Below are 72,089 nucleotides of genomic sequence, written 5' to 3'. Positions count from 1 at the left end.
TGAAGCACGGATGTGCAGGTAAATTATTCAAACAAATCACAAACATAGAACCAAAGTGGAGCTGCTTTGGACAGATCCAGGGCAAGCCAAAGCAGGATATTCCCAAAGTGCTCTAATCTAAAGTGGGGACTTCCAAAGTAGTTTGGTGTGCTTCAGAGAGTTGGATCTTTGGGGGGGGGGGGAAACACTGCATACTTCGTGTGGCAAAAAATGGAAGCATTCCTCCCCAAGCTTGTCATTTAAGGAAAATGCCATGGTGAGGAGATGGAGAAGGAAGATCTCTTTTGTGACTGATAGGTCTGGCTCTCTAGATGTTGTTGGAGAATGGTCAAGAATGATGGGAGTGATATTCCAGCAGCACCTGGAGGTTCATGGGTTCCCCATTGCTGTCCTAATCAGAGGAACTGATTTTATCAGAGCTCTCCGATCACAGTACGTTAAGGAAGGGATGTTCATTTTGTTCTTCGCTCTTTTTCATGTTCCACTAGCGGTGCTTACTTGTAAAATTCCAGATATAGAAGTCCTCCTGCATCTGTATGACATGCCCATACATCCATTCCTTTCAAATCAACTTTCTAATCAGTTTATTTGACTTTTGGTGCCAGCTGAGCAGAACACAAGCCTGAAGCTTCTTCTCCCCACCCCCCATCCATTCATTCCTCATAACTCCCTAGCATCTTCTAAAAATGTCCAGGTTAATTTCGTAGGGGTACCTCTACAGTGTATGCCATGTTCATAATGAAATTGTTGCCCACAAAACTTCATGGAGGAAAGCAAATCCATTTTCTCCCCTCTACAACCAACTTTTAAAGATGCCTAGCACAAAAACCCTTGAACCTATTTGTCTGTAATTTGGCAGATTTCTTACCTAGGCTCATGTCTACAGTTTTCAGACTGATTGCCCACAAAATCAAAGAAGTGATTAAATTGACCTTTTTTTATCGTCTCAGACGGTAATTGTTTCCCTTGTCGGAAAACCACCTTAGTTAGCCTTAGAATTAATCCCCTCAGGAGTATCTACCATGTCTGCCAATTTAATCCAATTATGCAAGAAAAATTCAAATGTTATAGATTATTCCTTGGGGTGGGGGAGAAACTCAAATTTTAAAAGATGTCCAGCACAAAAACAAGATAAAGCTGGGCTTATTTGTCTGTAATTTGGTTAATAGTCCTGGTACTAGCTTTCATTCAGTTCAGTCAGAAAAGAGAAAAAAGTAATTTCCATTTTTAAAAAAATTCCCAGTGAAGCACACTTTCTTTTTCTGAATCATGACTCAGATTCAGATGCCAAGCTGAACTGGACTAAATCTTGCCCTTTTCCAATGTGGCAAAGCAGGGTTCACATCCAGCCTTGTGGCCAGTGCACATCCCTGTTAGGAACCCTTTTCCCCCTTGGAGAATACAAGCCAGAAACAAATGCAGGGGCTTCTAGTTATTTCCTTTCTCAGAGATGAATGTTACTAAACCACTGAAAGTTGTTTCTTAACCAAACCTGGTGAAATTCAACAGGATCTCTACTCATTCATTTGCTAATTTAATTAGGAATGGAGGAAATGCTTTCCAAATCTACACATCCCTGGTTTCATAATTCCATAGGCATCTCAAGGTACATATATACACACACACACTTCACCACATTAGAGTTTATATGAGTGCAGGGAGGCTAATCTAACAAATCCCACTTTTAAATAAAATCAAACCCAAGTTCACAGTCTCCTAAACAAGGAAGTGAATGGGAGTGTCATGAGTGACACATTTTGCACAAGAACAAAGAGGGACAAAATGAAATACAGCAAGCAGCTCTAGTACAAGCATGCCCTAAATTCTACTGTGATCAGTGAGTCTTACTTCAACACAACTCTTTGGAGGATTGTGATTCTTATCTCACATTTAAAAGCATCCTTTGCAATGGATACCCTTGAGGACCTATCTGTTTTTTCATGTAAATTGACCAGAGGCATGTTATGACAAATAGAGGAATACTCTCTGTCAAAAATTTGATTTAGAAACTCAGAAAATATGCATTTGTCCCAATTTAAAGACTGAATTAAGACCTCCTGTACATCTGACTTATAAACCATGTAATGTGAATGCCTCATCTCATCCATTGAACTGGGATATATTTTGGAGCAAATCCTGTGAGTGTACATTTTGGGTTCTTCTGCAACTCCTGCCACAAGTATATTTTCAGGAGTCAGAGTTTGCATATTTTTTCCAAACCTGCTTCTTCTGAGGCTCTTCAAGCTGTCTGTTGTCCTCCTTTCTTTCTCATTGTGGGCAATATGGCCACTTCTGTCTCCGATACTGTTTTCATGGATTTCCACCCTTTGCCCATCTTGGTTTCTTTTGACCCCAATTCTGTTTCCATAATGAGGCCATGCTAATTTGTGCTGAGAGCTTATGAGTTTGCTTTAAGCATGGGAAGAGGTCGGCAAGAAATGGCTAAGGGTACTCTTTTCTTCTTCCTGCTGCTGCTCAGAAGGTCTGATCAATTTGCTTTCCTATTGCCATCGTGCAATTTCCCAGCTAAATTAACAGCGGCATCTTGGTTGAGCTTTAGAGGGAAGGGGCTGGTGGAGTGACGGGGAAGGTCAGCTGGAGAAAAGCAGGGTGATTGCATGCAGGAGGGAGAAGGAGTGCTAGTAAAGGTCTGCCGACGCAAATGCCAGCATCTTTGTCACAGCATGGCAGAGGCCAACAATTTGTGCAATGTGATTGGTAAGAGGAAAGCAAATTAAGCTGTTATTAAAGAGAGGCAATCAATTGGTACCATACCGTGTATCCTGAGCAGATCTGTCATTCTGTTTTATTAATTGAAGGAATTATCTTTAGGAGAGTCCTTTAAGGCATGTTTACTTACACAACAGGCCTTGTATCTTGCCAACAGCCCTATCATCATCAGTAGTAGTAATACAATAATAATGCCGCTTTGGGCTCCTACTGGGAGAAAGGGTGGGATATAAATCAAATAAATAAATAAATAAAGCTAGCCAATATTATTTCTTCCTGAATGATAGCTCTTGGAGCCATGGTTTTGATGATGATGATGATAATGATTATTATTATTGTGAAGAATGCATCCCTCTCATGGTGGGCTATAATTACCATCTTTATGAGGGCAACATATTCTGGTATTCACACTCACAGATTTATTTGTCAATAGTTTTGTTTTCTCCACTGTTTTTGTGGCTATTTCATCTCTGCGGCTGTCATTGACAGCAGCAAGGCCACACACTGAAAGTCAGTTGCATTGCTAACATTTCTTTTCTGTCACCTTAGGGATTGCAGTAATGCTGCTGTTCAAATCTCACTAGGTAATCTTGGACCAATCACACACTCTCAGCCTAACCTACCTCATAGGAATGTTGCAATGATAAAATGGGGAGGGGAAGGCACATCTACACTCATCCGAGCATGACTCAAATAAATAAAATTAAAATATTCATGCTCTCACTCCACAGACAAATACAGACATCAGCTTTATAAGAATGGGCATTTTGCTAGTGTTCTATAAAGAGAAAAGGAAGATCAGACCCTTGCTTGCTAGATGTTGCCAGCATTTTCTTGATTGTGCTCTGTCATTTAAATTATCCGAAGAAGTGGCTCAGGTAGAAACAATCAGCCTCACTCAATCTTCATATTGCAACAACACCCAAGCCTGGCTTTGCAGTATTACAAGAAAACATTCCCAGTTATGAGAGAACTTTACCCTATAATCCACAATTGTGCTTTTGGGACTATGGTAGTTACAAAGTATAATGAGCAGCATGGCATGTGTTTGTACCCTGCAGAGGTGCTATGGAGTGCTTCCAAATTTAAAGGACGTCATCAACAAAGCAGCACACTGGCTATGTTGGTGAGAGCAAGTGTGGCTTATCTAGTGACAACACTGCCCCCCGCCCCCTAAAGCACTGAATCTGGGAGGGAAGGTCCAGGCATTATGTGAGTTTCATCACTCCAGTACCATGTCAAGTTGATAGCTGATAATGGCACACTGTGGGGTTTTTATTTTTGTTTTGTTTCAAGCAATTCACTACATCAAAAGCAAAGTGTAATGAACATATCATAATTAACTAAACTAAATGCCATTATTTTGGCAGATGTTGTCAAAAGACAATGTGAATGTGTTTAATTATTTTTCCAGCGGGAGTGGAATCTTTGTGTTGTTGTCATTGCTGTTTCAAAAAGAAATCGACACCTTGGTGGAGGCGTTACATGTGCACTCAGTGGAATTTGGGATCATTGATTCCAAAGGCAACCAGGAAGATAAAATTGAGTTTTCAACAGACATGTAAGGTTTACAAGTTTCAGAAGGAAGATATGATTGTATTTACCAGGACTCCCAAATCGGAGTTAAGAGGTCAGATTTAGACAACAGTCCTGTTTACACAGCCAAACTTGGTATACCAAATTCATGGTGGCAGGCCACACACCTGACACACCTTAGGCTTTATTCAGCTTTTCTACACTGAACTTATGCATAGCCTATGCATATAAATGTTATATGAGGAGGGACTTCCTACATGATCAGGCTGTAGAGAAATATTTTACTGCAGTCAACATCCCTACACATTGCCCTAAATAAAACTGGTCTTTTTATTCTCTCCAGTCAGGGCTTCCCTAGCCAATCATTTCAATTTGAGTGGAATTCTGCTCCCTCATTGGCCTATAACTACAATTCGGAATGATGAATGCACGCCAGTTGCCCAATTAGAATTTACCAGCATTTGATGCCTTGACAGAAACCTCACTTCCATAATTATTATTTTTTATTTAAAGAAATGCAAACAATGGCAGTTTAACTGTCAGCTCAGGCCTCCTGCAGTATCTCCACAGCTCCTAGCACAAATGCAAGGCAATTTATGAAACTGTTAACCCTTACATTCTATACAGTATGAAAACCTTTAAACATCCTTTTAATAGAAACTTTAGATCAGAAATGATGTGATTTCTCCACTTTATATTAATGAAAATAATGTATAACAATCCATTCTGTTAGAGATAATTAGTTACAAAAATGCATGTGCTAGGCAAAATTGCATATAAAATATGTACATTAGGATGGATATGCATAAAAATGCATACAAGTTTTCATGTGGACTTTTTTTAAAATAAAAAATCACAGATTATGTAGAAATGGTGCAAACCAAACTCAGTCATGGAAAAATGGGGGGAAAGAGAAACTGAAACAGAGATTCATCAGTCCCTAATGGCTTTTTATATAAATACATCTTCCAAAAATGAAAAACAATCATCATGCTTTTTTTGTCTTTTTGCTGCTCACCTTCTAATGTTTCAAAGGAAAAGAAAGAATGCAGATTTCTGAATTCTTTAAAGCAGGGTAGGCAATGTGGTGTCCTACAGTTGTTGTTAGAACATAAGAACATAAGAAGAGCTCTACTGGATCAGGCCAATGGCCCATCTAGTCCAACATCCTGTTTTCACAGTGACCAATCAGATGCCTATGGGAAGCCCATAAGCAGGGCCTGAGTGCAAGAGCACCCTCCCCTCCTGCAACTGGCATTCATAACCATGCTTCCTCAGACCATGGAGGCAGAGCATAGCCATCATAGCTAGTAGCCATTGATAGTATATTTGTCTAATCCTCTTTTAAAGCCATCCAAGTTGGTGGCCATCAATGATTCCTATGGGAGCAAATTCTATAGTTTAACTGTGCAATGCATGGGGAAGTACTTTCATCCATCTGTCCTGAATCTTCCAACATTTAGCTTCATTGGATATCCATGAGGTCTAGTTATACAAGAGGAAGAAAAACTCTATGCATTTTTTCCATCTTATGCATAGTTTTGTATACTTCTGTGATGTCGCCTCTTACTCATCTTCTCTCTAAACTAAAAAGCCTCAAATGTTGACCCTTTCCTCATAGGGGAATCACTGCATTCACTTGATCATTTTGGCTGCCCTTTTCTGAAAATTTTCCAACTCTACAATATCTTTTTTGATGTGAGGCAACCAGAACTATACACAGTATTTCAAATGCAGTCATATTAGAGATTTTTATAATAGAGATTTGTATAACAGCATTATGATATTAAGAGCCAATGTGGTGTAGTGGTTAAGGTGTTGGACTACGACCTGGGAGACCAGGGTTCGAATCCCCACACAGCCATGAAGCTCAGTGGGTGACCTTGGGCCAGTCACTGCCTCTCAGCCTCGGAGGAAGGCAATGGTAAATCCCCTCTGAATACCGCTTACTGTGAAAACCCTATTCATAAGTTGGAATCGACTTGCTGGCAGACCATTTCATTTTTTTATTATAATATTGGCAGTTTTTTGTAAATCCAACTGCCATCGGCCCTAGCCAACAATACCTGCCCATGGCTAAAACCCTTTACCCCAAAACCTAATTTTGTTTATATATGGAATAGTCAATCATGTTTTACTGAATTTGTATTGGTCTGCACTTAAAGTGAACTAATCTAATCTGCAGTCCCTGGTTTTATGTGTGGATTGAAGTATAGTTAACAATGGTATTGCACCCTCCTTTGTATTCTGTGATGCAATTTTAGGTGTTTCTTAAAAAAATGTATTCAGAATGTGTATTTCACATGTAAATGCATGGGGAAAAACATATTTTAAGGGGAAATACCTAGAAAAACATTCAATAACACATATTTTAGGGGGGAATGCATACAAATTAATATTTTAGGGGAAAGTGCATATAAAAAGTGTACAATTTAAGTGTGTGTGTGCAATTTAAAAAAAATCTGTGGTAGACAGGATAGAGCTGACTCATGAATGAATGCATGCAAAACTCATATGGAACAGAAATAGTCTGATTCACCCATCCCTATTCATGTGATGATCACACCTGTAAACTCAAATGGCACAGTCATGGAAAAATTTAAGCCTGCTATTTGTATCTACTATTTCTTATTCCTGCATCCATACTTTGAGGAAGTTTGTGTCTGGAGTTGAACTTTGCAGCTTAAGATCATGAGATTTCTGCATGAGGATGACAGGAAGGAACATTTCCCTCTGTGTTCCAATAATGGATGGGTGGTCATGCCTCATTTTGAATAATATGTCTTCCACAGATTACAGCTATTGTGGTAGAGAAGAATCAGGCATGTTCTTTGGTGTAAGCAGGAGTGATCTATCCAGACTGCAGTAACAGTGTCTGTGTCTGTATATTTCCCTGGAAGGCAATTCCCAGATTACTATTCAGTAGAGATTATAGAAGATGGAGCCCTCTCACATCTTAGCTTATTTGTATTCATTGGAGTTCTTGATTCCCACCTCCGTTCCAGCAACCTAAAAAATAATGGTTATGTTAACACTTTTCAGCACATAACACAGATCATTATCATGTGAGTGACATATGGGAAGGAGAGAGGTGGGAGGAGGGAAATGAAGGCTATGGGACTTTGCATCGTGCATTTTCCAGACAGCTTTGGAAAAAGCTATACTCTTGATGGACACAAAAATGGAAAGACATATGCAAAACACAGCTACCACTGAAAGATCCTAAGTAGCTCTGCAGGAAAGCCTAAGAACACAGGAACCTGCCTTATACTAATTCACACATTTTAGAGGTGGCAACACATTTCACCATCACTTGTATGGTTCAGCACCTAGAAAGGTAGAAAGCAAGGGGCAGTCCCTGATATGATAAGAAGGCAATGAAATGCTATGTGTTTATTAATCAAGGTTCTTAGTAACGAAAGGAGAGAGGAAAGGAGTCCAGATATGGGCTTTATAGCATAGGTAAATGAGCAACAAAGGAGCCCATGAAGAAAAACCATAATAGGGACTCTAGGACGGGTTGCTGAAAATTACAACTATGGAAATGTTGCAGGGCAGGAAAAGGGATCAATCTACATGAGAAGCAGGGTGCTGAGAAGGGGATGGGAGAGGCCTTGTGGAAGAGCACATGCTTTGCATGTCCAGGTAGGGCTGGGAGATCCTACCCTGAATCGTCACCTGCCTTCAGTCATGATGAAATGTGTGAGTGTGAGATACAAACCAGGGCCTCTCTGAATAGCCCCAACCTTCTTCTCATGAATGGTGCTGCTAATTTGCTTGCCCTTTTCCCTTGGGCCCAGTCTGTACTCCTAGCTAGAGGGAGAGGCTGACATCAGCAGAAGCCATGGCTCATTCTCTTTGTCTGTGCTTAGTCATTGAGGGAAGGCAGGTTCAGAGGCAGCAATACCAAAAAGGTGTAGGAACAGGAGGCTCTGGAGGAGTGGCAGTGGGTCTCCTGCTGAGGTGTGGGCTAGATCAGATGTCCAGTAATGCCAATCCCTGATGCCCATCCTGCATCCAGGGACTGGATGATTTGCGACAAATGATTGACTCTAACTTATTTCACTGGGTTTTTATAGGGGATCAAATAGAATAACTGTTAAGCATTGGAACAAGTGTAATATGCAAATGTGATTAATACATAGTAATGATAAGGACCTCCCCTGTAAGGGAGTGAGCTGCCAGTGCATTTTTCAGATGGCAAGGTGCACATCTGGTTGCACTATTCATTGGTATAAGAGTCAGTATGCCTGAATACTAATACAAAGAGCTATCACTTCCACAGACCCATGAAAATATTACACAAACACATTACATATCAAGTTGCACAAATGAATGTGGGGTTTTTTGTTTTCTTTTTTCTTTTTCTAATAGTCCTTTCCATTGATCTCTGGTGCTCTTGTGCATCATGTTTTAGAGTAATAACATGCTCTCCTCCTGGTTAATGCATGACTAATTGTGGCCTCTCAGCAGTAGACCAATGGATCCCCATGTCTGTATGCCCATAAAGTTTGTGGCTGCTGAGTAATGGTAATAGGTAATGAGTCAAGGTAACGGGAAGGTAGAGTGGCAGGTTTGCACAGGGCCTTGAGAATGATAAATGCTTAATTGCTCAGCAAAAAAGAGACCACACAGGGTTAATGGCAAAGTATCTGTGTTTGAACATATAGACAGGCAAACTTGCTGTAGCAATAAGCTGTTCAGCTTCAGCCCAGCAGACTGGAAACACATTCAAAGGCTAAGTACCTAGATGTCGTTTTTATTCCTCTTCTTTTATTGTTCTCACTGCATATTATAATACCAGAGAGAAGACCAGAGCCAGCTATGTGACTATTCTGTTCCTTTCCATCTTAAGAAAGTTAAGTCTTCCTTATGCCATGTTAATGTTCTCTCTCTCTCTCTCTCTCTCTCTCTGTTTTGAATTTGTTAGTATTTTAGTATTTTTGAAGGGTGAGTAAAAACTGGTCAATAAATGGGAATTGAGCGAGCTATGAATCTTTCCCCCTCCACAAGTAAGATTCCCAATTGCCCTTCAAGAAGGAGTTCTTGGAAGCTTTTACTGCCCAAGGGCTGCTTTGGAAACTGCAGGGAATGATTTGGTTGCTTCTGGCTCAGTTTCCAAGGACCCACAATGGGATCAAAAAACACATTTCACAGTTTCTACAAGAAGAAACCATGGATTAAGCTGCCCCCTGCATTTTAGAGTCTATCTTCCCAATATAGAATGCAATAACTCAGAAGTTCAAATTATGAAGCAAAGAACAGTGGCAGGAACCAAGTCATCAAATCTATAATTATTAATATTATAAAAGTAATTCTAGGGCAGGAGGAGGGCCTTCTTAGTGAGCCTAAATTGTAGTAGAGTCAAATGCTAATTGGGAGTAACATCCTTAGCAGATGCACTGTATTCCAGAAATACAAAACAGAGTCGACATAGAATTGCTCTGCTAAGGCTATCCAGGCTTGGGAAAGATAGTCTGGAACATGGGAAGCTGCCTTATACAGAATCAGACCATTGGCCCATGTAGCTCAGTATTGTCTACACTGGACTGGCAATGGCTTTCTGGGGTTTCAGATTGGGAACTCTTCAAGCTCTGTCTGGAGATGCCAGATATTGAACATAGCAACATAGGAAGCTGGCTTACACCGAGTCAGACCATTGGTCCATCCAGCTGAGTATTGTCACTGACTGCAGTGGCTCTGCAGGGTTTCAGGCAAGAGTTTCTCTCAGCTCTACCTCGAGATGCCGGGATTTGAACGTGGGACATTCTGCACGCAAGGCTCTACCACTGAGCTACAACTCTTTTCCTTGAACCTGAGACCTTCTGCATGGAATGCAAATATTCTACTTCTGAGCTATGGTCCAAGAGTGATATGATACAGCTGAAATCCAGATCTTGTCAAAGCAAATTGTCTTCCTGGAGTTGTCCAAGGTCCTGTAACTTCACCTTTACCCCACTTGCTAGATTAAGTCACTCTCAGCTCTCTGTTATGCCCTGTGAGCACCAGTGCATGGTCAGGACAGGACAGGACAGGACAGATGACAGGACAAAATGGGTAAAAAGAAAAATTGACTGCAGGGAAGGCTGGGAATAGTAGAGGGCTGGCAGGAAAACATTTAGAATAAACAGGTCTTTCCAGGATTCTGACTCTCAGGAAAAGCCTAACACCAGGATATTTTCAGAGAATTCTACAAAGAGGCATAGAGAGACTGAATTGATTCTGGATTGACTTGGATGGCCTTGCCCATCTCTAGCAAATGCTCTGGTGCTCTGGGTTATAAGTTGTGATGACCTACATAAAGATTGCCTCTAGACTTTTCGGGAACTAGGCATCAGAGGGTATAGACAACTGAAGAAGGAATGTTTGCGTGCATGGGTTGCCAAATGACTAGAATTAAATTAGCACAGTAGTGTCTCCCCCCCCTCCAATTTCAGTTCAGTTGCCAGGAAAGAAAGAGCAGGGCATTCCCCCTTCCCATCTTTAGAGCAACAAAAACTGCTGGGCTTTATCCTCTGGACTTGGCAAAACTTGCTCAGCTCTGCTCTCAGATTCATCAAAACCACTGAATCTCACTACACCAGCAGCCATTATGCTCCACCCCTGGACATGGAAAAGTTATTGCTGCGTTCCACTTCCTGAGCTCTACCCTCTACTCCTTAACCAGAGAGCCCTGCTTTATTTGTAGTATTTATACCAAGCCAGGCTAACCCAGAATCTGCATTTTTGTCTGCCAGTGACAGGGGTTGATGTTACACGGCCTTAATCCCTTCTGCACCTGAGGAGGGATGTGAGGCCTGATCACTCATGGGCTCAGGAAGGTTGCTAGGTTAGTCCAGGCTTCAGTCCTTGTAGTTCATGGTTTAAGAGCCAGAGTTGCCTCGACACTGAGCATCATATTTTGCCGAACTGAATGCTGGTTGGAAGACAAACTCCCTTTCTGATACACATCAAGGCACTTGGAGGGAGTGAATGCATTTGCACTGATTCATGCCCGTAGCTATGAAAAGAACAACCCCTCTATTCATCACCTTGATAATTCAGGTAGAGAGGAGGGTGGGAATTTATGTGTGCCGCTCAGCTTCTGACTTGAATATGATTTCAGAGCAGTAGGAGGTTGCAAGAGGAGAAATTAGCAGAAGATGGTGCTTTCCAGTATAACGCAGCAGGGCTTGCTCAGCTCCAAAGAAGGGGAGAGGGAGAGGGGGTGGGGTGTAGATGAACAAAGAAACATTCCTTATAAAGGAACGAAGGAAGCGCACTGGAGCTTCATCTGCTGAAGGAGACTGATGATGCTTTTTACTCACATCTCTTTCCCTTCCCTTCACCCTCTCTCCCTCACAATAGACACAAATGAATGACACTGAGAGACTGAGCTCATCCCAGTTCCTGTGATAATTGGGTAGCTCAGTTGAGTTTTCAGATAACCACAAAGCTGATGGGGCTTCAGTTCTTAACTTCAGAAAGCAGGGAAATGGCTGTGTACTTTTGTGAGACTGAGTGAGTGAAAGAGTGTACAGCACTGGGGAGGATGAATGGAGGAAGGAGAAGATGGGTGACCTTTTCAGATGGCAAAGGTTAAAGTCTCTCTTCCACTACTTACTTTGCATTGCCCTTTTTAATGTCAGGAATGGCATTTTGCAGTGAAGGAAAATGGGAGCTTGTAAGAGATGTGCCCCCCCCATGTTGTCATAATCTGTCTTCATTGGCATGCCTCTGCTGTTTTTGAAGGTTCTGTGATATGTGGCATAGATGTGGAGCATCCCATTTTGAAGGGAAATACAAATACATGGGCATCCTCTCATTCCTGCTGGAATGTATAATTCACCACTACCTGGAAAAAAATGGGAAGGAAATCACATTCAGCAATCATAACAGCTCAGGATTTGTTTGTTCCCCTGCTCTTCTGCTTAACTATAACCAATCATTATATTTAAGAATTGGAAATGTAGCTGACCAGGCTAGGTCCTGATCTAACCTGCAGTGGTCCTCAGTTCCCAACCTGGAACCTCCAGATTCAGAGGCAATATACTGGTGAGTAGTAGCTGCTAATGCCAACAGCGATGGAAGGTGAATACTTTCATATCCTACCAATGAGCTTCCCTGGAGCATCTGGCTGCCACTGTGGTGATGGACTCTGATCTATCAGGGCTCCTGTTCAAAGAAAAGTCAAATGTTTTGCTGGACTGTGGCAAAACCCTTTGCGTGAGCTGAAGCAGCTCTTTGGATTCCTTCCACATTCTCTATGTATACGCCCTTCCCTGACAATTAGACAACCACAGCTTGTACTTACAGCTGGGATTTAGATGAGTGAGTCTGATCTCCAGGCAGTTGCAAAGTCTATTAGAAATTAAACATGAGCTCAGACCTTAGCACCTGCTCCTGTGGGCTGCTTCCTTGAAACAGTGGGTTGTAAGAAAAGATTAAGAATCCATGCTATAACAATTGTCACCACTCCGCTATTTGGACGGCTGCATTTCAGCTGCCAGTGGAACAGTCTTCCTTGTAGCTGCAGGGGTAACCAAGCCTTTGTCATGTGTAGGATTGGTGAATGGTTTAGAATCCATTGAGATAAAGAGAGTATTATAAATGGAAGATGATATTATGGTGCGGAAACATTGTTGTTGCTCTGAACCTAGTGGCTGGTTGAATGCTTTAGTGAATAATTATCTGATAGGAAGCTGCGGTAACATACCCCAGGGCCACACATTAACAATGTTGATAAAAAGAAACTGCTGCTAAGTACACCTTATCATAACACATGAACCATGGGACTCCATTCAAAATAAAAAAGGGAAAAAGTCTCTGGTGAAGCAAGCTCTACAGAATGGCAGTGGCTTTTTTCATGCTGATTCCAGCACTGAACTCAATGGCACTACCTGAAAAGGCTTGTCAAGTAAGGTGAACACTTTAACTGGAATGTGCCTTGGTGCAGTTTACATTTTTGTCTTTCCAGCAGAAGACCTAGAGGAAGGGTAATTGCTCCGTAGTAGAGCATCTGCTTTGCATACAGAAGATCCCAGGTTCAGTCTTTGGGATCTCCAGGTAGGACTGGGCGATGTTCCAGTCCGAAACCCTGGAGAGCCGTTGCTAGTCTGTGTAGATAATGCTGAGCTAGATGAACCAACAGTCTGACTCAGAATAAGGCAGCTCCCAAAGTTCTTATTTCCATGAGAAACCTGTGGGGCTGTTCCAATTTTCAGATGATACATATATGTTAACTATTCCTTCAGGGCTGTTTTGGCTTCACTTAAAAGCCCTGGAAGTTTACAAACATTAACACTGTATACTGGATTCAGCCAAGTCTCAATCAAAATTGGGCTGTTTCGGGGGGATCTGGATGTCACTTGAGTCGGGCTGAGAAAGGCCTGGATCACCACAGGTCAGACTGGGTGGCCCAGAGTGAACCAGGGTTGTCAGGGGACAGGACGTCAGGCAGGAAGGAGAGGCAGGCATTGGATAGGAAAAAAGGAGAAAAACCAGGAAAAGGCCAAGAGCAGGAGAGACATACCTGGCTGGCTGCATCTTCCCTTGAAAAGTAGGGCCTGGGGATTGGATGGAGGCTGTGGGCCTTTCCATCAGCTGATAAGCTGAGGATTTCATCCTGTGCTGGGCAAGTTGCTGCTCCTTTTCAAGGGGCTTTCCTGGAGGGAAGGGGCTTGCAAACAAGCATTTTCCTGCAGGATCAAACCCTCATGCTTGTTTTTTTTGGGGGGGGGAGAGACACAGTCTCTCCGTTCCCCTCACCATATGTTTAATTAGGGTTTTAAAGTGTCTCCTTTCGCCCCACCATATGTTTAATTGGGGTTTTTAAACCCTACAATCAGAAAGTTAATGCTTCTAAAAAAATAACATCCAATAACAAGCACTAGTTATCATTGGGGAATTTTAGATAGCTACCTCAGGCAAGATTGTTGCTGCAAGAGAATATAGAAAATCCTTCCTTTCCGAACTGAGAGGAACAAGGAAAGGAGTAGATCAGGGTCCACTGGTAGATTTCTGGGTAGATCAGCAAGAGTTTGTGACTCTCGGTTGTTTTAACAACAACAGCAAGAATAAATCTGATGCATGCTTATTTGCCTCATCCAAGGACAAGCTGTATATCTCTGAGCCTCACTTTTCCCTACCTGTAAAACGGGACTTTATGCTTAAGACCTTATGCTTCACCTATTATTTCTTAAAACTGCAAGAAAAAATCTCAGCCAAAGCAGGCCTAGTGCCAATTACTGCTCTCTTGGGTGCTTCCAGATAACCTGTTTATTCAGCACTCATCCCAATTTGTTGCCAGGGAAATTAGACAGCATGGCTATTTAATGATCATTCATTCTGATTTGTTTGCAGCAAGGTTAGATATTGCTTCAAGCAATTGTTATCCCACACTTTCTCCATTGCAAAATGTCTGATATTTTTGGAAGGGGGGCTTGCTGCACAAGACCTCCCAATCAACTATAACAGCACAATCTGAATTTGCCAGCATGTGGAACCTAGGAAAATGCATTATACTAAGTCAGACCATTGGTTCCTCTAGCTCAATATTGTGCACACTTACCAGCAGCAGCTTTCCAGGGTTTCAGGCAGGGGTTTCTCCAAGTTTTGCCTGGGAGAAGCCAGGGATTGAACCTGAGTTCTTCAGTATGCAAAGCAGATGATCTATTAATGAGCTATGTCCCTGTTGAATCCCACCTGAAAATTGTGACGCTCTGAAAATAGTGACCCTCAACCTAAGCGATCATAACCTGTAAAATATGAGTACTCATTGGTTGTCTTTGTGCAGCTCTGTTGGCAAGGTTTAGTTCGTTTGTGTTAGATTTCCTGATCTGTAGTAACTCAGAAAGGCTGCAGCTCAGTGAGAATGGCCTATAGCTCAGTGGTATAGTATCTTCTTTTCATACAGAACATCCCAGGTTCAGTTCTTGGCATTTCCAGGTAGGAGTGGGAAATACCCCTGTTTGAAACCCTGGAGAGCCACTGCCAGACAGTGTAGACAGGAGGCAGGAAGCGATTAGCTGCTCTCCTTGAGCCACCAGATTGCATATGGGTCTCCAACCACTATTTTGCTCCTGGATCTAATTGGTGTGCCTTGGAGTTCTAGTAAAAAGCAAGGTAGTTCCCGCACCCATGAATCCTGCCCACCCTGATATAAAGAAACATAGGAGGACCGGTTTCACCACTTGGTATCCCTGGGCAGATGACAGGGCTACAGAACCTATTTTGATGTCTGCTATGGAGATATAGATATAGATTTCGCTGGGAGCCCTTCCAAGCTGAAGATGGCCCTCCCTGGAAGGGCCAGGCAACAAGAGTGCCTGGGTGAGTGAGTCAAGTCTGCCCAGATAGGCACATGAAATGCTAACTAGCAGCAGTGATCTGTCAGGATGTGGGGACCCCCCCTTAAAAGGAGAGCTGTTAGATCGTAAGCAGCCAGGGGTGGCCAATGTTGGACTCCATCTCTCTCATCATTCCCAGCCAGTGTGATAAATGATCAAGGATGATGAGAGTTGGAGTCCAACAACAATTGAAGGGTACCACGTTGCCTACCCCTAAAAGAGAACCATCTTACAAGGTGATATTTCATTTTACAGTTCCATCTCATGTGCCCTATTGATGATTGGTGATCAGGTTCATAATTATCCTTAAAGCATAGTCTCACACAAAGAAGCAGCAGAAACAATGACTTCTATTTGTTGAAGTGAACGGGACTGGGATTTTTCCAGTCCTATATTTTTAAAGCTCTTCTCACCTTCAGTGGTACACACTACTAGAGATCTCACAGACATATTGGACAAAGACCGAAAAAGCAAGTACATCCCAATTAAGGAAGGAAACATCCAAGAGCAACCATCCTAAGCAACCCTAGAAGATGTTCATAATTATCCTCCTCTCAAAGGGGAAGCCCCCAAGGAAAAGCTACCAAAATGTTCTTTAACATTTGACATGCCTTTCACAAGTTCTCCAGCCAGTTGGGCTAATTTATGAACACTGCTATTTGTGTTTGAACAAGAAGGTCCATCTTCTTCTGTTCTTTGAAATCCATCTGCTCCTCAGTGACCTTGCTAGTCATATTATCCCAAGGCTGACATTGGGAAAGCAAAAAAAACAAAAACAGATAGCAAAGTCACAAAGACAGGGCTGTGATCTCACAGCAGGAAAAAGTGGCTTGGATGAAAAGAGATAGACCTTCCCAGACCCCAAAACTTCAGATGTTAACAATGGGAACACAGGAGATTGCAGCAAGAATGAATTTTGTTTGAATCCTCCTCTTTTAGAAGATGACCATGACCCCTTCCAAAGTTCTTCATTCAACACATGTTTGCAGCATATTTGCTGAATGCATTGGAAGTATAAGCCTCATGGCTGGAGAGAAATTGTTGTCCCACCCTGTTTTAGCCATATAATGTAGGCTTGTCTGCACTTCCACTTATTATTTATTTTATTTATTTATTTATTTATATAATATTTATACGCCGCCCTACCTCCGGAGAGCTCAGGGTGGCTTACAATTAAGAACCATAAACAATTAAAACAGTAATCATACAAATTAAGACTTTAAAATGATTAAAAAACAAGAAAAAAATAAAAATATTTATCAGTTTCAATTAAAAGCTCGTCCAAATAAAACAGTCTTCACCTGGGCACGAAAAGACAAAAGCGAAGGGGCCAATCGAACCTCACTGGGGAGGGAGTTCCACAATCTGGGGGCAGCTAGCAAAAAGGCCCTATTCTGTGTTTTCGCAAGAACTTGTGGAAAAGGTGGAATAGTGAGTAAGGTCTCACCAGATGATCTTAAAGTCCGGATAGGTTCATAGAGGGAGACACGATCTAACAGATAACCTGGACCTAAGCCGTATAAGGCTTTATAGGACAAAACCAGCACTTTGAATTGTGTCCGGAAACAAATTGGCAGCCAGTGGAGCTGGTATAACAGAGGAGTTGTATGTTCTTGGGGCCCAGCTCCAGTTAACATTCTGGCAGCAGCTCTTTGTACCAATTTAAGTTTCCGAGCAGTCTTCAAGGGCAGCCCCACGTAGAGCGCGTTACAGTAATCTAATCGGGATGTAACTAAGGCATGTGTCACCGTAGTCAAGTCTGACACGTCAAGGAATGGGCGCAACTGGCGAACTAATCTCAGTTGAGCAAAAGCACTCCCGGCCACAGCAGAGACCTGGGCCTCCAGGCTCAAAGCCGAGTCCAGGAGTACTCCCAGACTGCGAACCTGTGATTTCAGGGGGAGTGTTACCCCATCCAGCACAAGTTGAATCCCTATTCCCTGATCCATCTTACGACTTATAAGGAGCACCTCTGTCTTGTCGGGATTTAGTTTCAGCTTGTTCTTTCCCATCCAGTCCATCACTGATACCAGGCATCGGTTTAAAACCTGGACAGCTTCCTTGGTATCATTAGGTGGAAAGGAGAAATAGAGCTGGGTGTCAGCCGCATATTGGTGGCACCGAACCCCAAAGCCCCTATTTAAAGGAGTTTCTAATATGCACTTGGACTGAATTATCTGTGTTGCAACATCTGGAAACTGGTGCAAGAACTGCACTGACAATAATAAGCATTTGGAAAAGAGTACATTTTTTCTCTCCTTCAGCTTATGCTGTGACGTGTGGGGACAGAACTCCTCTATGTAAGGCATCTGCCGCCTGTTATGTTGTTCCTGTCTCCCTTTTCCCACTCCTCCTTCATCACACAATGAAATAGCTCTTTCTTTTCTTATCCAGTTTCAGGATTGAGTTTAGTAGTGTCAGCAGTGGAATTTTTTTAGGTGGCAAGGAACCTTTCCTGTGGGCCCAGGGGATCAAGTGGCAGAAACCTCAAAGGCTTGCTGTGAACAATTCACATTACATTTTGCAGATGAAATACTTGCATCCACTCCAACTTGGATGCCATAATTATCACAGAGTCAAAGATGGATGCATCCAGGATGCCATCTGGTCATGTTATTATGGATACTTTTAGATTATGCAGCCTGAGGAGATGGGCAACCTGCTTGAAAGGCTGAGGCCCTTCCTCTCTCTGTCAGTTGGCCAGGGCCGCAGGTGGGGGTTTCAAGCTGGACCTCAAAGGTATTACAGCTCTTTGAGAGAGGGTGTGGTCTCTGATCCCCAGATGAAAGTGGTAGTTTCAGTCTTTTGAACCAAAAACAATCTTGGGCCCTATTATTTTGGATAACTTTCCTTCTTTGAGCAAGGTATTGAAGAAGGTGTGGCCTCTCAACTCCAAAAAGTCCTTAATGAGATTATCTGGATTATTTCCAATCTGGCTTCCATTCTGGTTGTGGGACATAATCAGCCTAGGTTGCCTCAGTGTAGTTGGGGGGGGGGGAGAGACCTCAAGCCAGCAGGCCTTATTAGGCCCACCAGGCCTCCTCATTTGGCATGTAAATCTGTTTTGGCCAAGCCATGTCCACCTGCTCTATACCTGATGTGACATTTCAGGTATCATGTCAGGTGTGGGGCAGGTAAAGATGCAAGTGGGATAAAATGGGTTTTGCAGGCACCTTTAATCCGCTGATCAGTGCATAGTGTCCTGCAGAGCCCTGTAAGTCTTGACAATCAGCTGATCATCAGTACTTATAGAAAGCCCTGCAAGGTGATTTGAAGCCTGCACTGACTCTGTGTAATACCATTACACTGAGGAATAGATGTGGGGAGTGTTGAAAAGGACAACCAAAATGATAAAGGGGCTGGAATGATCCCCTTACTAAGAAAGGTGACAATATTTGGTCCCAGGCTATGGTCTGAAGGCATGTGAGACCACCATCTTGCTGAAGGTCTGAGTCTCGTCAGTGCCTGGATGGGAGACCAGCTGGGAACCACGTGTATACCACCTTGGGTTCCATGGTGAAAGGCAGGGTATAAATGTAACAAATAAATAAATAATATTTGAGGCTGTTTAGAAAAAAAGGAGAATACAAGGGACATGATAGAGATGTATAAAATTATGCATGGTTTGGAAAAAGTGAATACAGAGCAGTTATTTTCCCTCTCTGGTAATACTAGAATCCATGACTATCCAATGCTGGAACATTCAGGACAGACAAAAGAGAGTACTTGTTCACACAGCACATAGTTAAACTATGGAATTCGCTACCTCAAGATGTAGTGATGGCCACCAATTTGAATGGCTTTAAAAGAGGAGTAGACAAATTCATGGAGGATAAGAATGTTAGTGATTACTACTTATGATATCTATGTAACCTCTAGTATCAGGGACAGTATGTCTCTGAATACCAGGTATTGGGGATCTTGAGCAGTAGATTGCTGTTGGCTGTTGTCCTGCTTGTGGGTTTCCCATATATATATGTGGCTGGCCTCTCAGAGAACAGAATACTGAACTAGATGAACCTTTGGTCTGATGCAGTAGGGTTCTTCTTATGTTCTTAGCCTGTTGGTTCTCTATAACCTGTTAGTGGCTTTCATTACCTTTAGTCAAGGTATCCTTCTGGCCAGCATCTTCAGGGCATGATATTACAATGGCTCAGAGCTTGGAAAAGTTACTTTTTTGAACTACAACTCCCATCAGCCCAATCCAGTGGCCATGCTGGCTGTGGCTGATGGGAGTTATAGTTCAAAAAAGTAACTTTTCCAAGCTCTGCAATGGCTCCATATCATACTGTACAGATGGAGTCAGAAGATCACACTGGGGAATTTGTGTTCCATGTCATGGCCCCTGGCCTTTAGGGTGCCTTAAGGATCCTCCTTGTCCCCAGTGCTGGGAGTAGTTATCTGGAGATTTGGTTTAAAGTAGCACAATTATGTGAATAACATTTAGCTTTACCTCTCTTTTCCAACTGCTAAAACCAGGGAGTGTACGGAAACCCTGAACCAGTGCCTAAAGGCAGTTTTGCAATGAGAGAGGGTCAAAAAGCTGAAGTAAATTCAGATAAGATGGAAGTATTGTGGGTCAGGAAGTCTGCCAATCTGGATGGAGGCTTGCAACTGATTTTAGACACAGGTGGCCTCAGTGGCTACAAGTGCCTCTTATCAGCTTAGCCTGGTTTGTCAGCTGCAACTCTAAAAGAGACAAAACAGCCTTGCCTCAGTTACACATGCCCTGGTTACATCCTGACTAGCCTATTGTAATGTACTTTGCATGGGACTGCCTTGAAAGACAGTTCAGAATCTTGAACTGGTACTAGGAATGGGGGAGAAATTCAATTCAGTTTGCATCTAAAAGTGGACTTATCTAATTTGAACTTTCCAAAACAATATGTGGACCGAAACATAACCATCCTTCAAAATTTGCATTTTCCAGCCAAGTAATCTGTACAAAACAGCATATACTAGGGTACAGTATGCAACAAATTGCATATAATAGTGAAAATAACATGTTGTGTGTTGTTATGTGCCTTCAAGTCAACTACGACTTACAGCGACCCTATGAATCAGTGACCTCCAGCACCATCTGTTATAAACCACCCTGTTCAGATCTTGTAAATTCAGGTCTGTGGCTTCCTTTATGGAATCAATCCATCTCTTGTTTGGCCTTCCTCTTTTTCTACTCCCTTCAGTTTTTCCCAGCATTATTATCTTTTCTAATGAATCATGTCTTCTTATTATATGTCCAAAATATAATAACCAGTTTCATCATTTTAGCTTCTAGTGGTAGTTCTGGTTTAATTTGTTCTAATACCCAATTAGTTGTCTTTTTTGCAGTCCATGGTATGCACAAAGCTCTCTTCCAACACCACATTTCAAATGAATTGATTTTTCTCTTATCCGCTTTTTTCACTGTCCAACTTTCACATCCATACATAGAGACAGAGCTTGGAAAAGTTACTTTTTTGAACTACTACTTCCATCAGTCAATCCAGTGGCCATGCTGGCTGGGGCTGATGAGAGTTGTAGTTAAAAAAAAGTAACTTTTCCAAGCTCTGCATAGAGATCGGAAATACCATGGTCTGAATGATCCTGACTTTAGTGTTCAGTGATACATCTTTGCATTTGAGGACCGTTTCTAGTTCTCTCATAGCTGCCCTCCCCAGTCCTAGCCTTCTTCTGATTTCTTGAGTATTGTCTCCATTTTGGTTAATGACTGTGCCAAGGTATTGATAATCCTTGACAAGTTCAATGTCCTCATTATCAGCTTTAAAGTTACATAAATCTTCTGTTGTCAGTACTTTAGTCTTCTTGATGTTCAGCTGTAGTCCTTCTTTTGTGCTTTCCTCTTTAACTTCCATCAGCATTCTTTTCAAATCATTACTGGTTTCTGCTAGTAGTATGGTATCGTCTGTATATCTTAAATTGTTAATATTTCTCCCTCCAGTTTTCCCACCTCCTTCGTCTTGGTCCAATCCTGCTTTCCATATGATATATTCTGCGTATAGATTAAATAAATAGGGTGATAAAATACACCCCTGTCTCACACCCTTTCTGATGGGGAACCAATCGGTTTCTCCATATTCTGTCCTTACAGTAGCCTCTTGTGCAGAGTATAGGTTGACCATCAGGACAATCAGATGCTGTGGCACCCCAATTTCTTTTAAAGCATTCCATAGTTTTTCATGGTCTACACAGTCAAAGGCTTTGCTGTAATCTATAAAGGCAAATTGCATACAAAAATGTGTATATTAGGGGAAATTTGCACTAAAATGCTGATAAGGACTTTAAAAACCACACACACACACGCATGCATGCACGCACGCACGCACACACACACACACACACACACACACACAGACTCTGATGGGGAAAAATAAGAAACCAAGAGATACCGAAAGTAACAGATTTGCCTGTCCCTAACTGGTACACAATGCAACTGCTTAGGATGCTTGGCTGGGCAGGGATTTGGGGACAGGCATTCAATGCATATAAAACCAATACTCCACTAGCTGCATACACTGCCTATTCATTTCAGTGCTGAATTTAAAGACCAGTGTTGGCATTTAATCCCCAAACAGTTTGGGGCCAGGTTATTTGTAGAATCAGTGTAGCCATACAAATGTTCATGGACCTTAATATCAGCCTCAGAGACCCTGCTTGCAGGACCACCATCAATATTTATCAGACTGGTGGGCCCTGGAGGCAGGGTCTTTTCAGTAGTGGCCCTATTATACCTAGAAATCTCTCTTCCCAAAAGGTATGTATGGCTTCATTTTTGTTAGTTTTTAAGCGTATCTTTAAAAGCTTATTTGTATCATTCTACATTCTGTTAAAGGTGTTGTGAGCTGGGCCTTAAACTACTGCTGTTTTCAGTTTCTCTAATTGGATTGTTTTATTTATTTTTACAAATTTGGTAGGGTTGTTTTTGTTGTTTTAATTATCTTTTGTCAATTGCCTTGGGATGGCTGTGCCTTGAAAGTAAATACATACCTAGGAATGTGCACATTATGCTAGAGTTTTGTAAAAAGGAAAAGGGTGAGAAGATCTCAGAACTTAGCAGGAAACAAACTGTGCCTGCACCACATCTTCACTGACAAGCATGTTTGTCCCAGAATAGTCCAATGGATATTGTGGAGAGAGGGGACAAAATGATCTAATTTTGATGGGCCTCTGCTTTGTATAGCCATTAGCGTTTTTAAATCCAGGTCCTTGTTATTATGTTTTTTTAATTAATAAAGTGTATTTATTTATCAAAAGACTTCCTGCTATTCCAAAGAATGGCCAATAGTGCAAAAAAAAGAAAAGAAAGAGCACAGAGAAAAGCAGCAGCAGCAGAACAACCGTTAGCTAAACAAATAAACAAAATGACATCAAAACTATATTAGCCTGGTATCTGGATGAAATCATGAGGCTGGGTAGACCCAAGACATTTTGCTTCCTGAGGCAGTTGAATTTTACTTCAATGCTGATTATGGGACAGCATCTTCCACTGCTTAACTGGCTAGTTTAGGGGACAGCCACAGTTCTGTCCTCAATGCCACTCTGTGCCCCCAGCATCTACCACCAGAGGTGGCTGCCTCACTCTGCCTAATGGTAGGGCTGGTTCAGCACCAGGTGGACCTCTTGGGGAATGGAATTCCAGAGGCAAATCACCAACACAGAGAAAAACCAACCTCTGGTCATCACCTGCCTCTCTTCTGAAGGGCCTGCGCTGAATATATGAATTACTGGGCATGTTCATATGGCAGGAGGCAGGCCTTGCCCAGGTCATTTAGGGCTTCATGGGTTAAAATCAGCACTTTGAATGTCACTCAGGGACATTCTGACAGCCGATGTGGGTCCTGTAAAACAGGATCCAATATATTCATTGCAGCATGCTCCTATTTAACAATCTGGCATTTTGAATCAGCTGGTATTTCTTGGTGGTCTCCAAAGGCAGTCCCACGTACAACATATTAAAATAATGATGGTGTGTTTTTGTCCCTTCATGGCTAAGCTTCAACTCAATAACATCTTTTCCTCTCACTTGGAAAATAGCCCATTACTTCAGAACGCTTTCTTTGTTGCATCCTGCACTTGTGCCCTCATGAATCCCCCCCACCTTCTCTCCTTTGAATGATAGTGTTTTAGGACATAGAAGTCTGGCTATGAAAGTCTGTCTCTTTCAAATGCACTTATTTGCGTATCAGGGTATTAAAATCCTGTGATCACCAGGCATCTTTAACAGCCTGACAGCCTGATGTATCAGCTCTTAAGTATATACAAACAGTGCTAGCAAGGAACCTGAAGAGAAACTGTCTCCATGGGTATTGATTGGGGAGCCACGGCATATACATCTTGATCAGTCTTATTTCTGGCTATTTCCTTGGTTCATTGCTGTAAGTGAAATGGCGCAGTCGGCAAATCCCCATGTCACCTTAGCTAGCAAAAAAGTATCAGGTGCTCCAGCCTAATTCATTACCGCTTACAGCCCAAGAACAATTTATGGCCTGGTGTGCCACTGTGATAGGCTAATCAGGTCAAAACAATTCCCCTCTTTGGACCCTTTCCATTATCAAATTGTTCTTGTTCAGAAGAAGAAATTACATACCGTAGGATTGCATTGGCATGGTCCACTACAAACCATCTGCTCACTGCAGTCCATCTGTTCTCCATATGACAGTAATACTTCTCGTATGAACCTCTCAATTCGCAAAGGGGAGAAGGGGATATTGCTAATCCACACCATGCATATGGAGAAGGCTGAAGAAGTGACTCAAGAATGACACATGCAATCACAAGGGGAATAATCAGCAGAGTCAAACAAACAGGGCTGGTGCCTATTGAGTTTCAGGCTTGTGTTCCAAATACCTGGAATTGCCTTATCTTGCTGGAAACTGACATCATGATGTACTCGGTGGCCTAAGTCGTATTTGTGCTAAGCACCAAGGACCAGCTAACACAGAGGCCTTAAATGGGGTATGAATCCCAGCCAGTCCTGACAAGCATACCTATATGACACATATGTTTGTCAGTTGAGGAGGCACTTGTGGGCACTATTCTCTGCTTCTTTCTCCTTTGAAAATCCAGGAGAAAATAGGAGCCAAATAAAATTTTGGTCACGGCTTAACATGCATTTTAAAACACTAGAGGCTGTGCCCCTGCTTGCCCAACTCACCAACCACTGCTACTCCCACCATGGTAACCCCTAGAGCTTCCCCTTTGCACCCCATACAGCTGCAGAGGTCTCTCTTCACCTTCCCAGCCCCATTTCTGAAGCCACTTTTCTATTTTGGAGCCCCGCTTTGCACCTCCCCTATGTCCATTCCTCCTCCCCCTCCTTTTCTGCAACCCCCCCCCCGCACACTGACTACCTACTTGGTAACCTCTGCCTCCTCCAGCACAATGATATTCTTATGCAAATGTAGTATAGGAGATATATTTTAAAGAGAAAACAATATACACACATCCCCTTCATAACTAACATGGCATTAGTGATGGGTGAACTACCCTTGGTTTAGAATGGACTCAGCTGATACAACAACAACAACGTGCTGCTCCCCCACCCATTCTGAATTGTTAAACTTGTGCTCTTCCTGATATCATCAGGAATGTGATGGGGCCCAAATGCCTCTTTCAGGCCCTTGCAACTCCTCCAACCCTCCCCATGAGTAAGACCTGCCTGGCCACACCTTCCCTTCCCTCAAATCTTAGCTAGTAGGAAGAAACAGCAACAATAGAGAAGTCTTGTAGGAAGCCTCTTTGGAAGATCTCTCTTACAGGAGGACTCCACTCCTCTTGGGATCTCAGATGCATTTCCCAAGGCTCCTAAGTACTTAGCTGCCTGGCACCCTAGAACTATATTTCCCAGGGCTCCTGGCATCTGCGACACTGTCATAAGCTGTTTGAAAGGCCCAGGAAACTCAGGAGAATAAATCTGGCAAGCCCCTCAGAGAAACAGGTGGTCTTCAGCCTGTAGCTTCTGCAGACATCAGACATCTGTATGGCACTGGATAGAGAACAAATGTGTCTTTGGAAATGTTGGAAAGCTTCCTGGTTGCCTGTAAAAAGATAAGAAAAACATGGGTATAGTCGTGGATAATGGGTAGCAGCTGCAACAGAGAGTACTCATCTGGGGGCACACTGCATGAGCAATTGAGAAAGTTTGTTTCTCTGTGTCATATACCCACTTTCCTGTCGAGTATGCATTCACCTTGTAGCCCCTCTGGTGCCTGTATTTGGGAGGTTCACTCTTGGGCAAGCAGATGTTGTTACTAAGGCAATGCAGTCAGTTGCACTGGAAATCAGGCTTGAATGCTTGTTCAAATCCATGGGTCCTGACTTTGATTCTGCAAGGGCGAAGTCAGAAGAGTTTGACTAGCAGGATTTATAGGTGGAGTGGCATGTTTTATATATATATTTATGGCAGGGCTTTCCTCCATTTAGGAGGGAACAAGGCCCCATTACTGCTATCTGCACACTTCTTTATTTTACTAGTGGAGTGGGGAACCTTGGGCTCTCCAGATGTTGCTGGACTACAACTTCCATCATCCCTGACCATTTCAGTGCTGACTAGGGCTGATAGGAATTGGAGTCTAACAAGATCTGGAGGGCCACAGGTTCACCACCCCTGCTTTTCTACATGTATGTTACTTTTTCGTCTAGATCTCAACAGGGTGGTTCATGACAGATGCTGTTGGAGGTCACTGATTCATAGGGTTGCCATAAGTCATAATTGACTTGAAGGCACATAACATAACAACAAATGTTACTTTTCCATCTGATATGCAGATATATAAAATTGGAACATCTAAAACAGTATTTAAAAGGGGCATAAAACCATCACATATTTTTCCACACTGACCTACCTACCTACCTCTTGTCTATCTCTATCTATTTGACATGTCCCGCTGAAAAAAAAAGTCTTTAAAGGATCTTGTCATCCATTCTCCTGTTTAGAGGCAAGACATGCTTCCTGACAAGTATGCAGCCATTCATGAAAAATCTCAAAGGAAATAAATTTTCTTAGGCACCTACTTCCATTGCTGAACTCCTTATATAACTTTAATCTCCCCCCCCGCCCTCACAGATGTTGTATTTCCTCATTGCTCTGGGGAGCTTAACCAAGTTGTAACATTTCTAGGGTTCCCTATATGATCCTATCTCCAGATGGTCACTGCTGCAGCTCTCTCAGCCACTCTGCTAAGTCCAGACTTCTGTGTCATCACCTGCTGACTTAGAGAGAGTAATAGGAATCCCCCTTTATATTCCTAGTCAAATACATCCAGACAAGACATGCAGAGTGAAACATATTAACTTTAGAATCAACCCAGACCAGAACACTGATACTTAAAACAGACGCTTATATTTAATTAAGGAGCACAATATCCAAAATAAGAAGTCATTGGCCACATTCACACCATATATTTATTCCACGTTAAACAGTCATGGCTTCCCCCAAAGAATCCTGGGAAGAGTAGTTTGAGAAGGGTGCCGAGAGGAGACTCCCATTCTCCTCACAGCCCTACAATTCCCCAAGTGGTTTAACACTGTCGCAAAGAACTCTGGGAACTGTAGCTCTATGAGTGGAATAGGGGCCTCCTAACAACTCTCAGCACCCTTCACAAACTTCCCTTTCCAGGATTCTTTGGGGGAAGCCATGACTGTTTAAAGTGGAATAATAGTGCTTTAAATGTATGATGTGAATGTGACCATTGTATACAGAACACCCAGAGTTCTAATATCCTAATATAACAAAGAACACTTCTAACAGCTGTGCTAACTATTATCTATGCTTTCATTATCCCACTCTAATATTTCCCTTCAATCTCATTCTCTCTCAGTGTCTGACTCTCACAGCCACACTCCTATCAACTGCCATTTTCCAACAGAGACTCTTTACCTGTCACTCACGCTAACTTTGTCCACTTTCTAGGAACATAAGAACATAGAATGCTTCCTTGTACTTTCAAACCATCAGTCCATCTAGCTCAGGATGGTCAATCCTGACTGCCAGCGGCTCTCTGGTATTTCAGCAAGGGTCTTTTTTCCACAAGGGTCTTTCCTAGCTCTATAAGGCGATGCCAGGGACTGAGCCTGGGAGCTGCTGCACGCAAAGCAGGTGTTGTACCACTGAGCTATGGCTCTTCTGTCCTGCTCCTCTACTGTCAATCATTCTTCCACTCACTCTTCTGTCACACACATATTACCTTAACTTAAAGAGAGATGGCACTCATTCTGCTACCAACCCCTTTGCCTGCTTTTTTAATTATTATTGTTATTATTATTACTCTTTATTTTTACCCTGCCCTTTTTCCAAAACTGGAACTCAGGGCGGCTTACAAATAAAAACTACACATAGGTAAGAAACATACAAAAATATACAATTAAAATAGAATTAAACTATTCATAACATTAAAACCATGAAACATACACTTAAAATACTAAGACAATTTAAAACATTAAGAATAGGACCATAGAAAATACAACAGACCTTATGAGGTCCTATCTTAAACATCTTCTAGTCCAAAAGCCTATCGGAATAAAAAAGTCTTTGCCTGCCGACGGAAGGATAGCAAGGAAGGGGAAGGAAGGAATGCATTTGGAGACATTAGAAGGTGATGGTGGACACACTTTCATGGCATGAAAAGCCTCATCCGATGATTTCTGCAGATTACACTACTGTGAAAGGTCAAAGGGGAGGCTAGCCCCTCCCCTTGCTTTTTTTAGTTTGCCGACTTTACCTGAAAAGAGACAGAAGCACTTATCCACTATATTAGAAGCTCAACTGGAGTACATACTGCAGATCAGAAAAGGTACCGCCAGGGCCAAGAAGATGCCAGCATGGTTAACGAGCAAAGTCAAGGAAGCTCTTAGAGGCAAAAAGTCTTCCTTCAGAAAATGGAAGTCTTGTCTGAATGAAGAAAATAACAAAGAACACAAACTCTGGCAAAAGAAATGCAAGAAGACAATAAGGGATGCTAAAAAAGAATTTGAGGAGCACATTGCTAAGAACATAAAAACCAACAACAAAAAATTCTATAAATACATTCAAAGCAGGAGACCATCTAGGGAGGCGATTGGACCCTTGGATGATAAGGAAGTCAAAGGTGTACTAAAGAACGATAACGAGATTGCAGAGAAGCTAAATGAATTCTTTGCATCTGTCTTCACAGTAGAAGATATAGGGCAGATCCCTGAACCTGAACTAACATTTGCAGGAAGGGATTCTGAGGAACTGAGACAAATAGTGGTAACGAGAGACGAAGTTCTAGGCTTAATGGGCAATATAAAAACTGACAAATCACCAGGCCCAGATGGCATCCACCCGAGAGTTCTCAAAGAACTCAAATGTGACATTGCTGATCTGCTAACTAAAATATGTGACTTGTCCCTTGGGTCCTCCTCTGTGCCTGAGGACTGGAAAGTGGCAAATGTAACGCCAATATTCAAAAAGGGATCCAGGGGGGATCCTGGAAATTACAGGCCAGTTAGCTTAACTTCTGTCCCTGGAAAACTGGTAGAAAGTATTATTAAAGCTAGATTAACTAAACACATAGAAGAACAAGCCTTGCTGAAGCAGAGCCAGCATGGCTTCTGCAAGGGAAAGTCCTGTCTCAGTAACCTACTAGAATTCTTTGAGAGTGTCAACAAGCATATAGATAGAGGTGATCCAGTGGACATAGTGTACTTAGACTTTCAAAAAGCGTTTGACAAGGTACCTCACCAAAGGCTTCTGAGGAAGCTTAGCAGTCATGGAATAAGAGGAGAGGTCCTCTTGTGGATAAGGAATTGGTTAAGAAGCAGAAAGCAGAGAGTAGGAATAAACGGACAGTTCTCCCAATGGAGGGCTGTAGAAAGTGGAGTCCCTCAAGGATCGGTATTGGGACCTGTACTTTTCAACTTGTTCATTAATGACCTAGAATTAGAAGTGAGCAGTGAAGTGGCCAAGTTTGCTGACGACACTAAATTGTTCAGGGTTGTTAAAACAAAAAGGGATTGCGAAGAGCTCCAAAAAGACCTCTCCAAACTGAGTGAATGGGCGGAAAAATGGTAAATGCAATTCAATATAAACAAGTGTAAAATTATGCATATTGGAGCAAAAAATCTGAATTTCACATATACGCTCATGGGGTCTGAACTGGCGGTGACCGACCAGGAGAGAGACCTCGGGGTTGTAGTGGACAGCATGATGAAAATGTCGACCCAGTGTGCGGCAGCTGTGAAAAAGGCAAATTCCATGCTAGCAATAATTAGGAAAGGTATTGAAAATAAAACAGCCGATATCATAATGCCATTGTATAAATCTATGGTGCGGCCGCATTTGGAATACTGTGTACAGTTCTGGTCGCCTCATCTCAAAAAGGATATTCTAGAGTTGGAAAAGGTTCAGAAGAGGGCAACCAGAATGATCAAGGGGATGGAGCGACTCCCTTACGAGGAAAGGTTGCAGGATTTGGGGCTTTTTAGTTTAGAGAAAAGGCGGGTCAGAGGAGACATGATGGAAGTGTATAAAATTATGCATGGCATTGAGAAAGTGGATAGAGAAAAGTTCTTCTCCCTCTCTCATAATACTAGAACTCGTGGACATTCAAAGAAGCTGAATGTTGGAAGATTCAGGACAGACAAAAGGAAGTACTTCTTTACTCAGCGCATAGTTAAACTATGGAATTTGCTCCCACAAGATGCAGTAATGGCCACCAGCTTGGATGGCTTTAAAAGAAGATTAGACAAATTCATGGAGGACAGGGCTATCAATGGCTACTAGCCATGATGGCTGTGCTGTGCCACCCTAGTCAGAGGCAGCATGCTTCTGAAAACCAGTTGCCGGAAGCCTCAGGAGGGGAGAGTGTTCTTGCACTCGTGTCCTGCTTGCGGGCTTCCCCCAGGCACCTGGTTGGCCACTGTGAGAACAGGATGCTGGACTAGATGGGCCACTGGCCTGATCCAGCAGGCTCTTCTTATGTTCTTATGTTCTTATCCTTCTGATTTTTATGCAAATGATCCAGAAGTTTTTCATTCTCATTTGTTAAATGAGCCGGTGCAACAGACCCTGGGATAAGCATACCTCAAATCAAACTAATCACAGGCCTTTAACTGGTGCCTTTCTGCATCCCAGCTGTACATAACCCCTGGGGTCCATATTTTTATGTCCTCTAAAGGAACATAAGAAAAGACAGGGCAATAAAAAATGTTATCCTTAAGTACACTTAAAAATAATAAGGGTGAAGAGTTTCTTTAGTTTGGCATCTTCTATCAGAGATGGGATAATAGAATTTCTAAACCCATTGATTTTATGGCATTAAGAATCTGCTTGATAAGTCTGTCTCTGCACACTGCTGATTGCTATCTCTAGCTGTATAAGCAATACTGTCCCCATTTCATTTTCAGTAAGAAATTGAGGGAGACAAGGCTTCACAAAGAGAAAAGTGCTCTGTGTGTGTGTGCGCGCGAGTGTGTGTGCGTGTACAAGCCCCTGTGTCATTGGGATGACTTTTACATACAGTATGTACTAAAATACCTTGCATGTTCATGTACACACTGAATCACATTATAATGAATGAACCAGGTGTAACTAACTGTACACACAGCATTATAGCTAGCATTTGTAGAAATGTGAGTCCAGATGTAGCTTCTGATAGCTGGAAGGAATTCTATAACAAATTATGACCAACAGTAGCAGGCAGTGGGCTACCTATTATCTCGCTTTGAGTAGTTGGTCTTTAAGGCACCACAGATTCTTTGCCTCTGCTTTTTAATTTTTGGATTCCTCCAACTTCCCCCCCTCCCATTCTTAGGAGTTATATAGCACTTTCTTTGGTTTAGACCATAGTTCAATGTTACACACATCCTGTGCTTCCTCTTCCCTTTTCCTTCTGTGGCTCAGCCACAATGGGGAGATTGGAAGCATCTGCTTCCATTTATCATTTCATGTAAACTGGAAAGTGGTTTGTTTTAGTTATGGCTTATCTGAACAAGCCAAGAACAAAACTCGCTATTTGATCTTGGCTTGTTTGGACAAACTATCGCTCAAAATCACCACAGCTTATCCTGCTTTTATGTATTTATTTCATTTATATAACAAATTTAATATACCACTTACTTTGTGGAAAAACCTCTAGGTGGTTTACAAAAACATTAAAATTATCAATAAAAACAGTTAGAAACAAGTAATTAAAAGCATTTAAAAAACCAATTAAAACAGCAGTAGACTAAAAAGGATGACAACACATCAATATCTATGTGTCTGGACAGGCTTGCTTAAACAGAAATGTTTTAAGCAGGTGGTGAAAAGAACAGAGCTTGCCTGATAACAATAAAATGCAAACTGTTTGTTTAAAACGGAAGTATATGCTCCCAAGTATTCTCCTTACGACTTCCCTGAGAGGAGAAGCGAGGAGGAGCATACAAACATTTCCATTATCTCAGGTTTTTTTTTAAGTATTATTATTCCCATATTAAAAACGGGGCTGAGGAATCATAGCTCAGAGACAGTTGCTTCCCTTAGGCAGATGGTAGAGCAGGATTTAATGGTAAATCTCTGGGTGATTTGAAGTAGATCAGGAAGGATTTCTGATTCCCATTTCTTCCCTTAGAAGCAGTGTATGATATTTGTATTGGGACAAGCTTTCAGAAGGATAGTTAAACTGGTAGAATACTGGACTTCAGTACAGTTTTAAACAATATATCATTTCCTGCCCTGAAGAGGTGTGTATACATGTGCATCTAAATGTGGAGAGGACTGGTGGAGTGCATGGGGAACTGGAACAGCTTCCCATTGCCTCCCATTTCATTCACAAACATCCCTCCATGCCATATGTTCTTTGGTTGTGCTTTCCTACCTGGCAAACATTTAATACTCCAGAGTTCCACTCAAAGACATCGCATCTGATCTAAGGCTCTTCTCTAGATATCTGTCTGTGCCTCCTCAGAATAAATAATACAAAGAGTAAGCATAATAACCTTCCTTGTCTCCCCAAGACAACAAAAGATGAAGATGGCAAGGAGAAAATGTCAAAGAAACAGTAAATACTGATGGCGGGCAGGCAAAATTAAGGAGATATACAGATAGCAAAAGCAAGAGTCATTAGAATCACACTGCCTTGCACTGCTTGAGTTGAAATCTTCCTCATCTACCCTGAAATGGTGTTCCTTCAGGGGTAGCACCAGAAGATGGCAATGGTGGGCATTTGATGGGACCCTGAGACCAGCAAAGGGCCCAGTGCGCTAACAGCGCAATTTAGCACAAAGTATCCAAGAAAATCAGATGCCGCCTAAGTGAAATCTGAGTTTGCATGTCCTGCCTGTTCTGTATTAGGGCCCCCCACTGAAGGTCTGATGCTCAAGGGCCACACAAATCCTGGAGCCAGAACTGTATTTTTGTACTGCAGTTACACTACATACCTTGGGCATATATTGAGGCATCCTCGTGAAGAAGAACAGGACTACATTCATACCATACATTTATTCTATTATTAGTCCACTTTAAACAGTGATGGCTTCCCCCAAAGAATCCTGGGAAGGGTAGTTTGTGAAGGGTTCTGAGAGTTGTTAGGAGACCTCTGTTCCCCTGACAAAGCTACAATTGGCAGAGCAGTTTAACAGTCAGTACCTCTTCCCAGAGAACTCTGGGAATTGTAGCTCTATGAGGGAATAGGGGTCTCCTAACTCTCAGCACCCTTCATAAACTGCACTTTCCAGGATTTTCAGGGGTAAGCCATCACTGTCTAAAGCGGAATAAATGCACGGTGTGAATGTGGCCTCGGAAATTTGCTTCAATCACCTAAGAAACTGTGTTGTGATGAATTAGCTCTTCCAGTGGTTAGAGCTAGGGATTGCAAAATGGCAACTTGTTTTTCAATGTCTGCTCTGCATGGCCATGAGGAAACCAATTATTCTCTCCATGTCTGTTTACCTGTATAATCATAATAAGCTTTCCTTGCCTTCCTAGGAAATGTAAGGATTAACGGATTGATTGCATATAAAGACATTTACATGTGGAATTACTGGGTTTTGAATTTGGAAGGTGAAGCTGCAGGGTCTTAAATAACTTGTTTAGTATTATTTTTATTTTGAATAACAACATCTGGAGTACCACAGGATCCCGACCCTTTTTAAGAAGGACATCATATGATCCTTCAGAAAAAGCAGATGACTAGATTCTAGCAACATATTATTTGGAAGGGGAAAAAACCCTTTTGAGTGGCCCATTAAGAATGCCGAAAATGCCTATAGTCATACCTATGTTTTGGCTGTTCCTTTTTATCTTAAACATCTCTTTTAGTAGTGACTTACCAATAAGCTTATGGCTTCCAGTTGAGGTTTATGAGTCCTAGGAATAGGTAGGGCATTGCCTCAAGATAAGAGTGGAAGAATGATTGAATTCTCTGTTTACTATCCTATCATTTGGAAATGAAAAGGGCAGGGGAGCTGCCCTGGTCCTATGAACCATATTTGGCAGTGCTGCAGGTTTTTTTTTTTTTTTAAGGAGAAAACAGTTGGAGTGTTGCAGGCTCACTTAATTGGCTATAGTCTTTAATGCCAAGTGCCCAAAGGTAGAAGACAGTCAGGGAAGCCAGTTTCTGTATGTCTGTGGAGGAGTTGGCACTTCTTTGCCTTTGAAATAAAGAGAGCTTGCCAACTTGGCTTGGACTTGACACTGATGAATGGAAGTGGGGCGAGAGGGAGCAGTCCTGCCACAGAGGAGCCACCTGGCCAGATGGAAAAAGCCAAGTCCTAGCACATCTTCAGCTCAGGGGACAAGCCCTCAACAGATGTCTCTTTCCAAAGTGATCTGGGAGGCAGAAGACAGACAGAATAATGCAAAGGGATTGGAATCCTGGGCAGTCACTCTGTTGAAGGAACCAGATTATGAAGGGGGGTTGGCACATCTCTTCTGCGTAATTTTACCACAGTAGTTTCTCAGTAAGGGACGCTGTTGGATCCCTCCTTCCTGTCTCTCCATATGCTTCTCCTTTACTGCTATTTGACTGATAATAAATATAACCTGCTAAGGTGTTGGTTGGTTGGTTTATAAGCAGTTTCTTTCCTGCACTACAATGGTCTGAGTTTGCCTTTTTTAACAGCCCCAAGCCAGTCAGACTGAAAGACAGGTACACACCTATGCCACCTTGCAGGAGTTTATGTGTGAAGTAACCCAGCTTAAAATAATATGTAATGAGTTTCTTCATAATTATTTGCTTAAAAACCGCAATTCTTTCCCTCGCCCCTGCCCCTCCTCTGTGCAGGTTATTGTAAAGTGGCTTTTGCTAGAGGTTTGCCATGCATCCATAAATCTGTGTGTATGCCATCCTTTGTGTGGGTTATAGAATGCATGCACACGCAGACACACACACACAGACAGTGACATCTCATCCATTGGTGTGACAAAGTAGAACGTGAAGATGTGAATGGTCAAATTAAAGATAATGATGATACTTCCATGGAAAATGACTAAAATACACTGTATGTGAATGTTAGCTATAAATGAGAGGAAACAACGAAAGCAGCAAATAACCCAGCTGGAGTTCATGAGAAAGGAGTACAGTAAGTCCAAATGTTCTTAGGCACTCACAGAAAAAAAATGAACAAGACAGTAGCTTCCACCGCAAGTCAACAGAGTTCTTTTTTAAAAAATGCTGCACAGCCTGGGAATATGATTTTAAAGTTACTTGCAGTGCCACAATAATAATGATGGTGATAATAATATCATTGTTGACTGTGTTTCATTGCTCACCGTAGCTAAGAGCAGAATTCCCTTGCCCTCCAAACAAATCCAGTGAAAGGCAAGGGTGGCTGTGCAAGCAGCAAAACTTCACGGGTGCATCCATCAAATTTTGCAATGGGACCAGCGAAGCACACAGGCTGCAAGGCATCCGTAATGAGAACTGGAAAATGGAAAAAGCCTCAGCAGTAGGGGCTCAATAATTAATCAAAGCTGAATTTCTCTCTAACGAAGGCAGTAGCCCCAGCAAACAGAAACAGAGAATTTAAGGAGGTAGTGCTCTGAGAAAAGGAGGAAGAACTGAAAATACAGCTTGACAGCAGAGGAAGACACTTGGGGTCTGGGGGCACATCTTGGGCTGCAAGAACCCAGCAATTTGCATAACTTCCTCTGTCTAGATCTTTTAAGGAGGAGGAATTAAAGGACCACAGAACGTATAGAGGGATTTCCTGCAGCTGACTCACTCCGCCTCCCTAGCTATTAAATTGCCTTTTGACACACCTTTGAGGAATGTGTCAGAGTCCTCATAGTGCAGGGATGGGAAACCTGTGACACTCCAGATGTTCTTGGACTTCAGCTCCCATCATCCCTGACCACTGTCTGTCCTGGCTGGGGCTGATGGGAGTCAGAAGACAGCAACATCTGAAGGGCTACAGATTCCCTGCCAATGGTATATCTGCCACCTCAAAAGTCATAGTTGTCAAGATCATGAACTTGGGGGCAGAACAGATACAGTTTCCTAGGGCACTGACTAAGTTCAAGCAGATGTTGAGGAGGGGAAGATGAGATTTGAAAATGGCAGCCCCACGTTCTGTAAAACATATAGATCTGCATTCCACCAGAATTACCACAACCTTTATTTGTGATGCTGTTCATAATATCAAAAGCACAACACTGTGTGGAAGAGTTGGGGCATTCCAAAATGTTTATTGTTGGTATTACTACGTCTGCTACTAAGGGTGAGAGAGAAATTTTATTCAATTCACATTGAAAGGTGAACCTACCAAATCTGCACTTTCCAGAACAATAACTGAACCAAAATAGAGTTCTCTGAAATTCACACCTCTCTGAATATTGCAATGCAGTTCTCCAGACAAGGAATTTATACGAAAATGCGTATACGAAGGTAAAGTGTGCATAAAAATGCATATATTCGTGCAAATATACAAAAATAACATATATGTATTAGGGAAATTGCTTTGTAAAAATGTGTATATTACGAACACGGCATAAAAATGTGTATATTAGAAGAAATCCACACTAAAATACTGATGAATTTTCATGAGGATTTTTTTTAAAAAAAATGCAAGTTGTTGCAGAAATGTAGGGGACTGAGAAATGAAAAAATATGAAACTGAGAAAACCAAAATTGACATATTGATCCATCCCTAACTACTACTATTGCTGCTGCTGCTACTACTACTAATAATAATAATTTTCCACCTGTGCTGATTATGCCACTTGTGGGCATTTCATAGATAGATATGCAGTCTGGCAAGAGCGTGCAGGTGGATTTCAAAGAGAAAAATCATTTCCACCCAATAACCAAGTGAAAGATTAATTGAAATAGCAGGAAAATAATCAAGATTGCCTAATTACCAAGCCATTTCACTTGGTTTCTCTCTCCTTCCTTGTCTGGCTAATCTGTTCTTAGGCTTCTCTATTAATGTGAAGGAAGACCCTAATCGTTTTGATCAGCTCTACCATCTGAACTCAAAGGGAAATGTTCAAGAGACAGAGAAAGACAAACCTTCTGTAAGGAAATGTCTTTTATACATGCTGTCTCTGGTGTGTAGCCCTGCTGTATTCCAAAATTGCTGGGAGGAGGGGAACAGCATGCTAGGCAATGCTGTGCCAGTAGCCTTTTCCTCTGGGCTGGCTCCATTATCTAGTATGCCCCATCAAAGGTCTGAATTGCAAACTGTGTCAAGGAATTAAGTAAATACTCTGTCTTTTATTTCTGCATGAGTGCCTGGTCACTTTCTCAGGAGGGGATCCGGAGGCTGTAAATAGCTGAAGGGCAGCTTTATAATTAGGGAGCTCTCCTGGCTGCTCAGAGAAATAACATTCACCCACAGTGTTCCTGGAGGAACCTGAGTTCATTTGGAAACTGTTCTGATGATGAAAAAACTTTCTCATGTAATCCTGAAAAAAGATTGTGATTGTTATTTGTGGATTTTTTTTAAAAAAAAGTCCATTGGCTATCATTAGTGAATCTCCCTGTATGTACAACATGCATTTTTTAAAAGAATATTATTTATCGTTTTCAAGATTTATTGCAAAATGCATAATGTTAAACATTTTAGTATAGTGCTGGAGTTCCCTCATTTAAATCTCTCATAGATTATTAATGTCTTTTTTTAATGTATGTCTGCTAGATTGCTTGGGTTTTTTTCCAGCCAGTCAAAAGGCTTTTTTTTCACAGTCTGCAAAAAGAAATGACATTAGTAACTGCAAATAGAGAACCTTAAATTGCATAAAAAATGAGGGCAGGGGAGGATGCTTCTTCCAAGCACTGAAAAGCCACTGGGGACAGGATTCAGGATAATCCCCTGAACTGTACCCCCTTCCATTTCTTTCTAACAATTAGGCCCTCCAATCATGTGATGTACAGTGGTGACTATATGCTATGTGCACTAGCTCCAAGCTTTGCCTTATATCTTTATCCATCAGCTTTTCTAAAAAATCTGATCAGTTTTTGAGTCACTCTGTTCTCTCTCTGCTTCCTTCTCTGTGTTTGGTTCAGAGCCACTTTGTATAAAGGGAAGCTGTCTGGTCCCAGTCACTATAATGGGGAATCTTTAACAAAATGGCTATAGTCTTTTCTCCTTTGGGCCAATGTGGATGAAATTTACAGGGGCAGGAGTCCCTCCAGAATGGATTAAGCCTACCGAATTGCAGACATAGTGCAGACAAAGATTCAGAGGCTTGGGGGAGGGGGAAAAGAGATTTGCTTGTCCATATATTATCAGTGGGGAGTAGAGGTTTGTCACTTGCTCTTTCTTATCTTCAAATAATTAAGACATAGCCAAGTGGTATATAAATTCTTGCTTGTACATTAAAAAAAAGAAACTTTCCAGCTTCATACCTAGGCATTCCGGTAGGATAGACCTCCCAAAAGCCTAACAATGTGATGCTGTCTGTAACATTGCCTGTGTTTTAAGAGCTCTGATGAGGTGTTTTATTGTTAAAATAAAGCAGTGAAAGATTTTTAAAAAAATGTAAATGAAGCTTTTAACTGTTTTTTAAAAAACCCTCTACTTTTTGAAGAGCAAGTCAGACCTCTTCAGTGCCCTGCAATCAGCATTTTGAACAACCTCACTTCTTGAACAGCCTATGGACTTAGAGAAACATAGAGCTATAAGAAAATATGGAACTGTAAGATACATAAAATTACAAAACAATAGACTTGCAGAGTGACATGAGGGAGGTTTATTGACATCACACTTTGACTTGCGAGCGGAGCAAAGGCCTCCTTAAATTGCTTTGCTGTTCATCCTGCACACAGAGCTGAGGCACATCCCTACTGTATGCAGTATCCATAGTCAGCATGCCTACACTTGTCACTGTGGAACAGCTCCAGGAGAGGGCTATAGCACTCATGCTCTGCTTGTGGGCTTCCCAGAGGGATCCGGTTGGCTACTTTGTGAAGTAGGATACTGGACTAGATGGACCATAGGTCTGATCCAGCGGTGTGTTTCTTACGTACTTAAAATCTAGGAAAGAGCTATAAGCTCCCCTTTGCTACTGAATTGTTGGCAAGTCTTAGGCAAGCCACTGTCTCTCAGCCTCAGTTAATGACACTTAACACAATGAAGGCACTGAAAAACTAAGGGGGAATGTACAAAAGGAGACAGCAAGCAACACAAGCAATTTCAGCAGCAGCAGCAGCACTGCAGCAGCCTTCAGATCGGTTTTTCTTGTGATATTGTGGCTGGTCCTAGTAAAGGTCTTTTATTATTTTATTGTTTTACACCACCCGTTGGCAAAGTTAGGGTGGCTTACAACAACAATAAAACAATCTCTTTAGTTTTTGCCACTACCTTTCTCTCTCTCTCTCTTTCTGATACCCCTTTTCCTGTCTCTCTCTACCTTCCCACCAGTGTTGCTGAACTGATTGCTTGCATAGGGCTTTTGAAATTAGGTGGAGGACCGTTCCTGGGCTAGGAACATGTCTACCCTAAACTGATCCTAGCAATGGACGCAGTTAACTGAGCCATCGTCTCCATTTGGATGGGAAACAGACTAGACTGTTGCTATCCTGAGTCCTTCCTGGTCTATCAAAACATGTTGTGGGAATGTCAAGAGGACAGGAACTAAGCCAATGAGTTTACATTCTGTGAGAAGGGGATTTTGACAAAACATTAGGGAAAACTGCGTGATGGCACAAGCTGTTCAACAATGGAATAGAGCCTGCCTTGGAATGTGGTGGATTCTGCTTTGTTGGATGTTTTTAAGTAGAGGCTGGACGGCCACCTATCAGGGATGCTCTTGCAGTGGATTTCCTGCTGACTAGATGACCTTTGAGGTTCCTGCCATTTCTATGATTCTGTATCTGGGTCCTAGAGGAGCTGATCCCATCCCGTAAGGTGGCTCACCATAAGCATTTCCTGCCCTGGCTCTAATTTTCTAACTCTATTCTTTGATGACCGAAAAGCCTGTTTCCCATCTTACTTTTAAAGGAGGTGGGAACCCTCTTTGGAGTTATATTCCTGTCTTAAGATGCATATAAATGCATTCAGTTAAATGCATTCAGTACAATGCATTCAGTATAGTGGCAGTCCTGGAGTGCAGAATTACTTCATACAAAATAGATGATGACACAAAGTACACCCACAAACACAAAGTGGAGTCCCATAACAATGCTGCTGACAGAGTTGCGCTATGTGAAAGATAATAGTATAGGAAGAGAATGACCAGCATTTTCCTTGGCTTTGGTAAAGGCTGTTCTATTAAATCTGTTCTCCTGTGAGTCTTTAAACCTTATAGCAATCAAACACAACTCAGTTTGAATCATATCGGGCAGGCTTGTGATTTAACACAGATTCTGCTGCCTTAGTCAGACATGTGATTTCTAAGGCAACTATATACTAGGTTTTCAAGTCACTCTGACAGAATATGGCATTATTCACATTTCCTTGCTGAAATGCTTATAATATAATAAAAGTATTTTAATCTATATTTTCTCCATCCAACTCAAGGTCACCTTGCCTCTGATTGGCCATTCCCACAGCCAGTGTAGAATTAGTAATATATGCATATGCACACTTGTAACAAAACATTTGTTAAAATGAGGACATCCCTTTGGTTGCAGTAGAATGCCATTATTTTTTTCCTATTAATCCAGTGAAACAAAACTAAAATCTCATTACCAGTGAGAGCCAGCTTAGAATAGCGATTTGTACCAGTCTATAGTCTGGGTGGTTCTGGGTTCAAATCCTCAATCAAAGAGATTTTGAGAGCACTCTTACAAAGCAATCTTCGTAGACCCCTCTAACCTGGACATGAAATCTAAGAATTCTCTTAGGCTGCATCTGATCTTCTTGGGATACACTGTGCAAAATGGAAATGGTAGCAATGTTACGGCAGTAGGCCTTCAGCTGGACCTGGAGCCCTGGAAAATGCCCAGCCTTCCCACCCTCTGGAGCCATTCCTCTCAGTCAGGAACAGCTGTCAGGGAGCAGTAGTGCTGCATACCAGGATGGTGATGGCGCAGGGCAAAGCTGCAGTGAGGCTGGGGTGGTTCAGACACACCAATGAAACCAATCTGATGCTCCCAAACCATTCTGACCTTGCTTCAGCCAGGCCCAACTCTCTTACCCTCCCAATGTATGACAGTGACACTGCTGCCAGGTAGCCAGGTCCACAATGCCACTCTCCCAGCTAGCTGCTCCTGCTCTCAGTCTAACCTACCTCACAAGGTTGTTGTAAAGATAAATGGGCAAGCATGTACATCTAAGCCTCCTGAAGAAAGGTTGAGATAAAAACATATTGAATAATAAATCATAGACTCATAGAATAGTAGAGTTGAAAGGGGCCTATAAGGCCATCGAGTCCAAACTTCTGCTCAGTGCAGGAATCCAATTTAAAGCATACCCTACAGGTCCAGCTGTCCAGCTGCCCTTTGAATGCCTTCAGTGCTGGAGAGCCCACCACTTCTCTAGGTAGTTGGTTCCATTGTTGTACCACTCCAGCAGTTAGGAAGTTTTCCTGATGTTCAGTCAAAATCTGGCTTAAGCCCATTATTCCATGTCCTGCACTCTGGGATGATCAAGAAGAGATCCTGACCCTTCTCTGTGTGGCAACCTTTCAAGTATTTGAAGAGTATTATCATATCTCCCCTCAGTCTTCTTTTCTCAAAGCTAAACACTCCCAGTTAAACCTCACAGAGCTTTGTTTCCAGTCCCCTGATTATCCTTCTTTCCCTCTTCTGGACCTGTTCCAGTTTGTCTGCATTCTTCTTAAAGTGCAGTATCCAGAATGTAATGCAGTACTCAAGATGAGGCCTAACCAGTGCTGAATAGAGGAGAAGTAGCACCTCCTGTGATTTGAAAACTATACTTCAGTTGATGCACCCTAAAATAGCATTTACCTACTTTGCAGCAATATCACACTGTTGGCTCATATTCAGCTTGTGATCAACAAGAGCCCCAAGATCCTTCTTGCATGTAGTATTGCTGAGCCAAGTATCCCCTATCTTAAACTGTGCATTTGGTTTCTTTTTCCTAGGTGTAGAACTTTGCACTTATCTCTGTTAAATTTCATTTTGTTGTTTTCAGCCCAATGCTCCAGCCTATCAAGGTCACTTTGAATTTTGTTTTTGTCTTCCATGGTGTTAGCTATCCCTCCCAATTTTGTATCATCTGCAAATATGATAAGCATTCCTTGCATCTCCACATCCAAGTCATTAATAAAAATGTTGAAGAGCAGTCGGCCCCAGACTGAGCCCTGTGGTACCCCACTCATTACCTCCTGCCAGTTTGAGAAGGAACCATTGATAACCACTCTTTGAGTATGAATCTGTAGCCAACTGTGGATCCACCTGATAGTTGTCCCATCCAGCCTACATTTAGCTAGCTTGCTAATCAGAATATCATGCGCCACTTTGTTAAAAGCTTTGCTGAAGTAGAGTTATATTATATCTACAGCATTCCAACAGTCTCCCAGGGAGGTTACCCAAAAAATGGGATAAGATTAGTCTGACAGGATTTGTTCTTGACAAATCCATGATGGCTTCTAGTAATCACTGCATTGCTTTTAAAGTGCTTACAGACTGACCACTATAATCTGCACCAGAATTTTCCCAGGGATTGATGTCAGACTGACTGGTCTATAGTTCCCAGGTTCCGATATTCTCTGAAGAATCCATGCTACCCATCTCAACATGAGATGAGAGCTCATTGAAACTGACCTAGTCAAGTGTATTGGGTGTTGGTTCCATGTAAGCTGAGCCAAATGTCCATATTTATGAATCTCTCTGGTATAAGGAACATAGGAAGCTGTCAGACCACTGGTCCATCTAGCTTGGTACTGTCTACCCTGACTGACAGTGGCTCTCCAGGATTTCAGACATGGTTCTCTCCTTATTACCTGGAGATGCTGGGGATTGAACCTGAGACCTTCTGCATGCAAAGCAGGTGTTCTACTACTGACCAATGGCCTTTTCCCCTAAAAACGGAGAGCTGCTGTAAATATGGGCCCTTTCCATTGATCCATAACTCCACTTCAGGTATGTAGCCCAGCATCTACTCAAACTTCTCAAAGCACATCTTGCTTGCTTTCTTCTCTGCTCCTTGAGTGTAAAGTTTCACTGCCAGCTGCCAACTTACTTTTCCTTGGAAATGTTTCCATGTACATTCATTTGCAGCTTCTGATTCTTAGTAGGATTTTCTTCTCTTGTGCTTCTTTTCCCTGTTCTCCCCATGATCCCTGGTAAAGGGCTTCGCTTGTAGGTCTTCTATCTCAATGTGGAATTTCGGCTATGGGTTCAACCTACATTCACCACCACCCCAGTCCAATTTCTAATCAAGTTGTGTAAGCATAACAAACATGTTTTGGGTTCTCTCTATTCTTCTCCTCCAGGAGATTTCTTTCTATAGCTCCTGAATGGTACTCAACAATAATTTCTCTGGGTCTTAATATAAACTATGGGGAAGGGCTATAGCTCAGTGATAGAACATCTGCTTTGAATGCAGAAAGTCCTAGGTTCTGTCTCCAGCATCTCCAGGTATTTAGGAGAGACCCCTATCTGAAATCCTGGAATTGACAGGTGTCCTTTAGCTGCTTTAGACTCCTTGTCTTTCTTGACTGCCTGCTTTATTGATAGACATATTGATAGACATATTGATGTGGTATATGTGCATATTATGCATGAGTGACACTCCTAGTCCCTGAGATTTAATATCAGTTCCTCTGTGCATTCTGGAGACTAGAAGCCCTGCTCCAATTGTCCTTGGGATATCAGTGTTTCTAATTGTTATTATGCTTGTCTGTCCCTCCTTCTGCCAGATGGTTGGCACATCCTGTTCATCCTGCCTCTGCATAGAACTGCCAGCAGGAACTAAGGACTCCGAGACTTCTATTTAAATAAGAGAACATATTGTATGGGATAGCACACTTTTCTCATTCTCATAAACTTCTAATCCTAATGTATCCTATATGGGGTAGCGGCATGACTCAGAATAAGGGGGTATGTTTTGCAGGCAAAGTTCAGTCCCTGGTATCTCTAGATAGGAGTAGAAAGGGCCTCTTTCTGAAACCCAGAAGAGTTGTTTCCAATCAGCTGAGACAATATTAAGCTAAACTGACCAATGGCCCGACTTGTTATAAGGCAGCTTCCTCTTCCTTCTAAAAGAGGTCCTGGGCTAACATCTCAGTGTAGCTTGCTCTGTTCTAACACTGCTTCTGCTTCTGATTGGATCCAGCAAATCTTACCAGATCTGGTGAGCTCATACAGGCAGAGAGGGAAATAAGTTCTATAAATATCATCAAGCTGAATGTATAATTTTGCCCCAGTCTCTCACCCAATTGCAACACAGACCTCTGCATCTTTACTTTACTATTTTCCTCCTCCTTCTCAGATTTCAGCCCTGTCACTGAGCAAAAAAAGTAAGCCATGTGACATTTTGAATGGATAGATGTAGCAGCAAGGTCTCCTGGAGACTGCAATTCACTGTAGTGAATTTGTTTGGGACATGGTTTTAAAAAGATATACTACAAGTTACATTTTCAGAATTCTACCAGCAACATTAGCAAGTTCAATAAATTAAAGTTAAGATTCCTAATTAAAAAAGGTGATCACCTAAGTGAGTGTTTGCATCTGACAGTACTTCTTCACCAGAGTGTGTTCCATAAAGGGAAAGAAGATATTGATGTCCACCAGTAAGCAAGAGACCATGCTCAGCTGAATGTTCTTTAATGGTGTGCTCCTGGAAATATTGCCTATTATGACATGAATAATAATAATAATAATAATAATAATAATAATAATAATAATAATAATAATAATAATAATAATAATAAATTTTATTTGTTAGTCGCCCATCTGTCCGAATTAACGGGCACTCTGGGCAACGTACAACAATATAAAATACAATAAAAACACATACAATCAACAGTCACAATATTAACATCAATTTATTCTAAGACCATCCCTTCAATAATACAATATAAAAACCTAACCCACCCCAGAAATCCCATAGGCCTGCCTGAATAGCCAGGTCTTTAAGGCTCGGCGAAAAACCATCAGGGAGGAGGCATGTCGGAGGTCAAATGGAAGCAAGTTCCAGAGGGTGGGGGCCACGATCGAAAAAGCCCTCTTATTATTCCACAGATCCCAAAATGCTACTACAGATGATCCATGCTTATATGCAAAAACACTAGCTTTATTCAGCTGTTCCTTTGTAATAACTGTCTTAGAGAGACACGAGTGCTCAACGAAGACCTGCTTATAAGATAAGCGCCCTGATATGGGAAGGCTGGTTTACTGGTTGTTCCTTAGGTGGGTTTTCTCTGAAGAAGGAAATGCTTTCATGGCTAGGTTACAAGCAAATATTTCCCCCTTTAGTTTTAGCTTCCCACTTGTTGAGAAACAAAAGAGAGTTGATCAAGAGAGAAAGAACACAAGTCATCTACTGAATTACTTTGGTTATGGATCTCTTTGGTGTTATAAATGAAGACCTGGTGTAAATACACCCTTGAAAACAGAAATAGCCTAGTTTATTCAGATCAAATGGATAGAGCAAAAGCATTAAATAATTTCATCATAAAATGGGAGAAAGGCCTACTAAATAAACAAACAAATAAATGAGGAGACAGACAAACATCAACAGCCCAGAATGCTAGGAAGAATCTTGTACAATCCCAACAGGAAATATAATGTTGCCGTAGGAAAGCTGGCAAAGGAATGAAGCTAATAAATGAGAAATATATACTGGAGCAGCTCTACGGCTTGACAGTGAATTGCACAGTTTTATACCCAAATAAAGTAGGCTGCATTTATTTATTTTTTTATTTATGTGCTGATTCTACTTAAAGGACTCCAAATAAATATTGAACATTTATGGAAGAAGGCACAAGAGTTTTCTGTTCTTCACAAAATGCACACGCCCGAAAGTGTTGAGGATATTGGGTATTCAAGTCACAAAGCCAAGAAGACCCAGCAGTTGTAGATTCTCTTGTACCATGGAGATTAAATAGTGATATTAATATTACCACAGTGGTGAAACTGGGGAGGGAAACTATTCTGTTAATGGTCAGAAATGGTCAGAAACATACTGCAGGTGAACAGGTTATGGGTAATACATTCTACAAAGAGTATACACAGCCATTCCTATGCAGATTTTGAAGATGCAAAGAACAAAGTAGATTTTTAAAAGTTTGTCAACTCATTGAATGCATCTTCTGTGCCATGCAGACAATTTGTGCATAATTTTTAGCCAGAATGTTCATCCTTCTGTTAGGCTTTGTAAATAGCAATATCCTCATACATGTTGTTTTTTGGCAAGCATTTGTTGGCATAAAAGGAGGGAGACTCTTTAAACACAATTTATTTTACTGTAGATTAACTTGCACTGGATGTTTCCGATTGGGTAGTCAAAATATGGTTAGGTTCTCTAATTTATTTATTTATTATTTGATTTATATCCTGCCCTTCCTCCCAGCAGGAGCCCAGGGCAGCAAACAGAAGTGCTAAAAACACTTTAAAAAACACTTTAAAACATCATAAATACAGACCTTAATATACATTAAAACAAAACAACATTAAAATATTTTAAAAAACATTTTTTTAAAAAACTGAATGGTTGCATGGGAATCGAGGAGTGGGTTTGTCATCAGTCCCTTACGCACATTGGGTCCCAGTTTGGAGGGGTCCCTTACTGAAGCAAATTGGAATCTAGCCACACAGAAGCAGTGGTCATGCCACTCTAGTAACATATAAACTTGCCCTTGGACATATAAGCTTTAGTTTCTTTCTGGGACATTGATTGATTTTTCTACTGGATCTTAGAGTGGATTCAGCTCTGTTTCTTGCTAAGAAGACAGTGGTCATAAAAATAAATAAGCCCATTTGTAGAAAATAAAACACCAGCATTGCACAAGGAGTAGCAGAGACAGCACTCAAGCTAGCACTCACAGGATATTTAGTATTAGTATTAGTATTATTTAGATTTATATCTTGCCCTTCCTACCAGTAGGAGCCCAGGGCAACAACAGTGACCAAGCTATCCCAATCCAGATACAGCCATAGTTAGCATACCAGACGAAGCTGATAAAATTCACTCCTATTCACGTAGGTCACTTGGGCCTCTAATGACATATATGTATCCAGGAGTACCCCCAAACTATGTATCTCTTCCTTTTAGAGGGAGTGAAATCCTATCCAGAAAAGGCAGCTGGCCTATCTTCCATAACACTGGAACCATTTACCCACAGAGTGTCTGTCTTCCCAGGATTCAAACTCCATTTATTTGCTCTCCTCGAATCCATCATTGCATTAAGGCACTGGTCCAGGGCTAGCACAGCCTCTCCTGATTCAGATGTTATAGAGAAACAGAGCTGCATGTCATCAGCATACTGATGGCACAGTGCTCCAAAACCCCTAATGACCACTCCAAACAGCTTCATATAGATGTTAAACAACATTGGGGAGGAAATAGTGCCCTACAGAAACCCATAGTACCCGTAAGAGCACTCTCCCATGTTACTCTCTGGACTCAACCATACAGGTAGGAATGGAACCACGGTAATTTAGTGTTTCTAATACCCACGTTGCAAAGGCAATCCAGGAGGATACTATGGTCAATGGTATCAAAGGCTGCTGAGAGATTGAGTAAGAGTAACAAGACTGCAGTCCCTCTGTTCCTCTCCCAATAAAGATCATCAGTCTGAATGACCAAGGTTGATTCAGCCCCCAAACCAGGAATAAACCCAGATTAAAACAGATCCAGATAATCAGTGTCATTCAGGAACACTTGCAGTTGCTTCTCCACCATATACACGTATGTACACATGCACTTTTAGATGTCTCTCTCTGTATAAGAGATAGATGAGTGCCCATCTATTTTGTGCATTCTAAAAAGACAAACATCTAAAATTACATATATAGAGTTCAAATGAACATTCCTGAGAACAAAAAAAGTATCATTTGAGGCCTCAAAAAAAATTGTCATTTTGACTGAAGCAGGTATATACAAAGTACATTAAAGACAATGTTACAATGGATGAAAATCATATTTAGAAATGCCAGTGAAAATAGCTGCAAATGAAACAAAATAGACTACAATATGAATTGAATTGCTTTTGTCTCCTGGCATGTTAAAAGGCTGAAATAAATTACAATTCAAATTCCATCCTGTTCCCACTTAACTTTCATGAACATTTTGCAGTTAGCCTTCAAGGCAGCAGACAAGAGTCTCTATCTTTCCCCATTTTGTTTTGGTTTTCATCTTTCCTATCAACCTTTATAGTGACTGGCAGAATGGAGAACTCAAAATCATGCATACATTTACAATACAGTTGCGAGAAGGTCTTTAGAACTTGAAAGGAATTGCAGTGCACTCGTGCTGGTGCTAGATCAGAAAATAAGTACTTTACTCCAGTCCATTGCTCTATGTGGATTGTAGAGTTGCCAGGTCAGAAGCATCACAAACCCTGAGATTTCAGGGGTGGGCCCCAGTGATGTCACAGGGGTTGGGCCCTAGTGATGTCATTAAGCATGATACATTAAGCATCAACTACAGCTGCTTGAAGCATACCACTCAAACAAAAAAAATTCTCTGAATGGAAATTAAGATAGGAATCTTGTTTCCTGGGCCACCTGAAGTGATGGGATCATTCCTTCTCACCTGCTTAGAGAGCCTGGGTAAGGAACATTTAATCTAGCCTCTGTGCTTCTGGCAAGAAGGGTTTAAGAACCCTCAAACCAGGCCAGTCACCAGAAAGCCATTGTAGGATGGAGCCTAGTCTTGTAGAGACATTAGATGGGAGCATTCAGAAGTAAAGATGGATGTCCCTGAAGGCTGCAATTCTAAACACACTTACTAAGGGACTAAGCCCTGTAGAACCCAACAGGACTTACTTCTGAGTAGATATTGTTTGGATTGTGCTGTTGGTAAGGCTTGACTAGGGATCCTCTGCAATGATATCTATATCAAAGCAGGGTTGGCAACCCCCTGCCTAAAATGCCCTGCCAGCCTTTTAACGTGGCTACTCAAACTTCTTTACAGGCTTGACCCTTCACCGCAGAGAGACATCTGAGAAATGAATAAGAATTCAGAAGATTCTTTACTTCCGATTGGTTTCTGTGTAGACCATGAAAAACTATGGAATGCTTTAAAAGAAATTGGGGTGCCACAGCATCTGATTGTCCTGATGGTCAACCTATACTCTGCACAAGAGGCTACTGTAAGGACCGAATATGGAGAAACTGATTGGTTCCCCATCAGAAAGGGTGTGAGACAGGGATGTATTGTATCACCCTGTTTATTTAATCTGTATGCAGAATATATCATACGGAAAGCTGGATTGGACCAACGTGAAGGAGGTGTGAAAATTAGAGGGACAAATATCAATAATTTAAGATATGCAGATGATACCATATTATTAGCAGAAACCAGTAATGATTTGAAATGAATGCTGATGGAAGTTAAAGAGGAAAGCACAAAAGCAGGACTACAGCTGAACATCAAGAAGACTAAAGTACTGACAACAGAAGATTTATGTAACTTTAAAGCTGATAATGAGGACATTGAACTTGTCAAGGATTATCAATACCTTGGCATAGTCATTAACCAAAATGGAGACAATGGAATAGGGCCCCGCTCATACGGCAGGTTCCATTCCCAACCACCGCCGTAAAGCGAAATCCACCGTAAAGCAGAACACATTGACTAACATTGTCTAAAATGGCACCTGATGCCCCCAAAATGCCGTAAAAGTGGAACAAGCGCTGTAGGAGCGGGGCCATTCTGCCATTCACAACTGCCTTATCGGTGGAATGCTGCAAAGCAGAGCGCCGCAAAGAGGGGCCTGACTGGGGAGGGCAGCTGTGAGAGAACTAGAAAAGGTCCTCAAATGTAAAGATGTATCACTGAACACTAAAGTCAGGATAATTCGGACCATAGTATTCCCGATTTCTTATGGATGTGAAAGTTATTTGAAAGATAAAATGTATAATATGCCATTTTTGCAAGTAATTAAAAAACCCCTGCATGTACACTTTTATGCCTACCAAGATCCTGCTGAGATCTTCTGTTGTAGTGCAATCCTATTCATGTTTAGTCAGAAGCAAGCCCCAATCCTGTACAGAGAAAGCACTCTTTATGCTGCTGAGAGCTATATATTTCCTGAATTCCTGATGTGAGACAAGCAGGAAAAGGAAACTGTGAGTTTAGGTATTGCCTGGAGTCAACAAATCTTGTCAATCACAACCCTGACTTCACTTATTGGTTAAAAACCTGAAAGGGCAGGGATTAGAACAGTCATTACTAACAGAAGTTGCGGGAGGGAGGCGGCTGACGTTCTGGTTTATATCTTTTGAACCAAACTACCTAGAAACTTTTTAAATATTTTTTTAAATGAAAGCTAAGAGTCGGGCGATTAAGGTGACTCAGAGACCTGGAGAGGACTGCGCAAAACCAGAGTCTCCACGTAAAAACTGGAAACCTTGCAACCCTAGATTGTGATACTCACCTGAAACTTCCTATACATTTTTGAGGAAACCCATGCAAACAGGTCAGCATGAACTCTGAAACAAGAAAGGCTCAGATGCTAGCTTTTTCAACTCCCCTCCTTTTCCTATGGGAAGGGCTGAGCTGGGCGGCACAGCATCTGTTTTGCATGCAGAAGGTTGCAGCTGCAATCCCTGGCATCCCCAGGTAGGGCTGGGAGAGACCCTTGCCTGAAACCCTGGAAAGCAGCTGCCAGTCAGTGTAGACAGTCCTGAGCTAGGTGAACTAGTGAGTCTGACTCAGTATAAGGCAGTTTCCTATGTCTTCCCCTCTATATCCATTTTGGATCAGGCACAGGCCTTCTGGGTGGAAGGTGAGCCAGAGCAAGATGGTCTGTTACACAGAAATGGCCAAATGAAGCAGAAATTTATCAGCAATGAAATAAAAATAGAGAATATCAATTTGCATTAAAATTCCATATGGTAATTTATATATAAAAATGTAACTTTAGAAATAATTGCTGTAATTTAAATAGAAAAAAAATAGGAATGCAGTGCACCTCACCATAATGGAGAAGATAGTGACCAAGTGATCTGTATGCCTTGTCAGTCAGCAGTCCAAGTGCTGCTAACTGTTGAGGGACAGCTTCAAGGTGCCTGCACAAGCTACAAGAAAAAGATAGCATCTCGTTTGGTTCCAATATGTCTTTCCCAGGGTGGGGGCGCATCTAGGTTGTCACCAGATTTTTCTACAGCAGAGGGGAGAAACCTCTAGCCCATGTCCTAGTTTGGCCTGCAAGGCCTTTCCCCTCAAAGCCATGCTTACCTGCCCCATACCTGATGTTCTTGCCACGCTGGAAAGGAGAAATGTGTCACCTGACATCATAGTGACATCGGGTGATTGATCGTCACATAATTTCCTCAGATTTTTCATATGAGTGTGAACCCCCGAGTTTGCTTCAAAATTAGTTTTATGTGAAATTTAACTTTATTGTGTCAATTATAACTGTGTAAATCACAATGTATTTCTATATGGCTTAATGGGGGAACGATTAACACTTTTCAGTGAGTGGGTTTAAATGTTCAGCACAAAATATTAAATGACAGAAACCTTTTGACATTTTTTTTTAAAAAAGGTGCAGTCAATATACAGAATGAAGAAAGATCTTATGTTCTTTAAAAAAACATTTAGCTAGAACCTGCATCAGAGATACAAAGTAGTTATGCTCCCAGTGGAGGCTAGTGGCTCCAATGTCAGTGGGGCAGTGAATCTGCTCTGGGTTTTAAAACTGACATCCAGCTAACACAGATCCATGTGGGTATTGGTCTGATAAACAGCTTGTGAAGTACCAAAGTAATAAATTGCTTCACAGAGATATATCTGTCCCTAGAGGGGGAAAAAAACAAAATATTTTGTCTATAATGTATGGCACACAGTCTAGCAGACAAAATTATTAAAACCTGCACCTTGAAGAGAAGGTCACTTAACAATCTGTCAATAACAGCGAGCAGCAGTGTAGTAGGAAATCAGTCACGCAGATATATTGCAAAGTAGATGGGGGAAATATATAAACATCTGTAAAGACCACATATTGTCTTTTCTTCCAATCTCTCTTAAAATTGTCATATATGCTGATCAATAGAAAAATATGACAACTGGCATGTTGAGCGCATACCTATTACTGCTTCTGAGTAATGGATATGTAAAGATGCTTCCCCCCACCCATTTCCCAAGAAATCCTGTTAATCTTCTCAGTTCTCTTCCTTCTTCTCAGCTCCCCCAAAATTCCTTCCATGTTTTATCAGAGGAAGAATCTCCAAATTTGCTGCGAATTTCATGTTGGTGCTTCAATAGTTATTCAGTGATGTGCAAATAACAAACTCACCATGACATGATTATCGAAATTATTTTTGGTTCCTTTATTTCCTCCCCCCCCCAGAAGTTTTAGCTGAGTAGTACCTTCAAAATTTTCTTCAATGTTTTACTGAAATTCAGTATGAGTTCTAGTTCTGTTCTTTTCTCATGCTCCCCTCTCAAGTGTTTACATACCCCTTCTTGACTTACATCCAAATCCTAACAGAGTTTGTTCACACCCATTACTTTTTTGCACCATCTTGCCTAAATATTATGACCATCTGTCTCCACACAGCACCAGAGATTAGCCACACTTTCTACCTGGTAGATCCTCACTTGCCTGCATTAGTGATGTTTGAGGGAGTCATTCTTTGTAAATTCTGATATGAACTGACAGTACTCTGCATCTTCAGCACTAATGTGTTAACTGGAACATTGATATCCACCAGATTTTTGCACTTTTTGAATTTTACAAGGCCAGCAGAGCTCATGGCTCAAAAAAATGTTTCACAATAAACTTCAAAATTCATATTATAAGAAAATATCTTTACAAATGCGTATTTTGAGAGAAAATCTACAGACATTTGTATTTTGAGAGAAAATACACCCAATCAGCAGCAACCAGTCAGAGGCCGGCTTAGCCAGAAGACCTGAGCAGAGGTCCACCACCACCACCCAATCCAAAACCCAGCCCAGCATAAGGGGGAGGTTGAATTACTTTGTAATTCACCATCCCTTACTTGCACCCACTGCTTAAAAAAAGGTAATCAATGGGCTTCCAACCAGTTGTTGTTAAACTACAACTCCCATCAGCTCCAACCAGCATGGTTAATGGTCAGGGATGATGGTGTTGTAGTCCAGCAACTTCTGGAGAGCACCACATTGGCTACCCCTGGCATAGACAAAAAAGGCACATTTGCTCCTACATATAAAGACAACATCCACCTCCTGGAACACCAATTAAAGAATGAAATTGTCTCCACCATGCTATGTTTGAACCGCCAGGCTGAAAAGAAATAATAGAAAATCTTTCATAAACTTCCAGATTTGTTTTGAAACTAGATTTTTACAGCTACAATAGATGAAAGATTTCTTCTGATCTCCATTCTGAATTTCAGTGAGCTGTTTAAAGCTAAATCCAAAGCTTGTGAGACGGAGCTGCATATGCCCTCTGCTGTTCTGGACTTCTTGCACTGGTGGGCTTCAACCCTTGAGACGGGGTGGGGGGATGACTCCATAAACTCACTGTGTAGGTCTATACGATGAAAACAAACTATAATGAATTAAGTGTAATTTTTTAGCAGCTATAAATCACCATAACTTCTTGTAGTTCATTACTGTGCATCTTCAAAACACTTATCTGCTGATATCAGCACAAAGAAGCCACTCATCTTTATGCTATGATATTAACAAATAAGCCTAATGGGGTGTCAGGCTTAAAAATAACAAAGTTTGCTTTACTAGGCATCTAGTCCCCTGGGATATATGCCCAAAGGATGGTCTGAAGGCACAGAGTTCTACTGCTGAAGATAAACAAATCTAGCCCTCTAAATCCTGGGCCATCAATAAAAATCCATCAACATCTTGAGACATGGCCTCTCCTTAGTGAACCTCCGAATTAATTTCAATTCAGATTACTTTAGGCAAAATCTGGTGACAACCTGGAGATGGACCTGCATTCCTGAGTAAGAATTTTTTGCTATTCTTGGGGCACAATAAGATCTGATATTTATCATGTGCTTTTGCCCTGTGTAAGAGAGGAAGCTGCCTTATACTGTGTCAGACCATTTGTTCATCTGACTCACAAATGTCTACACCAACTGGTGGTGGCACTCCAGGGTTTCTCACAGAGGACATTCACAGCCCTTCATGGAGATGCTGGGAACTGACCCTGGGTTCTTTTGCATGGCATGCTCTGCCACTGAGCTATGGCCCTAGCTGATTGTTCTTTCATAAATAGCCATTGCTGCTAGGGACATGAGCCAGATGGGAACCATAGCATGATGGCAGAAGGGATCTAACCTTTCGCATCATCATGATTCCAATGGGAACTCCTTCTGCACCTTGTATTTTACAATGGCCCTTATTGTAAGAATGTTGGCTCCTCACAATTTCCTCCACTTTTTCAACCTTTCTCTGTGAGCAGAGAAAGATGTGGCAACTAATTTTAGCCCATTGACATCAATAAGACTAAGGACTCCTGATTTGCTAGGACAACACTACACATACAAAACAGTTAAGCACCAAACAAAGATGAATATCAGGCATGAAGATGCACAGTACAATTCGCCTGCCACTCCCAGACCATATACTACGTCAGACAGATTACTGTGTATGCCATATGCTGTACAGTGGCCCATCTAGTCCACATCCTGTTCTCACAATGGCCAACCAGATGCCCAAGGGAAGCACACAAGCAGGATCTGAGCACAAGCAGCACTCTCACTCACACTCTCACACACTCTCACACACAAACACACCCCATGGTGTCCAGCAACTGGCATTCAAAAGCATACTGCCTCTGACTGGGCTGTGCTGGCTGGGGCTGATGGGAGTTGCAGTCCAAAACATCTGGAGGTCACCAGGCTGGTGTAGGCAGTGCTGGCGCAACACAGCTCATAACAATGCATTCCTAATATTTTCTGTTATTTATCTTTCACAGCAGGCAGTGGAATCAAACCATTTGTGCTTGTTACTGAATCCATGCATTTATATAGTGCATGTTACATGTATATATGTAGTATTCTTTTTTTTAACCTGTTCTGAACTCTTAAGACACAAAAACTAAAATTGGAGCTGTGCACAAATGCCCTCTCAAAAGCCTCTACCCTATTTGCAGGCAGAGGCAGCGAGCAGGCCATTTCACTGAATTTCCCCAGGGGCTGCATGCCTTAACAGAAAAGAAAAAGCCGGCTCTCACAAATATCCCTACTGGCGAGTAAGCACTCCCCATTAACTTCCATTATAATTATTTTCTTAGACTGACCTTTTTCTCATTGTAACTTTGGCCCAGATTTGGCCCACAAGAGGGCTCTGAATAGAAGCTGGATGTTGCATAAGTCCCCCTAGCCCCTCCTCCAACACATCTCCAGAATGCCCCCTTTTCAGTCCTTACGCCAGCTTCTGCCGGCACCCTTTCCATTGGCCTGGGCTTCTCCAGTGGACCCCTGGCTGAGTTGGCAGCATCTCAGCTCTGCTGTGGCTGACCTGGGGTGTGAGGCTTCTGCTGGCAGAGCTGAGACCCTGCTGGTTCAGCTGGGGGTCCACCATATCCAAATTCCCTTCTCTTAGCCCAGTGTAAAAATGAGTTGGATTGCGCTCTTAGCCCCCTACCCAAATGCTAACTTTTTTATTAGTGTAGATGGCTGGAAGGCCTTGACATTCAGCCATAGCATCCTCCAGTTTAGGGCTGGGAAACCTGTGGCCTTCCACGTCTTGCTCAACTGCAACTGCCATCATCCCTGACCACTGGCCATGCTGGCTGGTGCTGATGGGAGTTGGAATCCAAAACATCTAGAGGGCTAGCAAAAGGAGGTTCAGAGCCTTTGAGCCAAAGTAAACAATACATTAAAGATCTCACCCAGTATTACATCTGTCTCCCCCCCCCATGTCTTTACTTTAAATAGCAGCTGCAGGGGGGTCATCTGAATCAGTATGGGGTTCCAAGTGAGGGTTTTTAAAAACTATCCTTCCACACCAGGTCCTGATGAAAATTGCTTCCCTGTTTGTACTGAGAGAGAAGGGTACCACTGGTCCAAACACACAGAGCCGAACTACTTGTTTAACATAATGCCTACTTTGGCCTTTGTTTGAATCTCTTATTCTGCCTTGATCATCTCATACGTCTCAGGTTAGGAAGGTGGGTAGAAAATGTTCCAGTTGAGTTTAAATATCCAGGACTTCCTATATGATTAGTCCCTGCGGTTATTATAACTGCTCTGTAATCTCCTGTCTCTATAACTTCAATAACAGATTTAACGATAGAATTAGCATTAGCCAAATCAAGATGATCTTTCAGCAAAGGGGCAACCACCAAGGGATACTTTGCAAGGAGTGGGGAGGAGGAGCTGGTGTGTGGGTGGGTGGGGGACTGCACAGAATTGCAGTTTCTTTAACTGTGGTGGCCAGGATTTAGATATAGCTAGAAATGTTTTGCCATGTGGGAAATTAAAAACCTGCAAGTACAAAATTGCTTATTTAAAAACAAAAACCAGCAACAAAAAACCATGTTCATTCAATTAAAAGGTCAGCCTTGGGAAGCCCAAATAGAGTTTGTTTCCTTTGCTAAGAACCAAGGGAGTGAGGAGGAAAAAGACGCTTCTATGTAGCAGGTAATTCTAATTAACCAACGGGTGTAAAGGCACTTGTTCCGCTTAAGCACAGTGCAACACAATGGAAAACAGCCTTTCTTGTCTTGAGAATACACTCTAGGATGCAAACCTGGGGAGAAAGCAGCCTATAGCATCCAGAGAGCACATTTTTTCCCCTTTGTCATTTGCATGCTGTAAATCGTGTCCACTGGGGCCGGGGGCTGTAGAAGATTTGTTTTCTTCTTTAAAAAGCTCATTTTAGATTTGAGGCTCCTTGTGGTAAGCAGATGGAAGTCATGAAGCTTTGTTCGCTGTAATGCTTTTTTTCTTCATTAATATAATTGTTGCCGATCACTGTGCTTCTTGCACAGGCTTTTGAATCTAAAATATTCATATAAACTGAGGGTGCGGGAGGACGGATGACACTGAGAGTGATGTTGAACAACTGTCAACATGCTATGGATATGCATTATTTCTGCCTTTGGATTGCATTCTGTAGCTCAGTGGGGGAGCACATGCTTGGCTGATAGAAGGTCCCACATCCAGTCTCTGGCATCTCAAGTTTTGGGAAAGAGCAGATTGTATATGATGCCAGTCCCACTCAGCGTAGACCCATTGAAATCAATGAACCTAAATTAGCCGCATCCATTAACTTCAATGGGTCTACTCTGGGTAGGACTAGCACTGGCTACAACCTGAAGTGGCTAAACTATGCCCCTCCTGCTGTTATTGGACTACAAATGCCATCACCCCTGGTCTCATGCTGGCTGCGAGTGATGAGAGTCCAGGAACACCTAGAGGACCACAAGTTAACCATTCTCTACATTGGGCGGGAGGGGTGGCACTGCTGATGTAGCCTCCCAGCAGTAGCATCACTGCCTTGTTCTGGGATGGGGCGAGGCAGGCTGCAGTGAGATTAGGGTGGTTTGGGCGTACCAGCAGGAGTGCTGGAATGGTTCCTCCAGTGTGACCGAACTGCTCTGACTTTACCGCTGACCTGCCCCCTCCCTGTCCCATCCCAACACATGGTAGCAACACTGCTGCTAGGAGGCCAGGTTCACAGCTGCACCTCTCCTCACCAGCCACTCCTGCCTAGTGTAGATAACACCAGACTGCTCAGACTGAGTGTTAAGCAGAATCCTATGTTCATTAACCAATAAGCAACCATTAAGACAGGACATTGAGTCATTCACTAGCTCTAGTTCCTACTCCCACGTTATCTCCCAGTTTGTTCCAAATAGTACTGAGCTGAAATGTTTCACCCAATTTCACCATTCTGTTAGCAGGTGATGAAATTGAGGGTTGTGGGTGAATAGGGGTGTGGATAGGATAATATGTTGGTGGTTGGACTCCTTACTGCTGGTGGGTACCATTTGTCTTCACTACGAATTCAGCTTGAAGGGATATAACAAGAACAACAAGCCAGATGATGCCAGAGCGAGGGCAGGAAGCATCTTGCTCCTTGCTTGCTTCTCTCATTTGTTTCATGACCAGATGGTATTGTCATAAAGGCAACTCAGAGTAAGGGCAGGAATAGGAAGCAATGTTTCCTGCTCTCACTTTGGCAGCTCCTCTGAGGAACCACTGAAGAAAATGGTTCCCAAGAGGTATGTGGGGAACATGAATGCCACCACTGCCAGGGATCCAATCACCACTGCCAGGACTATAGGAACAGGGATTTGTAATGAGAAAAACAGAAACTATAAGCACATTTAGTATTGGTAGGGATGGGGGAGAGATTTGATTCAGTTCACATTTAAAGGCAAATTGAACTTTCCAAAACAATGTGTGAACTCAAATACAGCCATCCTTCAAAATTTGCCGTTCTCTCAGTTTTGCAGTGCAGTTCTCCAGCCACGTACTGTGGACAAAAATGCATATACAGAAATGCATATATTAGTGGAAATAGGTATAACAATACATTATATTAGGGGAATTTGCTTTGTAAAATGTGTATATTAGGAAAAATTCACACTAGAATGCTGATGGATTTTCATGATTTTTTTTTAAAAAAATGCAAACTGATGTGGAAATGTGGAGAACTGAACTTAAGAGTGGAAATATGAAAAATGGAGAGAAACCAAAATTAACAGATTCTTCCATCCCTAGTAGCAAGTAAGTTTCATTGAGCTTCTAAGGAAATGCACCTAGATTGCATGGCATGTTCCATTCTGTTGCTTTTCAACTGCAGTTAGTAGCAAGGAGCTTTTGTCGGATTGCATGCCCAATATGTGATGAAATGCACCTGAATGTAAGACAATCATGGATTGTAAAATCTGTTAAACAGTTTGGGAAAGGCAGGTGTATTCCGCAAAGTGAAAAGCAAAATGTGCTTGAAACAGCAGAGGACCTAAACTTGAGTGCATAATGTGAAAAATAATTAGAAGTGAGAATCCAAAGGGGAACACTGTGATGTCCTTATATGTTAAAACCTGTAAATATGGTAAGTGTGGGTTTATTAAGGGATATATGGTAAGTGAATTGAATGAGAGGGGAGAGAGCATGGGTTGGAAGGCTGGAGAATGCTGGATGATGATTGGCTGAGTGTTTGAATGGCTGAAGATATAAATGGGAAGATGACAGCTGAGAGGGGGTCGGTTGGTGAGAGTTGTTGGAGAGTTGTTAGTGGAGAGTTATTTGGATGGCTTGGTTGGCAGAATTCTAAGGGAGGGTTGGATTATATTTGGCTGATATTTAGACAGTATATATATGACCAGAAACATAAAGAGTGACCATATATGAAACCATACGCTTGTGAAACATTCCTAAAGTAATCTTGTTATTTCCTGTTGTTAGTAAATAAATACTTATTTGGTTTACCAAAGGCCTGATCCTTGGCTGCGGGAATATACAGACCAGAAGGGAGGGCAGGGTAATTACCAAGGCTGAAGGGAAACTGTATCTAATGGTGGCAGCGGTGAAGGAACAAATTGTAACATCGTCAAGTATCCAGAGCAACCCAGGATTGTATGCTTTATAGACAAAGATACAGGGGGGTTGTGGACAGCAAGGGCACCCAGACACAAAGTAACAAGCCTTAGGGAGACTAAGGCAAAGTCTCTAGCAGTATTGTTTACAGGGAGTGGCTGGTGGTGCTGCCTAGCAGTGGGATCTTGAGAGATCTGTGCTAGAGCAGAGTGAGAAAAAATAAAAATGACGATCCTGACTGGTGGTGTCCTGAGGTGGTGCCTAGTGAAAGGCGGTAGCCACAAGCAGGTGGAGCCAAAGGTGGGATCATCACAAACACTGAACCTTTAAGCTTAAGATGCCTCCTTTCTATCATTCCAGGAGTGTAGTGATCTAAAGATGTGCTGAGGAACTATTCGGGGTTATATTCTCTACCTGGACCTCTCACCTGTGTATCCTTGCTTTTTTATATATAAATATCACAGAATCAGAGTCTTTTTTCCCTAGAGAACAAGAACAGAAGCCCATTCGTGCCTCTGAGAATAACCCTTTAGACTTAGCCCCCCCCATTCTTTTAGGATAGAATGTGAATGCCTAAACACTTTGCTGTAGCTGCTGAAGCGAAGTATGAGAGCTGCACAAAACACTTAGAGTTATTGCCAGTGTAGTAGGTGTTGCCAGTTTGTTCTGTGCTGAGGTCCACAGCATATATCACAAGCTGGAGCAAGTGGAGCCTATTTGATGTGATTAACATCATTTTTAACAAGATTACAAATGAAAAGCTACTGTTGGTAGACACACTGTAGAGGAGAGTGTGAGGTGTGAATCAGAAAGTACCAAGTTCACATTTTGCCTGTGTCATGAATTCATTAGGTGGCCTTATGCCAGGGGTGGGGAGCCTATGGTCCTCCAGTGTTGTAGACTCCAAGTCCCATCAGCTCCAACCAGGGATCCTTGGCTCCAAGGGTATAGACTCCGGAAGACCTGATTCAAAGGCCCCTAATCCAATGGGCTCTGGCCCAGGCCCTGTCATGATGCTGTGGCTTGGATGGGTTTCCAGCACCTCTGCATCTGGTGCTGCTGGTCCAATAGATCTTGTGGGCATCTCTCTGCATCAGCTGCTGCTCATCATACCCACACACCCACCTCAGGGTTTTATGTGAGAAAACATGCTTGAGAGTTATTTGGAGCAAGGAAAGGGTTAACTACACACATGCACACAATCACACACACACACACACACACACAGAGCTTCTCTAATTAAAATCTCCCCTCCAAAAGTGGCTTTTCAGGTTTCAAAAGTATGTAGAGTTGATATTAACAGTTATCTGCATTCAGAATCCTATTTGGCCCTTATTCATACGTTATGAAAAATAATGTGTGAAGAAGCCGTTGCTTCTATGTATGTATATCTGTAGGTGTGGAGAGCTAGGAACTATGAGATATAAAAAAGTCTGGAATTGAACTTCTGATTACTGGTCCTTTAGCATGTGTCTTTTTCTGTCTCATATTTTCCCCCCAGATGATGATTATCTGAATACATTACTGTGAAGGATTTGCTCACCTTTTGCTGGGGATAAAATAGGGGTCAATAGAGGGATCTCTGCAGGCACTTTGATCAAGGACTGTAATCAAGACTGGCATTCACTGATGATGCAAGTAGCACAGTATGCCAAGGATGACATTAGAGGAAGCCAGGGATATGTCCGGATAACAGCAGATTCTGTTTTGTCAAGGAATTGCCAAGTTCATATGAAAAGAATTTTGCAAGGTTAAAAGTAGAACTGGGATGACAACAACAAGGCATGGAAAAAGATATGCAAAAACAGGCAGCCAAAAAATTCTGTGAGATGCGTGGCATCAGGTAGCAGGGCGGGATCAGGTGAAACAGGTGAGATATTTTGAGGAAAGATAGAGTGAGAAGTTGTAAAGCTGGGGAAGGACCATAAGTCAGTGGCAGAGCACATTCTTTGCCTGCAGAAGGTCTCAGGTTAAATCCCTAGTTTCTCCAGTTAAAAGGATTAGGTGGCAGGTGCTGTAAAATACCCTGGGGAGGTTCTGCCAGCCAGAGTGGATGGGCTAGGTCAGGGATAGCCAACATAGCACCCTCTAGATGTTGTTGGACTATAGCTGTCATCATCCCTGGCCATTGGCCATGCCGGCTGGGCTGATGCAAGTTGGAAGCTCAAGAGCATCTGGAGGGCATCACATTGGCTATTTCTAATTTGGTCATACTTGGCAGCTTCCTGTATCTTGGATCAAAAGATCCAGGCCTACACTCAGCTGACCACAGGGTCAATTGCATATGGGGATGGGGGAGAAAAATAAATAGGTTCATACTTAAAGCCAAATTTATCAAATTTGCACATTTTTAAAAAAATGAACACTGAAACACAGCCATCCTTCAAAATTCACACTTATCCAAATGTTGCAATGCAGTTCTCCAACCAAACAATATTTACAAAAATGAATATATTAGGAGGAAATGTGCATAAAAATGAATGTATTAGTGAAAATATCATTATATTATATAAATGCATTATATTAGGAAAAATGGCTTGCAAAAATGTACATTAGGCAAAACTGCATACACAAATGTGTTTAGTAGGAGAAATTCACACTAAAATACTGAATAATTTTTATGAGGATTTTTTTCAGGAATCACAAATTGCTGCAGAAATGTGGAAAACTGAATTTAAGACTGGGAAAATGAGAAACAGAGAGAACCAAAATTGACAGATCTTTCCATCCCTAGTTTCGTGGATATGTTGTATATAGTCAGTTACTAAACCTTCAACCACTTTTATTCTGGCAATATTGTGCTATTGCAAACAAGGATCCTGTCCCAACAATACAACTGCAATTCAAAGTAATTTCCAGGTGACCCATTGGACCCTTTATGTATTAGTTTTCAGTTGTGCCACTAAAAGGCAGACACCCTGTTTTATTAGGATTGATAACCCACCGTTTGTATAGTATAGCATACTGTTGGTGGCATTCTTAACAAAGACATAAAATATTTGATAGTATGCAGGATTCTATAACCCTTGGGCTGAATATGACTTGGGCTTCAGCCCACAAACCATTAAGTATGGAGAACTGTGATGCTTCCTTCCCTGGCTCTCCCTGTCAGGTTCCTACCTGTTCGTGGTTACTGCCTGTCTCTAGGCACCACCAGGGACTCCACCAGTCCGGACCGCTCTCTCTTATGATTTCTCTCCCCGCTCTAGCACAGATCTCAACAGATCCCCCTGCTAGGCAACCACCAGTAACGTCCCAATACTAGTATTCCCAGAGACTCTGAATACTGGTATTGTTATTCTCTTCACCGCTGCCACCATTTGTTACAGTTCCCCTTCAGCCTTGGTCATTACCTTACCCTCCCTTCTGGTCTGTGAAACCCCAGCCAAGGATTAGGCCTTTGGTAAACCAAATTAAGTATTTATTACAGATAACAAAGCTAACAAGATTAACAAGATTTCTTCTTAAGGCACATAAGCATATGGTTTTACTCAATACTAATCCGAACTCCACCTCCCTCCTTCTCCACTCTCTCCTGGCAAACAACTCTCTCAAACCCCACCAAGCAATCCACTCTTTCTCTTCTCCCCCCAGATTCCACAATTCACCATCTCACATTCACCCAGATTTACCTGTCATCCTTTCATTTATACTGTCAGCCATTTTAAACATTCAGCCAATCATCAAGCATTCTATTGCCCATTCACTCCCCCTCCTCTTTCACTACTTACCATGTATACTCTAAACAACCAGCACTTACCATATATACACTAATATATAGGAACATCACATTCCCCCCCCTTAAACAATGGCAGAGTATTATTCCTGTTCCAGGATTTATACGTTGCGTTAAATAAAAGTCTCTATGGGGAAAATGTCTTTCTTTGTTCCTCTGTCTGGTCACGTCACTGCAGTCCCAGCCACTTGCCTGGAAAGTCCATCGGCCAGTACATTGTCCTTGCCTTTGATGAACTGGAAGTCCACTTGATAGTCCTGTAGGGCCCAGGACCACCTCTGCAGCATAGTGTTATGGTTTTTCATAGTCTGCAACCATAACAAGGCCCGATGATCCGTAGTCACTGTGAATCTTCGTCCCCACACGTATGGGCGCAACTTGTTCAGTCCCCACACGACCGCTAGGCACTCCTTCTGGACCGACGAATAGTTTTTCTCCCTCGGCGTCAGCTTGCGACTCAGGTACGCCACTGGATGTCTGGTGCTTTCTCTCTCCTGTAGCAAGACGACTCCCAGCGCGAGGTCCGACGCATCTGTAGCCACGATGAATGGTTTCTCATAGTCTGGTGCTATTAATATGGGTCCTTGGCACAAGGCTTGCTTCAGTAGATCAAAAGCCTTCTGACATTCATCCGTCCATACCACACGCTCAGAACACTTCTTCTTTGTTAATTCATGCTAGGGGGTTGCTATTTCCCCAAAATTTCTCACAAACTTCCTATAAAATCCAGCCACACCCAGAAATGCCCTTACTTGTTTTTTGGTTAAGGGGATCGGCCACGCTTGTATTGCCTCCACCTTGCTCCATAAGGGGGTGATTTTCCCACTCCCCACCTTATGTCCTAAATAGATTACTTCCTTTAGTCCAAACTGGCATTTCTTAGCTTTTATTGTGAGGCCTGCTTTTCTTAAGGCCTCCAATACTGTTGTCAGGTGTTGGACATGCTCAGGCACCGACTTGCTAAAAATGGCCACGTCATCGATATAGGCCACTGCAAAATCTGACATGCCTCGCAACACAGTATTGATTAGCCTCTGAAATGAACTTGGTGAGTTCCTTAGTCCCATGGGTAAGGTCACAAACTCATATAACCCATCTGGTGTACTGAAGGCAGTTTTGGCTCTGGATTGCTCGTCTAGTTCCATTTGCCAAAATCCTTTACAGAGATCTAGTGTAGAGATAATGGTTGCTGCCCCCAATAACTCTAACATTGCGTCTACGCTAGGCATAGGATACGCATCTGGGACAGTAATTTTATTGATTAGCCAATAATCAATGCAAAACCTTGTCGTTCCATCTTTTTTCGGAACCAGGACAATACTTGAGGCCCAGGGACTGATGGATTCCCTGATCACTCCTAATTCCAGCATATCTTCCACCTCCTTTTTGATCTCATTCAAAACTTTCCCATTCACACGGTACGGAACAGATCTGATTGGGGCATGATCTCCAGTATCAATGGAATGTATAACTATACTGGTTCGGCCAGGTTTGTTGCTAAAGAGATTCCTATAGGTTTTCAAAACTCTCAGAATCTCTTCTTTTACTTCCTCCTTCACCTCCTCTGACCATTCCACTTGATCTACCCCTCCTTTGTCTTTGCTTTCCTGTACCAAATCTGGAAGTTCAGCCCCACTTCCCTCAGGGAATAAGGTAACTTGCAATACCTTTGCATCCCTGGTATGGTAAGGCTTTAACATATTTACATGAACCACTTTGCTTTTGTTCATTTGGTCTGTGGTGATTACATACGTCACTGTGTCAAGCCTTTCTCTGATGGTATATGGTCCTTCCCAGTTAGCCTGTAATTTGTCATGTTTCCTGGGTATGAACGCCATAACCATATCTCCCACATCATACACACGTTCCCTGGCTCTTCTGTCATACCAGTAACTTTGCTTCTGCTGTGCTTGACTCAAATTCTTTTTCACCACCTCCATCATTGATGTTAATTTATTGCGGAATTCCAATACAAAATCTACTACAGATGTTTTGTACTCTCCCAGGGTTCCTTCCCATGAATTTTTTAATAGTTCCAAAGGTCCCCTCACTTTTCTAGTGAACATGAGTTCAAAGGGTGAGAAGCCTGTTGACTCTTGAGGGACTTCTCTGTATGCAAATAAGAAGCATCCCAAACGTTCATCCCAGTCTTGTGGGTGATCTTGAACATAGCTTCTTATCATGCCCTTCAAAACTCCATTGAATCTCTCAGTTAGCCCATTAGTGGGGGGATGGTAAGTAGTGGTCTTTAGATGTTTTAGACCACAACATTTCCACATACATTGCATCACTTCTCCCATGAATACACTGCCTTGATCCGTCAGCACTTCATGAGGGAAACCCAGCCTCATAAAGATTTTTAATAAAGCCTCTGCCACTACAGGGGCTTCTACAGATCTCAGTGCTTCTGCGTCTGGGTACCTGGTGGCAAAATCCACCACCACCACTAGATATTTCTTGCCATGCCTTGTGGGTTTGGAAAAAGGGCCCACCAAATCTATTCCCACTCTATAAAAGGGTTGTCCAATTATAGGAAGGGGCTTTAAGGGTGCCTTGGTCTTTACTCCACTCTTTCCCACCTTTTGGCATATTCCACAAGATAGACAATGTTGTTTTACATCCTTGGAGATACTTGGCCAATAATAATGTGCAGCCAATCTCCTCTTGGTCTTTTTTATTCCCAGATGTCCTGCACATGGGACATTGTGGGCTACCTCTAGCAATCTGCTTCTGTATTTGCTAGGTACTATCAATTGCTTCACTGGTTCACATTCATCCTTTCTCTCAGCAGGCATCCACAGTCTATATAAAATCCCATTCTCACACACAACTTGATTCCTCAGTTTGTCAGTGAAAGGAATCTGTTGGGTCAGAGCTTGTTCCTTTATCTGCTTCAGACTTATATCTTGATGCAGCTCTTCCCTGAATTGCTCTGCTTCTTCCCCAGAGACCACTTGATACAGTCTGTCTCCTTCACCAGGCCTGCTAGTGGTTGCTATGGTGACCTGAGGCTGGTTAACAGATTCCACCCTGTTTGTTTCAGCCCCCCTTAATATGGCTTCTTTTTCTCTGCCAATTTGCTGTCTGGTCACTACATAGATCTTTCCTTGGGCGCCCATTACATCCCTTCCCAGTATTACTGGTTCTTGTTGCTGGGCATTAATGCCTACTTTATATCTGCCCTCTCGGCCTCTCCAAGTCATTTCCACCAGGGCCACAGGCAAACTTTCTGGTTGACCCCTCACTCCTTGGATAGTCACAGTTTCCTGAGGTAATATTACCTCAGATTTTATTAAATCTGGCCTCAGTAATGTCTGAGCGGCACCAGTATCAAGCAATGCCCAATAATTTGCCCCTTGTACACTCACTTCCTCTCTCAGACTTGAATCAAGGTCTGTTACTTCTGTCCAGTTTATCTGGCAAAACTGAACCTTTTTCGCTGTTTCTAAAGCCTTGGGCTCTGTTTTCACTGCCCTTGTCTGAGCAGGATTACTAATGGGGTTGGCAACCTCACATTGAAAACGTAGGTGCCCTGGTCTACCACATTTGTAGCATAATTTCTCCTCACTTTTAGGGTACACAGATCCACTCTGGGGTGTCCTGTGCCCTTCAGATTTTAATGGAGGACTCACTCGCTGTGGTACCACATCCCTTCTGCCAGCACTATATGGTCTGGATTTAAACTCTCTTGATGTTTTCCCCACCCAGCCAGTTCTATTGGAGGCGAAGTGATCCGCCAGCTCTGCGGCCTCCTGCACCGATGTAGGGGAACGGTCTTTGACCAGGAGCCTTATTTCTGGTGGTAACTGATGGTATAATTGATCCAATATCATGAGGTTTTTCACCTCCTCCACAGACTGAGCTTTGGCACTACTCATCCACTTTCCAAATATATCCATCAATTTTGCTCCCAGTTCCACAAAAGACCTCCCTGTCTGTATCTGGCAGTTTCTGAAAAGCTTTCTAAAATAATCAGGCCCCAGTCTGAATCTTTTAAATACTGCTTCTTTGAATTCAGCATAGGTGACGGGCTTGTCTGAGGGGAAATATTGGTATACCTCAGCCAATTCCCCTTTAATCAGGTTTGATAAATACTGCATGTATTTATCTTCAGGTAGCCCCCACAACTGAGCTGCTTTTTCAAAGGTACTGAGGTAAATTTGAGGATCTTGACCAGGCTCATAGACAGCAAAGTCCTTTGGAGTAATTTTTATTCTTGCTCCATCTCTGTCCTTTCTTGTTTCATCAGAATGAAACTTCTCTCTTTCAAATTTTAACTTTTCTACTTGTAATTCGGCATCCACTGCTCGTTGTTTCTCCCTCTCCTCAAACCCCATTCTCATTTTCTCAGCTTCCATCCTCAATCTCTCAGCTTCCAACTCCCGCTGTTTATCTTTTTCCTCAGCCTCCATCCTCAATCTCTCAGCTTCCAACTCTCTCTGCTTGTCTTTTTCCTCAGCCTCTATCCTCAATCTCTCAGCTTCCAACTCTCTCTGTTTTTCCTTCTCTGCACCTTCCATCCTCAACTTCTCTCTCAAGTACTCTATATAAGCCGGATTGCTTAAATATCCTTCTGGGGTCTCTTCTCTGACAGGTTGTTTTTGCTGGGCAGTTGCAAATCCTATAAGTGCTACCCTCAATTCATCTACCCCTTTACCCTCATGAGGTAAATTGAATGTTATGCACTTCTCCACCAGCTCCTCTCTTTTCATTTTTATGTATTCAGCCATGGTGTTTGAGTTCACTCACTCTTTGCCACACACTCTTTACCAGTCACTCTCACAAGAAATCTTGTTTTGTTATTTCTGTTTGCCACACAACTATTAGGGATTATCTAGTATTCGTATCTCACTGCTACAGCCAACACCTGTGATGTAGTCTCCTTTGTCACCACGTGTCTTTGGGACTCTCTTTGGTTCGTATCTGGATTCTCTGTTGTTCGTATCCCACCGCTACCACCACATGTGATGCTTCCTTCCCTGGCTCTCCCTGTCAGGTTCCTACCTGCTCGTGGTTACTGCCTGTCTCTAGGCACCACCAGGGACTCCACCAGTCTGGACCGCTCTCTCTTATGATTTCTCTCCCCGCTCTAGCACAGATCTCAACAGATCCCCCTGCTAGGCAACCACCAGTAACGTCCCAATACTAGTATTCCCAGAGACTCTGAATACTAGTATTGTTATTCTCTTCACCGCTGCCACCATTTGTTACAGTTCCCCTTCAGCCTTGGTCATTACCTTACCCTCCCTTCTGGTCTGTGAAACCCTAGCCAAGGATCAGGCCTTTGGTAAACCAAATTAAGTATTTATTACAGATAACAAAGCTAACAAGATTAACAAGATTTCTTCTTAAGGCACATAAGCATATGGTTTTACTCAATACTAATCCGAACTCCACCTCCCTCCTTCTCCACTCTCTCCTGGCAAACAACTTTCTCAAACCCCACCAAGCAATCCACTCTTTCTCTTCTCCCCCCAGATTCCACAATTCACCACCTCACATTCACCCAGATTTACCTGTCATCCTTTCATTTATACTGTCAGCCATTTTAAACATTCAGCCAATCATCAAGCATTCTATTGCCTATTCACTCCCCCTCCTCTTTCACTACTTACCATGTATACTCTAAACAACCAGCACTTACCATATATACACTAATATATAGGAACATCACAAGAACGTCTGGAATAATCTAATAGATTGCATTGGAAATTCATTTAAACCTACCTCAGACTAAGTAGATCATACATTTTAAGCCTTGATGCTGGGATTTTTGTCTGTTATTTTAGAATAGACAAGGAGGTGGCAGTAGAAGGAGCTTAAGAAAATTGCAGGTGTTTAATGATACTCTGGGATGGGTTCAGATCTCCTTAGAAACTGAGGCTGAGCTTATCAGTGTCAGTAATGCACATTTCTGGTACATGTCATAATACCAAAGTAGTTTGTCTCCAATTGTCGATGGATGGCAATTGATGATGATGGATAATTTTGGAAGCCACTGTAAGATTGGTCTCTGCTTTGGAACTGCCTGGGTTACACTGCCAACTTGATGCATTTTGCAATAACTTCTTTCACCTTGTGTAAACTGAAATCTTGATGCTTGGAAAGTGGTCATTAGAACACAGATGCCTTCTTCACGCTGGTTTATTGAGGAGATTTGTTCAGAGAGAGCTGCTCCTTCCTCCCAGATGTGGCTTAGCAGCTTGAGGAAGCAGGATTTTTAAAAATCTGTTCCTGAGAAATAAGCACCCTGATTCTGAAAACTCTTACCACAGGGCATTTAGTAAGTGGGCATGTGCAAGAAGGGAGGACATATTCTGGACACTTCAGATTAGGCTTCATTTTAATCAAAGAATTCAAACACAGTCAATGCTGGAGAAACCAGGACTGCCCCCACCATTAGGCAGAGTGAGGTTCTGGCCTCAGATGGTGAATGCTGATGTGTGGAAAGCGGTGGCAGGGTAATGGGAGACACTGTGTGTGTTAGCCTGCTTCCCTCAGGGATAATGGAGGAAGCTGTTTCATTGCCAGTGTTTCAGTATGATTCAGCTGCCAGTCTGGTCACCGTCTTCTTCACCTCAGGTAACAAAATGGCTTGGGTTGGCGTTGGAGTCGGGCGAGCCTGCACGACTTGTATCCCACTAAGACTAATCCACCAGAAACACCACATACGGAGAATGCCTGGTGCTTGCCAATTCCCTCCCTCATCTTTGGAGTACCAGGCAGAAAAACAGGTGTTGAAGTGAAACTCTGTAGGTGACCACATACATGCAAGTATACTTATAAGTTTCCTAAAGTAACCGGATACATAAAGCAATGCATATAACTGTATAAAGCCAGTGATTTTAATAATTGTTTAAAATCATTTATTGTTGATTAAAATATTGTTTTTAAACATTTTATGTTGCTATATAGCATCCTGATGATTTGTGAAAGGGTGGTATATAAACACTTTTATAAATCTCTTATCTTATATTTTATAAATAAAATACAATACAATAAAAGTACTTATGTATTAATACATCTGGATGTCCTCCTGGCTGCTTGGACAGTTTAGCCAACTTTGAAAAACACACTTGTGTCACCTTCCTCTGGTAAGATCTTTACACAGGGCAGCTTTCTCAGACCAACTCAGTCACCGGCTCCCTTCTCTTGATCTTCCCCAGACAAGTATTAGCAACACACTGGGTATTAATATACAGGCATCCATTTTTCACTCAGCTCTTATCTGGCTTATTTCCTTATACTGCTATCATGAACAAACTCTGTCTCCTCAACTTGCAACTCTTAATCCCAACCACCAACTGACTCTTGTAACAGACCGTTGACACCCCATTGTCTGAGTGGACTGATCAGCCAATCAGAGTTTGCTGCCACCTAGACCAATCAGAATGAATTTGCCTGATACAGGCCCCACTGCTAAACTAGTTTGTAAAAAATGGAACAATCCAAAGCCTCATGACATTCACAGAGGTCAGCATTTTCCCACACACCTGAACCTTACAGAAAGCAAGACTGCACTCCCCACACATGAGCTGATCTGTAGGGAGCTTAATCTTGCATGGTTGCTATCTCACCCCATCCATGCGTGCCAACTTTTACAGTTGGGAGGGACAACCCACCTGTCAATCAGCTGACACCATTATACCATGAGATGATTGACAGGTGGATGGCCTTGCCAACCTGTCAAAGTTGGCCTATGGGATAGGGGGCGATAAAGATCTGGTCCACTGCGCCAACAAACTTCTTCACTTCTGGCTTACAACATACCTATTGCCCTCAACAGCCCTCTAGCTTCCTGAGCAATTAAGGATGGGAAAGAAATTTGTTTGGTTTGCACTTGAATGTTCACCTATCAAATTTGCACTTCCCAGACCAATATGCAAATTGAAATGCAGCTCTCTTTCACAATTAACACTAATTTTTATTATGCAGTTTTCCAACCAAAACCTAGATACAAAAATGCATGTTTTAGGCGAAAGTGCTTGCAAAAATGTTTATGTTAGGCAAAATAGCATACAAAAATGTATATGTAAGGAGACGCATGAAAAACCATACAATTTTTTGGCCTTTTTTTTAAATAATCACAAACTGATGGTAACGGGGTGAAATAAGCTTAACAATGGAAAAATGAGAAACTTAGAGAAGCTAAATTGACACTTTTGCCCATCTCTGTGTGCAGTAGAGCTGTTCCTGGCTCATTGGCTGCAGCATTTTCAACCAGCTGCAGGAGTAAATGTCCTTTATTAGCCACTGTTCCCCAAATCCTGAATAGGGGAGTCATTCTTAGAAGAAATCCTCCCTTGCTGTTCCATCACCAATTGTATCTGCTTTTCTAGATAAAGCGAAGAGAAGCCTGAAACTGCAACACAAATCCTGATTATTCTCATCAAGGATTCACTGTTGTTGCTAAGCTACTGGCTTCTTTGGAAAAACCTTGAAGTATGGGGCACATTAGGAGATTGTTAGGGTCTCAATGACTCTGGTTAATGTACAATATGTCTCCACACTAAATGTACTTTAGAAATTTTAAGAAAAAAAATAACTAAATGCCCTCAACACATGGTTTGGGGCTAGCGAACCTTCTGTTTACTTTCAATGCCCTTTCCCCACTTCCAAACTCTTATGTGAAAAGAAAAAAGAGACTTTTTAGAATCGGCTTCAGAACTGCAACATCTTAAAACAATACAGGTGGTTACTGGGCAGTAAGAAGGGTCCATTTATATATCAGGGGAAAGGCTACCTGTGGCCTGCCAGATTTGATGGGTTTCAATTCCTATTATCACTGACCACTGACGA

This window comes from Rhineura floridana, chromosome 5 (genome assembly GCF_030035675.1).
Source record: "Rhineura floridana isolate rRhiFlo1 chromosome 5, rRhiFlo1.hap2, whole genome shotgun sequence".
Taxonomy (NCBI): Eukaryota; Metazoa; Chordata; class Lepidosauria; order Squamata; family Rhineuridae; genus Rhineura; species Rhineura floridana.
This window is presented reverse-complemented; position numbering follows the sequence as displayed.